Below are 72089 nucleotides of genomic sequence, written 5' to 3' on the forward strand. Positions count from 1 at the left end.
TGGTCTCTTCCCTCTGGCATTTAGATTGCAAATTTCTACTGCCTGGTTTCTGTAAACTCTAATTTCTCTCTCCTCAGCTAAGCAACTCAGTTGTTCTCTGCTTTGATTCTCATTCTCTTCTACATTTTCAAAAGTATCTCCAGGCAGAAATTCAGAGTAAATTTACGGCTTAGGGGGCTTATTTTTCTTTTCTTGGGGATCACAGTCTTGCAATGCCTGTTATTCCAAAGATAGAATATCACATACACTATCTTATTGGTGTCTTTTAAAGAACAAAATTTGTATGTAGTCTAGGTAATCAGTTTTTCTCCTATATTTTCTACTTCAAAGTAATAAAAATATTATCTTATTTTTTCCCGAAGATTTTTATTGCATTATTTTTCACATTTATATTTGCAGTTCATGTAGTGTTGATTAAAAAATTTTAAAAGCAGTGGATTGATGTGAAATATAATTCTGTTTTATATTTGGTTATAAAAATGGTTATAATACCATTTATTGACAAGACATTTTTTTCCCACTCAGCTACAGTGTTTCCTTTGTTACCGATCAGATATGAGTGATCTGTGCAAGTCTCTTTCTTGACTCTTTATTCTGTTTCATTCTTCAGTATGTCTGCCTTTGCTCCCAAACCATTTTGTCTTAATTCTTATTGCTTTATAATAGTTTTTAATATTGATAATGTATATCTTCTGTATTTATCTTTTCTCAATTTTTTGTTATTCATTGCTTTTTAAATTTCTGTATTACTTTTAGTATCAGCTTGTTATTCATACAAAAATATTCTGCTGGATTTTACGCTAGCATTATATTATGTTTGTGTACCAAAATGGAGAGGATTGGCATCTATGTGATATTGATTCTTCCAATCTTTTAATTCTTTTTAATTCCAATCTTTTCATTCTAGATTTTTATTCTTGTAGTTAAGTCTTAAAATTATCTCAGTAATACTTGGTAATTTCCAGTATAGAGGGTTTTTAAAAACATATTTTGCTAAATTTATTTTTTGAATGAATGTTTTTTATGTCCTTATGAATTTTATTATTTGTTTTATTTTCTACTCTTTATACTGAAATTGAACACAAAATTGTGATAAATACACAATGAATATCTTACAGCAATAAGACTGAATTATCTGTAACTACATGCAATAATGCGAATGACTCTCACAAATGCACACTGAATGATAGAAGACAGGCAAAACCAAGAATATAGTATAATTCCATTTATATGAAGTGCAAAAGAGATGAAACAATTTTCTGTTGTTAGATGTCAGGCTAGTGATTATCTTGGAGGTGTAGGTACTATAAGGCATGTAAGGGCTAATTAATTGATAATGTTCTATTTCTTTGTCAAAATTCTGGTTACATGGATGTTTTCAGAAAATGAAAACTCAGAAAGTAATACAATTATACACATCTTTTGTATATTCATTTTTATAAAAAGCTAACAAAATTTTAAAAGCAGAGATTAATCTTACTTCCAGTTAACTTTTACTATCCACCATACTTTATGTTTTAAATCTTATGTGCTACATAGAATATAAAATTGGGGGAGGAATCAAAGATTGGGGTGAGGAGAGGCATAAACCTTGGGGGTGATTTTGCATGATTTGTACACTCCATATTTTCCCCAAATGCTCAACTTATGACATCTTTCCTTGTTTCGTTTTTGAAACAGCTGGCTGTAGTTGAGTTCCTTCTAAATTACAAATATTTTTTGACTGCTAGGCTCTGGGGAGAAGCTAGGATGGAAGCTTCACTGAAAACATAGTTGCTTTAACAGTGACAGTCACGCAAAGCCAGAGTAGGAGGTGGGAGACAAGGCACTGCTTGGTGGTGACAACAGCTGCTAAGCAGAGGCAACACCATAAGGGAACATAGGTCAAATTTTATGGGAAAATGTTAACACATTAAATTCCAGTTTTAATCTTAGGCACAGGGATGCCTAGTATCCTGAAAGGTATGGTACTTACTTTTTAGTAATTGCCATCAGAAGCATGCTAAGTAGCATGTGATATGTATTAGAGAATTTTGTGGCCCAGAGTTGCATTTTTTCTTTCAAAAGACTAGCACAAGATTATGCAACTGTACTTTTGATCCATATATTTATTTATAACCTGCTCTTAGTAGATATATGAAATGAATTGCATTATGAAAAGCCCACTTGTTTAATAATGAAAAAGCCTTCCAGCAATCTCTCCAGGATTTCAATTGGATTGTTTTAAGACTAGTTTTCAGCATCTTCAGGTTTGAGCCATATGTATATCGTGAGGATATAGAATTCATCTAAATAACACCACAGTACATGTCTACATCACTTTTAGTGCTGTTTTTAATGGATCTCCAGACTTGCTAACAGATCTTAACAAAATTATGACCAAGCAAAGCAAATACAATTTTCCTCTCCAATTATAGCCCTAAGAGCTTATGTTAATTCTAAATAAAAATTTATTGCTGTCTAATTTGCACCATTCCAAATTAAGTAGAAAATCTGAGCAGATTTTTAAAATCCAAAATAACACAACTTTATCCCATCCCTGTGATTAAGAGAACAATATACATGCTGAGCACATGTATTATTAGGCATTTGCATCTGAGATTTTTAAATGTAAATTAGCTGCAAAGAAACATGCAGCCACATTTGAAAGCTGTCTTTAGCTCAGCATAATCATTTTACACTTTAGCTAACAATACATGTTCCAGAGAAACTTTAGTAATAGTTTTTCATTTGCTTGGTTTGTTTCTAGTTCCACATTAAATAATAATACCATATTAAATAATCATAATTCCATGGGAGCCCATGTTCATTTTTCCATGCATCTCCACAAACTTGTATTTAAGTAAATAGTGCTACTGATTTAACACTGTAATGGATGGTAAGAGTTTTTTAACCATATTTCTTAATATTATTAAATATTATTAATATTTTATAAGATATTTATTTTATAAATGTAAAATATTATAAATATGTTAGACATGATTTAAAAATTCAGTGTTCTGATTTAGAGTTATACTGCTACCATGTTATTAAGTCAGAAAGTAATAACTATTTAAATAATATAGTTCTAGAATAAATCCCATAGTTATTTTATGTGTGTGTGTGTGTGTGTGTGTGTGTGTGTGTGTGTGTGTGTGTGTGTATGGTTCTAGCACCAGTTTATTCTATTCTTTCATAGAAAAAACATTTTGAGCATGTTGAGGACAGACATCAGCGAGATGATGGAGTACGACTTTCTAGCAATTGTCCCCCACAGAAACATCAATTTGAACAACTATCCGCACTCAAAAATATCTTCATAAAAGCTAAGAAAACTACATGAAAGATTACAGCACCTGGGTATAGCACAGAAATAATAAAAGACACATGGAAGAGGAGAGGAAAGACAGTTTTACATTACCTGCAACATCCATTCCTTAACCCCAGGCAGCACAGCATGGAGAAAGATACCATCAACTGTATAGAGGAAAAGGAAGTGAGCAATGGACTTTGCCTCGATCTCCAAAATTGGGCCTGCATGAGTAAATCCCATTGCCAGGAAGGTTACCACATCCAGACTCCTAGCTTATGCCTGAAAGGAACCTCCAAGCTTGTTTTGGCACCAGATAGGATCCTGCAGACCCAGACTTCCAGGCCTACCCAGCAGACTGGTCTGTGGATCTGTCCCAATGTTGGATGGAGCCCAGAGGCTTGGAGCTCCAAGCCCACTGAAGTTACAGAGCAGCCAGAGCCACATCTTTCCACATGACCCCAGGAGTCAGACCTGTCCTAGCCCTGGGTCAGCACCTCTGCCCTAGGCAGCGGGCTGACACCTGAGAACAAAGGCTCCAGGTTTTCTGTACTATTCTAGTCCCTTTGGCCCGACTCTTAAATTCAGTCTCTGTCGGGACATACTCCAGTAGACTCAGAGTCTAGGCCCATCCCAGTAGATCCCAGCATTGGACAAATCCTCAGAAATTCAGGTTTCATGATAGCCTCTGTGGACTCAGTTTCCAGGTCAACCTTCACAATACCAGGACTCAGTCCAGTCCATGTGAATGTAGCCTTCAAGTCAGTAGCCCCATCCAGCAGCCTAGCCCAAGTAGATCCAGGAGCCAAGAGGTCCCCATGGTTCCATGCACCAGGCCAGTACTCATGATCACAGGTTCTTGATCAGCCCACATGGACCCAGGATACATGCCTGACTCAGCACCGGGCAGGCTTCAGTCTCTAGAGGACTCAGGGTTCAAGCCTGTTTCAGAAGACCCAGGGATCAGACCCATCCCAGTAGACCCAGGTTCCAGGCTGATCAAGAAAGACTCAAGTTTCAGACTCGGCCCTGAAAACCCAGGCCTCAGAACAGTTTCCATGGACCCAGGCTTCAGTCCCATACCAGGGTACTCAGGCTCCAGAACTGCCTCAGCAGAAGGACAGTCCTGTGAACTCAGGATCCAGACCCATCTCAGTGTGTGCCTGGTGCTTGCAGACTCAAGTTAAAGGCTCAAGGCCAACCACAGTACCAGGTCAGCCCCATGAGGCTAGGCTTCAGGTTGGCTTCTACAAATACAGTATCCAGGTCTGCACTTGTGGACCCAGGCTCTAGGACCATCCACATAAACCCAATCAACAGGTCCAAATCATCAGATCCTGGATCCAGACCCAACTCTGAGGACACTAGCTCCAGTCCCACCTATCTTCTGATCCAGATACCAGACCAGCCTCCATGAAGATTCTAGCAGCAAGCTCACCATGAACCATGCCAGATGACCTGCTCAGAATCTCTAGAAGAACTGACAAGTGAAAGACTTTCTCAAACACAGTCAATCTGCAAAGACTCAATATATTCATATTTATTTAAATACAAAGTCATCAAGATAAAGCAGCAAGACACATAGAAAACCAAGTTGACATAACACCACCAAAAGAATATAATAATCTCCCAGTAGCTTACACAAATGAATGAAGATATAAAAACTGCCTGGTAATGAATTCAAATCATTATTTGACAATGCTCAGGAAACTTCCATAAAATACAGGGAAATAGTTCAATAAAATCAGAAAAACAATAAATGATCAAAAAGAGATATTCAACAGAGAGACTGAAATTATGAAACAAACAAGAAACCAAACAGATTTTTGGAACAGAAAATAACAGTAAATGAATTTAAAGCAGCAAGACAGAACATCAAAACAGACTTGATCAAGAGAAAACAAATTACGTGAATTCAAAGGCGGGCTATTTGAAAATATACAGTCAGAAGAGAAAAAAATAATGAAAAAGAATGAAGAAACTTACAGGGTTTATGGACCAACATTAAAAGAGCAAATTTTCAAGTTATAAACATTCAAGAAAGCAAATAAAGACAAAGGGGTAGAAAGCTTAAAGAAATAATAGCAGAAAATTTTCCAAATCTTAAGGAAGATATAAATATACAGGTACAGGAAAGTGAAAGTCTCCAGTCAAATTCAATTCAAACAAGACTACACAAGACATATTATAATCTAACTGTCAAAAATTGAAGACAAAGAGAAAATCCTGAAAGCAGCAAGAAAAATGATTCAAATCACAAATAAGGGAGTTTCAATAGGCTGGCAGCAGACTCCTGAGCAGAAACCTTAGAGGTCAGAACAGTAGAATGTTATACTCAAAGTGCTGAAGAAGAAATTGCCAATCAAGAGTGCATGCAACAAAGTTTTCTTTCAGAAATGAAGGAGAAATAAAGGCTTTATTTCTGTCATTTTGTGAATTCTTTTCTGATAGTTTTATAGATTTTTTTATGCTGTTCATCTTTGTGATTAGATCATCATCACCAGATTTGTCTCATAAGAAATGCTTAAAACATTATTCAAGATGAAAGAAAGAGACACTGATTAGTAACAAGAAAACATATGAAAAACTCAGTGGTAAAAGCAGATACATAGTCAAATTCAGAATACTCCAATACTGTAATGATGGTACAAAAGTTACTTATATTTTTAGAATAAAGATTAAATGACAAAACAATTTTGACTGGATACAGATTAAGTTGTTATTAGCTTAAAATAATCTGTTATAACTATAAAGTGTCTTATGTAATCCTTCTGGTAACCACAAAGCAAAAAACTATAGTAGATACATAACAGAAACAAATTAAAGCATCATACACACCACTAAAGAAAAGCATCTAGCACAAAGATGAACAGCATAAAAAAAGAAAAATGTGTCTATAAAACTACCATAAAAGATTCTTTCCTCTCAATAATCACCTTGAATGTAATTGGATTACATTTCCCATTAAGGGATATAGAGTGGCTGAATGTATTTTTTAAAATGAGACTCAAAAATTTGCTGGTTACAAGAGATTCACTCCACCTTTAAAATGAATATCTAAATAAGAGAGAAGACTTAGATAAGTAAAATAAGAGTTGTAGACTGAAAGATATGGAATGAAAAAATGTATTCTATGCAGATAGAAACCAAATGATATCAATTCTCAAAAACTTTTAAAAAACCAGAAACCAAATGATATCAATTCTCAAAAACTTAAAAAAAACAGAAAAACCTTCCAAACTAATTTTACATTACCCTGATGTAAAAGCCAAACAAGGACATTTACAAGAAAAGTATAGACCAGTATCCCTGACTTTTGCCTCTATGCAAAAATCATCAACAAAATACTAGCGAATCTAATTCAACAGTACATTTTAAAAATCATTCTCCCAGGCCAACTGACATTTATGCCAGGGATGCGAGAATGATTTAACATACACAAATCTATAAATGCAATTCATCACATTAAAAAAAAGAAGAAGAAGAAAAAGAAAAGATTATCTCAATATATGCAAAAAAAGCTTTTGGCAAAATTCAACATCTTGTCATGATAAAAACTAAGTTAGATATAGAAGAAATGTGTCTGAACACATTAAAGGCAGATATTATAAATTCACAGCTAATATCAGATTTAAATGAAGGAATTTGAAAGTTTTTTTTTTTAAATAGCAGGAAAAATGCAAGAATACCCATTCTCTGCCACTTCTACTATAATATTGATATCCTAGCCAGAATAATTAGGCAAGAAAAAGAAAGAAAAGTATTCAAATTAAAAAGGGAAATTTCATATTGCCATGTCTGCAGATCACACACACACATATATGTCATCATATATATATATGTTATCATATATATATTTAGGGATATATATCTATATCACTAAAGACTTCATATAGATAAACCGTCAGAACTAATAAATGAATATAGCAAAGTTACAAGATTCAAAATTAATATATGAAACAGTAGTATTTCTATATAAGAACATGAAATATCTGAAAACAAATCAAGAAAAAATTCAATTTACAATACCTACAAAAAAATTACTCAATAAATTTAACCAGGGAGGTAAACGATTGCCATACTATAAAACATTGATGAAAGAAATTGATAAAGACACAAATAAATGGAAAGATATCCCATGCTCAGGGTTCAGAAGAGTTAATATTGTTAAAATGTTCATACTACCCAAACGTTCTACAGATTCAATATAATTCCTATCAAAGTTCAGTAATATTCTTTACAGAAACAGAAAAAAAGTCCTAAAATATATATAGAATTATAAAAGATCCTAAATAGGAAAAGCAATCTTGAGCAAAAAACAAAAAGAAACAAACAGGCCAACAAAAATCAAAAACAAAAAATGCAGAAGGCATCATACTTCCTGACTTCAAATTATCTTACAAAATTCTAGTAATCAAAACAGCATATTATGGACACTAAAACAGACATACAGGCCAGGCTCAGTGACTGAGCCTGTAATCCCAGCACATTGGGAGGCCAAGGAGAGTGGATTGCCTGGGCCTGCGAGTTAGAAACCAACCCGGGCCACTTGGCGAGACTTCCTCTCTACAATATAAATCAAAAATTAGCCGGGCAGGGTAGCCTGAACCTGTAGTTCCAGCTACCTGTAAGGCTGAGGTGGAAAGTTCCCCAGAGCCCAGCAGGTCGACACTGGGGTGGGGGTGTGTGCCACTGCACTCCAGCCTGGGAGACAGAGTGAGACTCCAACTCAAAAAACAAAAAAACAAAAAACAGACGCATAAAGCAGTGCAATATAATAGAGAGTCCAGAAAGAAATCCATACATTTACAGTCATTGATTTTTGACAAAGGTGCCATGAACACACAGTGGGAAAAGGGTAGTCTCTTCAATAAATGGTTTTGGGAAAACGTATATTCACATCCCAAAGAATAAAATTGCATCCATATACCACATATAACAATCAACTCAAAATGCATTAAGGACTTAAATGTAAGACCTGACTCTATCAAACTTCTAGAAGAAAATAGAAGAAAAGTCTCATGACATTGATCAGGGCAATTTTTTTCTTTAATATTAACTCAAAAGCACAGAAAGCAAAAACAAAAATAGACAAATGAAATTACATGAAACTAAAAAGTTTCTACAAAGCAAATAATCGATGACACAACCAATGGAATAGAAGAAAATGTTTGCAAACCATACATCTGATAAGGCATTAATATCCAAAATATTTAAGAAACTCAACTCAATAGCAAGAAAACATATTGCCTAATTTAAAAAGGAAATGTTTACCTGAATGGACATTTCTCAAATATATTCAGATGGCCAACAGGTATATAAATAAATGCCCAAACCACTAGTCATCAGGTAACTGCAAATTGAAATCACAATGAAATATCACCTCACACCTGTTAAAATTATTATTATCAAAAATATAAACGATAACAAACGTTATTGGGGATATGGAAAAAAGAGATTCTTTGCACACTGTTGGTGGAAATGCAAGTTAGTGCAGCCATTACAGTAAACAGTATGGAGGTTCCTCAAAATATTAAAAGTAGAACAATGATTTGATTCAGCAATCCCATTACTGGGTCTATATTCAAAGGAAATGAAATCAGTATGTTGAAGAGATATATGCACTCCCATGTTCATTTCATTATGGTGTTATTGGCAATAGACAAGTAATAGAATCAATCCAAGAATTCATCAACACATATATCCAATGGAATACTTTTCAGTCTTAGAAAATTAAGAAACCTCATCATTTGTGACAACGTGGACAAACCTCAAGGATGTTATGTTAAGTGAAATAAACAAGGTACAGAAATACAAATATGGCATGATCTCATTCATGTGTGAAATTTTACAAAATTTAACTCATAGAAATAGAGAGTAGAATGGTGGTTACCAGGGTAGGGTGAGGGGTTGAGAGAGTTAAGAAGACGTTAGTCAAAGAATACAATGCTTCAATAAGACAGGAGGAATAGTAATTCAAGAGATGTATATGATAATTCAAAAGATTTGTTGTACAACATGATGACTCTAGTTAATAATATATTCTTGAAAATTGCTGAGAAAGTAGATTTTAAGTACTCACCACATAAAAAAGTAAGTATTTGATGTAATAGATGCATTAACTACCTCAGTTTAGCCATTCTACAAAGAATACATATTTTGAAACATCATCTTGTACATAATAAATACATACAATTTTTATTTCTCACCTAAAGCAATACATTAATTAGAAAAAGATAAGATAAATACATTACACATTATTTAAAAATTTTTCACAATTCTATAAGAAATATTTAGATGTGAAATGGTTAAGAATTAAACTATTTTGTGACGAGAATTCTAAAATATGAATCATATATACTACAGAAAAGTAAAACTCCACATAACAGCATACATAGTAACAAGATATGCATCTGACTTTTTTGTTTGTTTTCTTTGCCCATTGCAAGTAAAAATTATCTAATCAGTTTGGCAAGCAATGATTACAATAAATGCTAAGATGTCTGCTTAAATACTGAGCAATTTTTCCAGTTTTAGAACTTTCTATAAAGTTCTATAATACTTTAATAGCTGTGAAATGTCACTGCTAAAAAGTCATCTAGAATACCTGCTCAGCAGATAATTTTTAAAGAAAGCCAAATCAATTAGAGCAGAGTGAATCAAATTATTTCTACTTTTAGCTTTAAAGAGAACTATGTTTTTTCTTTAATAAGACCTGTCTTTAGAAAGTTTAAACTTTCAAAACATTCTTTTAAATAGAACACCCGATGAAAAATCAAAACTACAATGTTCTTAAGGAGAAGTATTTTATTTTTAGTTATTCTTACTATGTAGGAATGATTTAATATTTTAGCTATTGATCCTCAAAACAGGAAGATATGTCAGGGTGAATTTCATCCCATCTCAAGGAAGTCAACTGACAACATGTACATGACAACTTAGACAAATGAAGAGTAAGAACAAGTACAAAGTAAAACTTTCAGAAGATTCGGAAGCAGTACAGTAACTTCTTTGGTAAGTGACAATAAGATTTCATTTGAGAAACCAACTCTCTATTTGATGATTTGATTAAAGAAGAAGCCAAAAATTCCAACTACTGTTCCTTACAAGGCATGAGTGTCCTTATCCTAGTCTAACCCATACTGACATTGCCTTCTTTTATTGTCCTTTTCCGTTATTCCATCTAGAGGAAATGACTTACTCTCATTGGGACACATTAAAATTGATTTTAAAAATGTATCCATATATCAGCACAAAACCAATTAAGAGGATAAAATATTTTTAATTTATAGCTGCTTATAAATAGCTCAGGTTAAAAGAAAATACAGAAATAGAAAGCACTTCACCACCACTAATTTCCTCTAACCTACTAAATCTAAGAGGCAAGTAGGAATGCACTTAACAATTCCCCCATAATTAATATTTTGGCCAATTATTGCTAGTATGTTTAATATAATTAGAGGATGTAGCCTCTAATTTTCAAAATGTAATCAACATTTTTAAGAAGTAAAGTTTTATTTACTATCAGAGGTATTATTCTTTATACATATAAACATAGAGTAGATTTGAAGGATTAAAATTGTTCTTATATATATATTTCTAATTAAGTTTGATTATTCAGTGTTGATGTCACAAGACAGTTGAGAGTCAAAAGTTCTAAAAATGAGAAGCAGTACACAGTATAACTAATATACCATGTTGCCTTACAGTCCACATTTTTTAATTCAATAACATTTACATTTCCAAGTTTTGAGTTTTTCATAGGAACTAAATAAAGTTCTTAAGGACATAATTAATTAGTGAACCTATGCAATATTAATTAAATATAAAAAAATACAATTTTAAATTAGATTGCTATGTGTTCGCCTCCAGATTTTTAGGAAATTCAATTGTACCAATGCTTTAATTCTACTATTCATTGGAACACGTGTTTTAGCAATGTATTTCTCTGGTCCAGTGCCTGGTTTTAGTAATCGCTATAGTGTTGCATTCAATTGAGCTATATTTTTAGCACAGGGCTGATATATTACAGTGTTATATGGAGCAACTACATTTTCAGGACTTTTTAGAGAGCGATACACATTTATAAAACTTTAGCAATGTTTGACCTTGAAATGGCATTGTGACTATTTGAGTGTAGAACCCTGAAACCTGTAATGATCAGCCCCAGCAATATACAGAAGAGTATGAAAACAAGCAATAGGTCTGAGGTCAATTCCTTAGAAACTCTAATTTTCTTGCTAGTACTCATTTGATCTAGCAGGTTGAATCTGTGTCATCTGGTTGGTATTCATTTTTTAGAGCTGTAGAGCTCCCTTAGAGAATCCTTTATCTGCTTGTTGAATCTTATTCTGTTTTTGAAGTTTCATAACCTCCAATGTTTAGAAGAGAAAATGGTCTTTGTCTCAAGGGATAACAGCATAGCAACAGAGAGGCCTCCAGTCTCTTGCAGGATCAACAAGAAGTCTTTCTGCTCTTTGTGTTTTGATGTCTTACTAATTCTCAGGAGTAAAGAGAACTTGGTGCACCCATCAAGCTTCCTGGATATCGGGTAGACCACTCTTACAAGAGTCTTTTGTGGACCTTCCCCATGAGCATCCGTGAATCTACCACATTTCTGATCCTCGCTTCAGGGCTATTCAGTTCTGATGTCTAAACTCTTTAATAGCCCACCGAGACTTTAAGAAAACCAAATACGTTACTCCCACGTCACTGCTTGACAGCTCCAGCAGATGCTTGACTTTGAAGGAGCACACAGATTGAAGTTAGGTCTAGAGGGAGAGCAGAAGAGAAGAAGGTGTCACAAAAGACATTTCCCCATAAACCTCCTTTGATTCTAGAATAGTTTTCTTTTAACTTAATTGGTGTATTATAAATCTGTACATTCTGTGATTCATAATACTTACAGGCTTATTACAAACCAAATTCAGGTCATAAATCATAGCCTTCAAAGATCTCTTGAAATACATTTCCTGATTTTTAAGTCAGACACAAGGCAGGCCAACAGACGAGTATACAGCAATTATGATAAAGAGATTTAGAAATACTAAATGAAAACTACTAATGATTGAAGGAAGATGAACTTTTTAATACAAAGAAATGTTTTATTTGGTATTTATTTCCAAGTAAAATCAGTCCTAAAGGGGAATAAGACATAAAGAAATCAAAGAGATCCTTTTATTTTATCCTAATACATGATTTTAGCAGGTGCAGGCAAGCTCTGGGTGCAGAATATCACATGTTGACCTGGAACATACTTAGCATGTGTGTGCCAGCAGGAGGCTGCAGCACACCCCAAGAGACCACAACCAGATGCTGCTGAGGCAAGGATCCAATTATGAAGAAAGAAGATCGATCTGTAAAGGCCTTTAGGTGTTAGCAAGCAAAGCATTATTTGCCTCTTTTAAATGTGAAAGGTAATTAAATTTAGGAGCCACTACAGAACACTAAGGAGAGTCTATGTTTCAATTGTTTATACCAAGTGGGAAATGGTAATTAAAATGTTTCAAAAATTATGGAGGTAAGAGAAAGAAACCACAAATAAGACCCTCCGACTGTGGCTGCCTCTCTTGCAAATTGCTAAGCTTCATAAGAAAACATCAAATGTTATTCTCTAAGAGATGTAGTTTTATGTATTGCATAAACTGGTATTTTCCCCAGATAGGGTAAATGAATAGTGCCAAGTTTTTTCTAACTCAACCTTAGTTTTCAATGTCACAAACAATCTAGCATCCTGGTAAGACTAAACACAAGAATATATATCTATGCAGTTTTATTCAAAGTTCATGTAACTTTTATTATGGTCTCTGGCAACCCTTTTTGGGAACCGAACATAATATAGCCAGGTATAACTGCTATTCATATAAGGATTGGCTTGTTTTCTAAACTCGGTGGGGGGTGGACCAGGGCTATGATAATCCTATGTCCTATCAAATCTTGGACTCTTAAATAGTAAGCCTCAAAATAGATTTGGAGTTGAACAAGCATAACCTATAAGTTCCTGAATAAACTATCCTTAACTCAGAGGCAGGCCAGATAGCTACTAAAGGAATTCTAATGTACATAAAATGAGACTCCATAAGTGGCTTACAGCTTATTATGGACTGAATTGTGTCCCTCTGAAATTTATATTTGCAACACTCTAAAATTTAATTTATATTTAGAATGTGACCATACAGGATTTTTACAGACATGATTAAGTTAAAATTAGGTCATCAAGGTTGGACCTAATTCAGTATGACTGCTATCTTTATGAGAGGGAATTTGGACACAGACATGTGACAAGGAGAAGACTGCTATCCACAAGTCAAGCCAGAGAAGCCTTGCACAGAGCCTTTGCTCGTGTCCCTTAAAAGGAACCAACTCAGTCAATACCTTTATCTCAAACTTCTAGCATCAGAGCTGTGAAAAATAAAGTTCGTCATTTAAGCCACCCAGTCTTTGATATTTTTCAGCAGTCATAACAAACTAATACATAACCATTGGTCTAGTTTACTTTTAGTGGAAGAAATCTGTCAAAAACCCTGTGAAAAGTATATTTGGTCTTTTTTGCCTTTCGTTCTACCTAGCCAAGTAGATACAAAAACTAGATAAGTTTGTCCCCTTCAGAATTAAACTTTCCCTCAAACAGGTTGTTTCACGGTGTTATTAGTCAACTCTGGCTGTAATAACAAAATGCCATAGACAAGGTAGCCTAAATGACAGAGATTTATTTGTCCACATATCTGGAGGCTGGAAGTCAGATCAAGGGTGTCAGTATGATAGGGTTCAGTGAGAGCTCTCTTCCTGATGTGTAGTCAATTCTCTATACTCACAATAGTGCAGGTGGTGGCGGATGGGGGCGGGAGAGTATTCTTCTTATAAGGCCATTAATCTCTTCATGAGGTCCCCACTCTCATGATCTAATTTAAACCTAATTATCTCCCAATGGTCCCATCTCTGAATGCCATCATATTTGGGATTAGGGTTTCAACATATGAGTTTGAGTATGGTGGAGACATATTTCAGTTCTGATATGGCCTTCACTGAAGATGGTGGGGGTGGCAAGCCCATTTTTCTCTACTGTCCAAATGCATCTTCCCAGCAATGTTAGTGTCATTTAGGTTCTCCATCTCGACTCTTTTTAGTTTTCTCAATTGTTTCAGAAATTAGGTAGAAAAGAGAAGTTCTATTTACTGGGACCCTCAAGAGCTTCAAGAAAACTACAATCTAATTATAGACTGGGTTGGTAGAAAGGGGACCAAACTGCTTTGATGTTAATGAAAGTTGGTATGACAATCACAAATTCTGTTTTTTCTCAATCTGCCATAACCAATTATTTTTCTATGTTGTCTATTTCTCTGAGACACTTCCCAGTTCACTGAGACATTAAGGAGGCCTTGATAAACATTAGATTTAAGGATATAACCCTGATTAACCATGCCCTAGAGTTGTTTTTACTTCAAAGACCTTCTTTTGATGTGCATTGTACCAAGAGCAGATGAACAAACCACACTTGGAATTGTTAAACTATTTCTAAAAATATTTTTCAAATTTTTAAAAACTAAAATGCATTCTCATAAACACTTTTCCCATTAAAGCAATGTGTGTTGTAAAGAAAATTCTTTCCATGTGATTCTGATTCATTTGCACTTAACTCATGAAAAAGTTGTTTAGAGAAAAAATACTACATTGCCTAGGAAATTATTTTGATCTTTTTATTTCAAAAACAGAACAAATATCCAAAGTAAGCAAAATCCAAAGTGGACAGTTGATATCTGATTTTCATCCTGGTAGTCTAAGCTTCAGTATTGTACACGCAAGCATTCACATTGCCATTTTCAGGCTAAACAATTACTAAAGTATTTGTAAATGTGTATTGGTCTCTCCAAAAATGTAAAGACGCAGTTGTTATGCCATAGACCTCTGGTATAATACCTCCATTTAGAAATATAGCTCAGTTAAAATGCAATATAATTAAGATGATTAAAATCAGGCTCTGAATCAGATCAATATATTACTAAAACATGTTTCAAAAAATATTGATATAAAACATCAATAACACTAGATTCTATAGCAATTTGGAGATGAGAATAGTAATTTAATACAAAATTATATTTATTTTATACTTGAGGCTGAGTTCAGGTTCATCAGTCACAGAGAATGTTCTTAAGGACTGTAACTCTCAAACAACTTATAACTTGGGAATGCAAAATGCTATTGAATCAGAAATGTATCTCACGATAAACTTTGAAAGATAATAAAAACTATATTAAAGTATACATCCAAAGTTAATTATGATTAACACATTTTTGAATGTTGATATATTCTAACCAGATAGGACACATTTCAGCTTTACTACCTTGTGAGTTCTCACAGAAATGCTTATTATCATTACTGTAATATTTCCTGAAAGACACAAATTAGAATAAGCTGTTGCAACATGCTTTAACATTTAATCATAATCATATAAGCCCATGAATATATAACTTCAAACTTTTAGATATTCATCAAATCAATTCAGATATCATTAGCAAACAGAAACAGTTTACAATATTCAGATTATTGACATTATTCTGACATATTACTAGTCAGATATTACTTTTTTACATAATCAGGTTATTAAACATCATAGTCCTTTAGGTTATTTTACCAATAGACTAAGAACACACAAAGATACGAAAAAAAGTTAATAAAATAAAAATTATCTCTTCAGCATACTATGAATCAGTCATTTTCTGTAAAATATGTCTATAAATAAGAATTTAATTATCAACAGATTTTTTGCTATAAAATCATACTAAAATAATGATGAAAGTGATATCCTATTGAACGACTTTCTATGTGTTATTTTCAATAAAAATATTCTTACTTTTAGGAATACTGATCATCAGAGAGCTAATGTAACTTTCAGAGCTAGTAAGAAACTAGGTTTGCATTGAATCCAAATCTGACTTGTTCTGATGACTGTTCTTCATACTATAATGTTCTTTCTCATAAATATCTTTTACAAAGTCTGAATAATTTTCTCTCTTGCAGGAACTACTGTATATTATTACAAGTTATCCAAGTCTATAATTCAGTAACATGAATGGCTTCATAAATGATTTTTCCCTTAAAGGCATAGTTTCACATTTACTTATTATTTACACATAAGAATTGACAAAATATAGCTTATAGGTAAAATTCATCCTTCTGCCTATTTTTGTACAGCCTGTGAGTCAAGAATGGTTTTTATAGTTTTAAATGACCAAAAAGAAAACAAAAGAAAGAAATTAAAGTGTCTATAATGTTTTATTGGAATACACCCACACTTATTTGCTCATTGTCCATGACTGCTTCTGTGCCACAATGACAGAATTAAGTAATTGTAACACAGACTCCATGGACTGCAAAGCCTAAAATATTTACTTCTTGTCCTTTACAGAAACATTTTCTGATTCTGATATATAATAATATACTAATAGAATAACTAAGGAGCACTGTTTAAATAATGCAAATTAAGATATTTTCCTATTTTACATGGTAAGAATAAACATTCAAAGAATGAATTAATTGAAATAAGTGGTAATTAAACCAAAATATAATTACATTGGTCTCCAAGGCAACATGATGTTGTCATTTAAATTTGTTATTCTGTATACTTCCTTATATCTGATTCTCAAGAGTTGCTATGTATTATCATTAATCAAGTGGCAGTTTCACAGAGAAAAAATACTAATTTGGATATCCAGAAAGTGGAAATTCCTTTTATTCTCTAAGAATAATGCCTTGCACCCATGTGAAAAAGTTGTGAGAAAAGAAGTTTGTCTTAATAAGATTTAAAATGTCTGACATGAGTAGAGTTTAGCAGAAAAAGCTACATGTGGGAAATTTACTGAAAATCAAATATGTGAAATCAATGGGGAAAATATAAAAGAATTGCATTAGTTAGCAAATATCCCAGTTATAAAATAAACACTGTGGCCTTGTGTTGCTCTTTTACTGTGTAAAAAATGAGTTATGGCAGTGGGCCATCTTGCAAAAAGGAAAATAATTTATTTTAGTAGAAAATACTTTTTTTTGATAAAAACCGTATCCACACCAGCTTCCCAGCTCCTTTTGATTACAATGATATACTACCATACAAATAATGGATACCATAGAATGCTTAGCATGAAACTGTCAACTTTTATCCTCTAGCTTTTATTTAGAAACCACAAAACATTTAGAGTTAAAATGTATGAACTGACATAAGATCTACTATTGTGATTTATTTAAAAGTCTGGGATAAGGTAAATTTACAAAGTTAACAGTATCAATACAATGGAAGTATACTGACTTTATTTCCTAGGACTACATATGTGTCTAACACAGGAATCTATATAGAGAGGATGATTTCTCTTTGACTAGATTTCTCTTTGACTAGGAGTCTAATGCTTCATTTTATCCTCTTGAATCAAAAGTTTATGAGCATTTAGGTCAACTGAACTGAGGCAAACAGTACTGTGACTGGATTCTTTCAATGTAGTCAACATAGCTCACGTCAGCACAACTGTTAAATGGAACTATACTTAGAGAAATCTCAAAGTTTAACATTTTATTAAATAATAAATTAAAATAAATTCCTGGCACCTATGAACAAGTTCCATAACTTATCATAGATGCATTCATGTAAAGCATATCACAATATTAGTGAATATTATTTTTTAACTAAATTTGGTATGTGTTGGAGATTATTTCATTACACAAGTTTTGAAATAAATTTTGAACTTTTTAAAACAAGTAAAACTTTTTTCTTGTATTAATGCATTATGTGCTGTATTTCTTCAATAAGACATAAATTCTAAACATGCTATATAATCTAATAACCCCCAAAAGGAATATCACACACATAAAATATGTAAATTCACATATAATTATTAATATGGTATACAATAAATTTTTTAAAATCACATGTATACTCACAATTGAAATCTCCTCTTATCTCTAGTATTGTAAAACATTTATTGATATTATTTACCATATACCATATACCAGCAGCAAAAAGAAATCCTAATTATAAAACAAATAAATGTTAAAATCAAAGTAGTATAAAAAGGAAAAGTAAATATATCGTAAAAGTCAGAAGCAACAAAATAAATTAAATTTGAATGTATTTATTCATAGAACATAAACACATATATAGACAAACATGTCAGTAAAATAAGTATGAACCACATAAAATAAGAAATCTGAACACTTTCAAATGATATGCTCATGCATGAAGTAATAACAAATATTTTATTAAATGTTCACATGAAGTCACAACAAAAAATAGCGAATTATAATAGACACAATTTAAGCCCAATGATAGGAAGTGTTGCTGTTATTTCGCACAATGAGTTATAGTTATTAGAAATTTGAATCTAAATCAAACATGTTGGGTAAATAGCATAAAATCTACCTTTTACCACCTCTGTGGCTCTTGGCTTGGTATTTTCTTTAAATAAATAATAAATAAATAAAAGTGGAAAGTGAAATTCATGTCTTCACCATGATATTTTTTACCATCCTTTTTCTAAAAGCAATCACATTATCATTGGTCATAGAGGTCACTAGACCCTTCACTTTTAAAACTCAATATTTATTCATAATATGGGTACACTGGATTCATAATTATTTATGAAAATTCCTGAGAAACCAGGAGAATAAAGTGAAAAATATGTGTTTACTATGACAGCAATAGAATAATATAGACATAAAATTAAGTAATACAATCTATACAAAGAGTGCAACACCATATCTCAATAATATTCCATTGTATGGATGTACAGCAGTTTGTTTATACATTCATCTATTGAAGGACATCTTGATTGCTTCTAGTTTTCTGCTGATTATGAATAATTCTGCTATAAATATTCATGTACAGGTTTTGTATAGACATGAGCTTTCAGCTCATTTGGGTAAATACCAAGGAATGCAATTGCTGGATCATATGGAAAAAGTATGCTCAGCTTTGTAAGAAAATGACAAACTGTCTTCTGAAGTGACTGAGCCATTTGTAATCTTACAATCAGTGAAAGTTCTTATTGTTCAGCATACTGATCAGAATTTAATGTTGTCAGCTTTTTGGATTTTAGTCATTCTATTAAGTGTGTATTGGTATCTTAATGTTGTTTTAATTTAATATGAAGTCAACTTTGTCTAAAATTAATATAATTACTCCAATTTTTCTTTGACTTGGTATATATCTCCATTATTTTACTTTTCTCCTTACCTGAGTATATTTAAAGTGGGTCTTTTATACAAAATATATAATGGGACCTCTTTAAATAATTTGTGTGGACAAATCTATAATCAATTGATATATTTAGATTATTCACATTTAAAGTGTTATTGAAATAACTGGGTTAATATCTACTATGTTTGCGACTGTTTTCTATGTACTCATTACATTTTTTTCTTTTTTGCCCTTTTCTGCTTGTCTGATTAATTGAGCATTTTATGTGATGTAGATGCAATGTTACCTCTTCTCTTAGCATATACGTTATACTTGTTTTTAAAAAAAACTAGGTGGTTTCCATAGATTAAGTAATATACATTTTTTATTATCAAATCTTCCTTGATATAACAGTATACAGCTACAAGTGTAGTACATGCATCTTTAAATGAAGTATTCCCAATTCCTTCCTATTGTCCCTTAGGACACTGCTGTCACTCTTGTCAGTCATCCATGTTATTCGCTAATATATTGTTAGTATTATTACTTCAAGCTAACAGTTATCTTTTAGATTAATAGGAATAAAAATAAAAGATTTAACTTTACCTTTATTTATTTCTCCTTCGATAATCATTCTTCCACTATATAGAGTTTCTGACTTGTTACATTTTCCTTCTTCCAGAAGAACTTCCTTTTATATTTATTTTAAGGGAGACCTGGTGGTGATGAGTCACCTAAGTTTTTGTTTGTCTGAGAAATTCTTCAATTTTTTTTCACTTTATTTTATTTTGAGTTGGAGTCTTACTCTGTTGCCCAGTGGCATAATCACGGCTTACCCCAGTCTCCAACACCTGGCCTCAGGTGATTCTTTCTCCTCAGCCTCCCAAATAGCTGGGACTATAGGTGCATGCTACCACAACTAGCTATTTTTTTAAACAGAGATGAGGTTTTGCTATGCTCATGCTTATCTCAAACGTGTAGGCTCAATTGATCCTCCCACCTTGGCCTCCCAAAGTGCTGGGATGACAGGCATGAGTAATTGCTCTCAGCCCTTTTTCACTTTTAAATGACACTTTTACTTAAGATAGAATTCCATGGGGTTTTGTTTTGTTTTGTTTTGTTTTTCAACAGTTTAAATATTTCACTCTACTCTCTTCTTGCTCACATGGTTTTGGAAGAGAAGTCCACTATAATTATTTTTTTTCTGCTATAAGTAGGGTGGTTTATTTCTCTGGATTCTTTCAAGATTTCATTTTTGGTTTTGATTTTCTACAGTTTGAAAAATGATATGCTTATGTGAAGATTTTTTTTGGTTTTTTAATCCCATTTTGTGTTCTCTGAGGTTCCAGGATCTGGAGTTTAGAGAGTGTCATTAAATTTGAAAATTTTCTCCTATCAATTCTTCAACTATTTCTTATGCTCCTGTCTCTATCTTCCTTCTGATATACCTGTTACCCATGTGTTTCATCTTTTCAGCTTGTCCCATAGTTCTTGGATGTGCTATTCTGTTTTTCTTTTTTTTTTTTTTTTCTGTGCATTTCAGTTTAGGAGTTTCCTATTGACCTAACTTCAAGTTCACTGATTCTTTTCATAACATGTTGAGACTACTAATGGGCCCATCCAAGGCATCTTAATTTCTGTTAGAGTATTTTGATTTCCGTTACTTCCTTTTGATTTATTATTAGAGTTTCCATCACCCTGCATATGTTATCTGTGTGTTCTTGCATGTTGTCTACTTTTTCCATTAGAGCCCCTAAAATAGTAATCAAAGTTGTTTAAAATTCTTAAGTCTGATGGTTCCAACATCTGTATCACATCTGAGTCTGGGTTTGATGCTTACTTTGTGACTTCAGAATGTATTTTTCTTGTCTTTCCCATGCCTTGTAATTTATCGTTGAAAACCTTACAAGATATATTGGGCAATAAGAACTAAGGTAAATAGGCCTTTAGTTTTTATTAATCTGGCTAAGATTTAGGATGTGTTTAATGTTTGTTGTAGCTGTAGGTGCCAGATGCTTCAAGTTTCTCTGGTGTGCTTGTCTCTGTCTCTCCTTTAACCTTTGGGCTTCCCTAAACATTCCTCCTTAGAGATTATCTGTATCCTGCAGCTTTTCCCATTGTTATCCTGTTATGAGACTAGTTTCCCATGTTGTGCTGGAAAGATGTGGAAGAGGAAGATATTCTATAATCTTATTATTAAATCTGTCTTTTAGTAGGCCTGTGTCACCAGCTGTAACATTTACAAATGTTTCATAGCTTCTCCTACCCCCTCAGGTGAAACAGGAAAACCAGCTGGGGCTGGAGTTGGAGACATGCCCCTTCCCCATGTGGGATAAAACTCTGGTAAAGTCTCCAAAGCTCTGGACATATTTTCACAAGAATTACTCTTCTTCTGGCAGCACCAAAAGGAGGTATTTCTTGGTTCTTCACTATAATAAATTAGTGGGGGCTCTTAAAGGTAGAAATCCAAAAAGTGTGCCCCACCCTCAGACTGCAGATACAGGTGCTTGTCACTGCCAAACTCATCCACTCTCAGATGCTAGAAACTCTTCAAAATTGCAATTTAAATATTTCTATCAGTTAATGACACCAGTGGCTTCTGCTCCCAGTAAACAGCCCCTGGTTGTGATTCTATAGTAACCTGTCTCTCCAGATTTTGGAGTGGCAGTTTGTCTTGCAAACTTAGTTCTCTAATTGATCCAAGAATAACCATTGATTTTCAGTTTGTTCAGTGTCTTCTTGTTGTAAGGATGGGAGTAACTACTTCCAAGCTTTTTATATTTTGAAGCTGAAGCCAGAACTGATTTGTTTTTAGTAAGAGGTAATGGTCAAGTTGTCCATAAATGATACAGTTTACTTAGATTAATATAATTCTTTGTTCTTCTTCAAAATCTAAACATTTTAAGAACAATAAAAGAAGAGAATTATTTCCTAAATGTTTCTAATTCAATTTCAAGAGGTGTAAAACAGAAGTGTGTCTTATTTTTCCCTTTCAAATACAGTCATGCACCACATAATGATGTTTAGGCCCACAACAGACTGCATATACAATAGTGGTCCCATAGGATTATAATACTGTATACTGTACAATACTTTTTTTTTTTGAGTTGGAGTCTCACTCTGTCGCCCAGACTGGAGTCTCACTCTGTCGCCCAGACTCACCTGCTGGGCTCCGGCGATCTTTCCACCTCAGCCTTCCAAGTAGCTGGAATTACAGGCATGCGCTACCACGCCCGGCTGATTTTTTTATTTATTGTAGAGATGAGGTCTCGCTGCCCAGGCGGGTCTTGAACCCATGGGCTCAGGCAATCCACTCACCTCAGCCTCCCAAAGGCACGGGATTACAGGCTGAGCCACCGAGCCCGGCTTGTACAATACTTTTTAAGATGCATTTGTACTTAGCTTTTCTATGATAAGATACACAAATTTTATTACATTGCTTATAGTTTTCAGAACAGTTGCATGCTGTACTGGTGTGTAGCCTTAGAGCAATAAGCTATACCATGTAGCCCAGGAGTGCTGTAGTCGTACCACGAGGTTTGTGTAAGTATACTCTATGATGTTTGCACAATGATGATGTCACCTAATGGATGCATTTCTTAGAACATATTACTGTCATTAAGTGACACAACTGTATATAAAATTATCTTGATAAATATTTATATCGTCAGGATAAATGACCTACAGCCCTTGCAAATAGAAAAAATAATAAATCTTTCCAGGCTTATAAAGTATGCCCAAAGAGAAAAAACTCCCGTATTTATTTCACAATAGCAGCCAAGAGCAAATTAACAGTGTTTTAAATGTCTTCTAGATTCTTTTGAATGTAAAAGGAAGGCAAATAATAGCTTATAACGAAAGTCCAAATAATCCTCTTTCTAATTTTCTGTCCATCTCTTTCTAATTCACCTGCATTTCTTAACTCTATCTTAACCTTTTTTAACTAACAAAAAAAAAAAATTAAAAACTCCCTAAGTCACTTAGTAGTCGGCTGTCACCATTTCTCCCTTTCCATTTTTTCCTTTGTTTTATGTCTCTTTTATACCCTAGGTCTATTTGGCACTTTCATTTTTCCCAATACAAAATAATTTGAGACTGAGCACGATGGCTTAGGCCTGTAATCCCAGCACCTAGGGAGGTGGATGTGAGAGGATTGCCTGAGCCCACGGTTTCGAGACCAGCCTGGACAACATGGAGAGACCTCATCTCTGTAGTTCCAACTACTTAGAAGGCTGAGGCGGAGGGACCACCTGAGCCCAGTAGATTGAGGCTGCGGTGGCCGTGAGCACTGCACTCCAGCCTGGGCCACTGCACTCCAGCCTGGGCAACAGAGTGAGACTCCAACTCAGAGAGTGAAGATTCATGTACTTTGTTCTCCATTGCACTTTTGCAAAAAAATTTTTCCCAAAAACCATTGCTTTGCTTTTCAAGTCATTACAATTTTTAAGAAAGTCAGTAATCTTCTTTAAATAACAATGACATAGTTTTAAAGCTATGAGTTAGGAAATAATATCTCAACAATAATATCAGCAGTTCCCCCAGTAAAAACCATAGTTCAAATAGATAATACTAATTTATAATATGGTAAATCAATTCACCTAAATTATCTGGTGGACATTTCAAAGACCTCATTCTGACAGCCCTTCAGGAAGAATGTAGCCCAACTAAGATCGACACAGAAATTGATGTACTCTTATAGTCCAGTGGGACAGCAGGAAAATATTTCTTGCATTTTTCAATATAAAACTGACAATGTATTCTTTGCTTATCTTACATCTTTTACTCTAGCTTCCTAGACCTATACCCTAATATCCTTATAATACAATTATAAACTGAGACCATTCCAATTTGTCCTATGGCATTTGACAGAAGCAAAATATACTACAACTGCCTCTTATTTATTGGCATCTACCTGCCTCTGCCACTATTTTTTTTAATGTCTCCATTCCAAGACTTATTGGAATTCAGTGAGCCTTAGATAATTGCATAGCCCTTAAATAGACCTTGAATGCCTTCTACACTTGTACACTCCCCAGAACTGAGTGTCTGCTTACCTTTTCTTTCCATTGTACCATAAGTACCCGAGCAACACTTTTCCTGTAGACTTGGAATCTTTCCTTCATATCCCATCAGTTTTTGAATCCTTAGTGTCCTGCTTGACTTTGTCCAATTCCTTTTTTGGAAGATAGAAATGGCCACTAAGCCAATGCCATCCTGCTGGATTTCTGCATATTGACTTTGACCCACCAATTGATGAAGCTGAGTTCATGAGGCACCATCATGCTTTGAGCTATGACTGAAGCTATTTCTGCAGTGCTTCTTGTGTTGTACTCACTGGCCTTAGTCAAAATTCTTTTAGTGTCAGAGGTAAATCTGAAGTCCTTTTATACATATAATTTGATTCCACCCCCTCCAAAAAAAATCCGTGTAATCACTTTCACTGCCTCCTTTACTTTCTTTATTAACACTTAGCTTTGTTTTCACTTTCTCATATCCAAAGCATATGGATTATCTTCAAGCATTATAGCTAATAACATGCACTTTATGTTTTCATCACCTAGTTTAACCTTGCACAGCTTGCTGTCAAGACTCTGTTAAAACTCCAGTTTAGAGAATTAACATCTAAAAGGATATTATATAAGAGCATTCTATCATTTCATCTGTCTAGATGTTCTAAATTCTATTTCTCCAGCAAGTTATATGACCAGAAAGCTAGGTACCTGGAAGTCATTAGTTCTCCTTGCAACATAAAATACCTTCTATAATATGCATTTCAGGGTTATATTCTCAGGTTTCATTGAATGTCAATATAGATACTAACCACAAAAACAATGCTTTGTGTATTTAAAGCAGACACAAAGCATTGTTCTTGTGGTTAGTATCTATATTGATTTATTTCAACTAACGATTATTGAATGCCTAGCAGGAACTGGATATCTTAAGTAGCGGTACTAGTGATACAAAATAGATAAATAAGACTAGTTTTCTACCTTTAATGCATTTGTAGTCAGGTAATTGGCAGGAGATGTATGTAAACTAATAGCTATGCTACATAATCTCCCTTTAATAATGTTTTATATGATAAATAAATTCTATTAATTGAAAAATTTAACATTTATTAAATTAGTAAAAAAGTTTTCTTTTATTGAATAATTAGAAATTTATACTTTGGTGATAGGAAAGTTTGAATTCCTCTTCCTATATATTTTCCTTTATATATATATATATATATATATATATATACTATATATATATAGCCTTATTATGTTCATGGTATTATATATATATAGCCTTATTATGTTCATGGTAAAATACATTATTTTTAAATCATAAAAAGCAAAGGTAAGTGAATTTCTAAAATACATAATCACAACTTTAATTTTAATTGTTTTAAATGGGCCATTACAGTAAATTGTTGATAAATCATCTTAGTATATTTTAATATCACTCAAACTCATCATTTTATCATAGTTCATAATGGTTCTTTCAACTTTGTTGCATAGAGTTTTTTCATGAAGGAAATTTTTCCAGATAAGTGTACTTTGTAAACTATAGTTAAATGTCTCAGATTTTTAATCACAGATTCATATTCCCACTTAATTGTAATCATTGTATGTCTTAAAAGTTTGCATAGTCAGTAGCCTACAGGAAATAATAACAAATTGGAACAAACTTTAGAAAATTCTTGACTCATGAAAAATTTGAACTATGTCAGTTATCAAATATTTATGCTTCTATTCATTCATTTTTAAAGTGAGCATTATGTTGCTATCATAAAGATATTTTATAATCATAAAATTATAATAAGCATTTGAATTCTTTTTTAAACATAAGTGGGCATGATGTTTAAAAAAGAAAAGAATGAACAAAAAGTTTATTTTTTCTCTTAGTCTTCCAATTCATTTCACTAATAAAAAATTAAAAAGGTTGCCACGCTACCCCCTCTGAATGGCAAAAGAAAAAAGGTAAACAAGCCATATACAGCTAGCTCTCTTGAGGAGAGTAGAATTAAGAACCAAGGAATATTTAAAGCTTAGGATGTATTTAATATGCATTTAAAAAAATATTTTACATACTTAAAAACTACAGAGTGATTGGTTTTTTTTACATTGAAAATTCAAATGCTATTAAAACAGAAATTCATGTAAATTTAAAATAAAATAATTGGGATTAATTATTGCATTTATTTATTTTATTATAGGATTTATTTATAACAATTGACTATTTAGAAATTTCTTAGCTTCAGGATGGAAAATATTGTATGGTAATGTGTGGTAAGATTATATGGTAACCCTAAAGTCTAGGAATTGACCTAATTTATCAAAAACAAAAAATCTATTAAAGTATTATTTATTTATTCACTGTAAATCTATAATACCACAAACAATTATGTTATGTAAGTTGATATGGAAATAGTCACAATGCATGGTTAAATGATAAAAGCAGAACAAAACATGTACACAATATGAGATTTTTATTTATTACCCAAAAAGTATTTATGAATAAATCTAGGGCAGTGACATATACAAAAGCACATCCACAGAATTACCTGCCATGCTAGTTTAGAATGTAGCCCTAAGCCTGAACCCAAACTTGCTGAATAATTATCTTTGGGCTGGAGCTCATCACATTTTATTCTAACTAGCTTTTCTATATGTTGCACTCTATACTTTGATAGCTACAAGTCTGGAAAATAAAGATCCTAGATCTAAAAAAAGTATATAAAATGTTTGTTTCTAATTAAACATGTGTGATAGTGACAATATTAGATTCCTGAATGTTTTGGCCAATTTTCAAAATTTAGCTGCTTTTCTTTTTAAATTCTTCTATTCTTAAGAAATCTAGAGAACTTCCATACAACCCAGCAATTTCCATTCTGGGAATATACCCAGAGGAACTCAAACTGCTCTATGAAAAAGATGCCTGCACATGTATGTTTATTGTAGCATTATTCACAATAGCAAAAACATGGAACCAACTGTCTGGCCCATCAAAAGTGGACTGGATAAAAAAAATGTGGTACATATACACGATGGAATATTATGCAGCCACAAAGAAGGACAAAATTATAAACTTTGCAGCAATTTGGATGAACTTAGAATCTATAATATTTAGTGATCTATCACAGAAACAAGGAACTGAGTACCATATGTTCTCACTCAAAAATGGACCCTGAACAATTATCATAATACTACAAGAAAGGGATTAGCTGCAGTGGAAACTGCCAGGGGAAGGGGGCAGACTTCATCAATAAAGGTACTTGATTTCAAACCAGGTGAAGTGGGGACCAAAGTGAGGCTCAAATTTCACTTGTACAATGACCATTTTTATACCTAACCCTGAATTGTACCCCACACCTTTAAGATAAAAATAAAAATAAATCTAGAGATGTACTAATATATTTTAAAAGTAAAAAGTGAATTGAAAAAAAGTTGTAAAATATACACAGGTATATGAACCTGTAAGTAAAGCCAAACTAACAAGTATTGTGTCAACTCAGTCTTCCTTTTAACCATAAAATATTTTGGTATAGGCTATATTTCCTCTTTCTCTCTCTCTCTCTTTCTCACACACACACACACAACATACACACACACACACACACACACACACAGTTGTTTGCCCTTTCTTACTTGTATGTCATTATATCAATTTTACATGGAGGGAAGTTTACAGTTTTATAATAGTTTCCCTTGTCTTATGGAATTAGAGAATTAAATGAAAGTTTGTAATTGTTAAAAACTATTATATTCTTTATATCACAACTTAGCTATTTTTCCAAAGAACAAGTACTAATGACCTCCCTGCTTAATGAAAATTAATTGCTATTCTGCCTTAACAATTACATTGTGATCAATCAAGTTTAAAGAACTTGCAAGGGTCATTTGCTGTAATTCTATTGCAATCCATTAAATGTGCAGCAGATGATAATCTTTAGCTTATTCACATATTAGAGAATTCTAATGGCAACTCTAGATGTCACTATTTATACAAAAAGTGATGCATCAAATTGCCTCTTTTTCTTAGCTCAATTAAAATAGTTTGCCTCTACTAGATATGAGACATTTCCAATTCTACCACAGCACCTTCATAGCTAATACATATTTTTTAACTCAAACTATCAACAATTATTTAAAAAATTAATGTAGCTGTCAGCAAATAAGAATAGCTTAATGTGATAAACTTTTTCCATAATAAAAATATCTCTATAAACATGTTATTTACTTCAAACAACAAGGAGATATGAATTTATACCCATCAGAAAGGCAAAAATTCAAGAGGGTGGATTATATTGTTAGAGTATGGAGAGAAGGTGACGATTGCATATTGTGGCAGAGTTTTCTTAATGGCAGAGCCAATCTAGAAAGCCATCTCTTTCCAGCAGCTTTGGGTGAAATTAAGTACAGTAAGCCTCCTACATGCAAATCTTCAAGTTGCAAACTTTCAAAGATTTGAACATGTGTTCACATGTTCAATCGCATAAGTTAGTTCACATGTCTAGACTACATTGTCATGTGCATGAATCCTTTACAAATGGTTGTGTTTTTATGTACTTTACAGTTCTGTATATATGTTTTTATGTATTATTTGTATGAAAAGTATTATAAATCTATCACGGTACTGTATAGTCTATTGTATTAGTTTGGTACCTAAGTTAACTTTGTTGGACTTAACAAACAAATTGGAGTCACGAATGTGCTTTTTGAATGGAACTTGTTTGTATGTAGGAGACTTACTGTATGGGGTATGTTCAGTGATCTGATGATCTTACTCCTGAGTACATATCTCAGAAAATTATTACAAAATCCATATAAAGTGAGAAGTACAAAAACATGGTGGCTGAGGCATTGTTTGTGTCAAAAGAAATGTGAGGGCAGCTTGTGTTTATCACTAGGAAGATGGATAAGTAAAGGTTAAATAAAAAAGGATAGAATACAAGACTTACAATTGTGAAATATTAAGACTATTTATAATACCATACAAGAAAAATATACTCTATCAGTATATTTATCATAAAATATATTACTACTGTTTTATTACCCTTATGTCTGAGTCAAGCCAGTTTCACATTTAACTGAGGAAAGTTACTAAAAGTGGTGATTTTTTCATTATATTGTGTTGTACTCACTATGAGATTTCTTAATGTGTCTTAAGCCCTTTCTGTGCTTTTCCATCTGAAGAAAATTTGCTGATTTTTCCCCCTTTCAATTGGTGTGTATTCTCTTTCTTCTCTCTGAATGTGCTAATCTATCTATTCAGAAGGTCAAGATCAAGGCCAACACTCTCCATAACATCCCAGATTCTAACCCTCATCACATTTTTTTTCACAGAATTTCTATGGCACTCCTAGACTATATAAGACCTAATGTTATTCTTAATACAGGAAGCTTTATGCCATTACTTCTTTAGTCCTCCACAAGACTTCGATGAGTGTATCCAGATCTTCTGTTGCCCATGTCCCTTACTTTTATTCACATATGGCTGAATACATGAACAATTAAGAAATGCCTCCTTACTCAACATCACATATGTTTGAGCCAGGCACTGTTCTCAGTACTATGGATATTTCAGTTAATGAAAATGAAATGTCTTCCCTCTTGAGCTTGTAGTTTAAAGGCAAGAGAGAGAAAATAGGTTCTGGCTATGTATTCTGTCACAGATTCTTTAATAGATATAAAGATCAGCAATTGACAATTTTAATCTATGCATAGGTAGGGAAGTGATGGAGAGGAAAGAGACAAAGTACGAAAGGGAAGTTATAGCTTTGCAGTTGAGCCAGGGTAAGACAAAGAAGTGGAGAAAGGAACAAGGACTTCTCTTCATTAACAGCTGTAGTGAACAGGCCCTTGAAACTCCGAGGAAGTCACAGCTTGCTGAACACTGCTCACATCTCCCATTCCTTTTTTGATACCTAAAATGTATTTACCATGGACTCTTACTTCACAGTTAGAGGTAGAACCTTGAAACCCAAAATCCGGTTGATGTTTTTCATTTAAAAAATGTACATTAACTATAAAGTACCAATCATTCCATAGTTAAGCATAAATAATAATGGTGTCATTATAATAAGTCTTTCAGACAAGGACACTTTTAAGCAAAAGAGGATAATACTAGTAACCATGGCAGGAAAACATGAATAAACCAAGACTCTTCCCGGCAAAGTGGGATAAAGTATTGCTTAAAATAACTATCACTTACTTTTCTGCTTTCCAACTTGAAGAAAAAAAAGCTATATACTGTTAGAATGAAGACAGAATCTGTTTCCAGAAATGATATACACACCAAAAAAAAAATCAAATATACATTGAGACATGAACTTGTGACAGCTCTTCAACCGTGGAGAAAAAGAGAAGTTGTACACTAAGGTATTTTGGCAATGTTTGATTAAAGCGCATGCAGCACAGGTTTAAGAGATTTCTATGATTTTCATTCCCAAGGATTTGTTAATCAAGGTGTCATTGATTGATTACTTCTGAGGAAATCTCCTGTCAACAGATGTGTAACAAACTTTAATGATGTGAGAAAAACAATTTCTCTCCCAAGAAATGCTATATTCCTAATATTTCTTAACTACTCTGCAACATCCTTGTTTTTCTGTTTTTAAGATTTAAAAAAATGATTGATGATAAATACAAATTTTAACACTCAAAAGTAAGAATTGATTTTGCCCCCCTGTGTATTCCCATAGCACTGTACACAAATATGAAGAACTAACTTCAACTACATTGTAATTACTATTTGCTGACCAATATCTCTTTTGCAAAAGTGGAATCTCTAAGGTAAATGAAGAGGATTCTGTTTTATTCATCCATGCTTTCTCAGCATTTAACTTTTTTTTAGATTTATTGAGTTATAATTGACAAATACAATTTTATATATTTAAGGTGTACAATGAGATGGTTTTATATATGTACATGTTGTGGAATGATTGCCACAATCAAGCTAGTTAGCACATCCATTTTTTGTTGCTTTTGTGTGTGTGTGTAGTGGGAACATTTAAGGTCTACTCCCTTAAGCAAATTTGAAGTACACAATACAGTATCATTAACTATAGTCATCCTACAAGTAACAAGAACTTGTAACTGAAAGTTTGTGTCCTTTGACCAAAACACCCTATTTTCCCCACCTCCCAACTCCTGGCAATAACCTTTTACTCTCTGTTTCTATGAATATGATATTTTTAGATTCCACATGTGAGGTCACACTGTATTTGTATTTCTCATCTGACTTTTTCATTAAGCTTAATGCCCTTCAGGTTTATCTATGTTGTCACAAATGGTAGGATTTCCTTCATTTATTTTTGGCTGACTGATATCCCACTGTGTATTGTGTACATACACAATATACATATACCAATACACACATGCACACATGTTCAATATTCATCATTGAAAGACACATATGCTATTTCTATGTGTTAGCTACTGTGAACAAAGCTACAGTGAACACGAGAGTGCAGATATCTCTTCAATATACTGCTTTCATAACCTTCAGATACATACCCAAGAAACAAGATTCCTGGATCATATGGCAGTTGTATTTTTAATTATTTTAGGAAATGCCACACTGGTTATACTAATTTACATATCCATCAACAGTGAACAAGAGTTCACTTTTCTTCACATTTTCACCAATGTTTCCTCTTTTGTTTGTGTGATAACAGCCATCCTAACAAGTGTGAAGTGATGTCTCATTGCAATTTTAATTTCAGTATCTAACTTGAAAAACAACAACATACTAAAAGGATCTAAGGCACACATACAGAGAAAGAAATATTACATTTTTGAAAAGCCTAAATAAAAATAAAATGAAATAATAAGCTTGAATTGTATTGGGAAATATAAAGACAACACATGTATTGAAATTAATAAGCAAGTAAATTCAAGGATAAAATTTCATTAGAGTAGAATTCAGATCCCCCAAAATTAAGTATGACCTCAAAAATTTCAAATGCTGAAGGTGAGGACTCACAATGAAGACATAACAGAAGTTCTGTGTATCAAAAATACAGCCACCGCTTTTGTAGTAAAGAAAATATAGAAAATGCATGATGTAATAGAAATACACTGAAAATAGATATTTATACATCACTTTCAGTCCAATTCAGGCCAAGTGTTTAAAAGTAGACTAAGTACATGGATATCTTAAATGGCATACTCAATGGAAAAACATAAACTTTACACACTACTAATAAAATATAGACTATATTTTCAACTACCCATGAAAATTTACAAAAGCTGATCATACATATTAGAGAACTCCAAAAATTTTATAAAGTAAAATTAATACAAACCAGATTCTATGATCACAATATAGTAATAACAATAATATTCAAAAAGAAAAAGAAAAGTTCCGCCCATCTGGAAATTTGAAAGTTTTATTTTATTGCTTCTTGTCCTTTTGGCTAAGATCAAGTGTAGTATCTGTTCTTATTAGTTCAAAAATGTACTTACAGCTTTGGGATAAAAGAAAAAATATACAAAAAAATTGCTGAATTTCTAAAAAATAGTGAAAAATCAAAACACTGCATATGAGAAATTATGGAATACTATTAAAACACTGATAAGTACTTAAGGCTATGAATTTTCCTGTGGTATCAATAAGAATGAAAGAATAATAAATGGATTTAATTTGTGACACAAAATACTATAGAAAGAAAAAGAAGGTTAACAAACAGAAAACTGCATTAAATAGATGCAAGACTCTATAATAAAATTCTTGCAAGTTGAAGCCACCAATCTATAAAATGATATGTCATGACCAAATGGATTTATTTCAGAAACACTAGGTTGGCTTAACATTTGAAAATCAGTATAATTCAACATATTGATAGACTGAAGGAAAAGAATGCACAGTTGTCTCAATAGATTTTAAGATTTTTGAGAAAATTCAGTACTCATTTATCATAAAAAATACTTGGAAAACTAAGAATAGAAGGGATTTTTTTAAATCTGATAAAAGGAATCCCTGTGAAAAACCTGCATCTACTATCATAGTTAATGGTGAATAACTGAAGGCTTTTTGCCTAAGGTCTGAAGCAAGGTAAGAATTTCACTCTCATTACACGTTCAACATTGTTCTGCTTTCCTGGCAGGTAAAATAAGACAAGAAAAAAATATATATAGCCGGGCTCGGTGGCTCAGCCTGTAATCCTGCGCCTTTGGGAGGCTGAGGTGAGTGGATTGCCTGAGCCCACGGGTTCGAGACCTGCCTGGGCAGTGAGACCTCATCTCTACAATAAATCAAAAAATCAGCCGGGCATGTTAGCGCATGCCTGTAATTCCGGCTACTTGAAAGGCTGAGGCGGAAGGATCGCCAGAGCCCAGCAGGTCGAGGCTGCGGTGGCCGGGAGCCGCCGCTGCACTCCAGTCTGGGCGACAGAGTGAGACTCCGACTCAAAAAAAAAAAAAAAAAAAAAAAAAAAAAAAATATATATATATATATACATATATATATATATATATATAAATGCACAAAGATAAGGCAAAAAACAAGAATCAAAACTGACTTTTTACAGATGACATGATTTTTTTATATAGTAAACCTTAAGTGAGCAACAAAAAAGCTAGTAAAAATAATAAGTGAATTTAGTATAGTTTCAAGATAAAAGACCGATGTGCAAAAATAAGTTGTATTACTAAATTAGAATTATTAAACTAATATTAGAACTGGAAAATAAATTTTTAACAATTCTACTTATGATAGCAATAAAATTATGAAATACATAAAGATAAATATAGCAAAATATGTGCTATGAAACCTATAAAACATTGCAAGAAAATTAAAGATAGCCTAAGTAATTGAAACTATATACAATTGTTAATGAATTGAAAGACTTAATACTCAATATGTTAATTTTACATAAATGATTTATAGTTTTTACACGATTTCAAACATTATCAGTGTTTATAAAAATTGACAAAGTCAACCTTGCATGGAAAAATAAAAAACTTAAGAGTAGTCAAAACACCTTTGGCAAAAACAGAAGACTAACTCTCTCTGATTTCAAGACTTACTATAAACCTAAAATAATCAAGACACTGTGGTACTGGCATAAGAATAGACATATTGATAAATGAATCAAAATTAGAAAGTCCAGAAATAAACAGATACGCGGTCAGTTTGTGGGTACTGATGTAATACAATTGGATGAACACTTTTTTCTCAAAAATAGCATAAAAAAATTTAATATCCATATGGGAAAATTGACATTTTCTCTTTCTTGACACCACCGCAAAAATTAACTTATAGTATATATAGACTTAAATAGAAGCATTGTGCGTGTATGTGTATGTGTGTGTAGCGAGATAATCAAGGTAAAATATAAAGAATGGTAATTACATACTGTTTTTAACTTCTCTGTTGCTTTACATTTTCAAAATAAAAATTGAGGAAAATTGAAGCAAATACCAAAAATATTAACTTGTATTCAAGCCGGTTGCTGGTACAAGATGATTTATCAATTATTCCCTATTCTGTATGCATTTGAAAGATTTAATATCAAAAACAAAATTATTAAACTAATAAGAATATTTAGCTTTAATGAGAAAGCTAATTTTATAAGCTTTATTTTATAATGAAAGGCTGCATTCATTAAGAGAATTTATTTTATAAGTACTTAGTACTCAAAATGTAGTTTAAATTAATTACCCTGTGCTTTGCTATGGGAATATATAAATTGTTTATATATTATCTCATAAATAGGTCAGACTCCATAAACCTCAAATAGGTCTAAGTGGCTATAACTTCTTATCATAACCATGAATGTACTGAGTAGAAAACTTCAATAGGCTTGCAATTAAGATAGTACTTGATCCCTATTTCCCTATTTAGATTCTGAGATTCTATCAGATTAAATCCCATGACATTCAAGAAAAAACATTCTAATGTAGTCTTGCCAGAGATAAAGCCATTCATTACCCAGTAAAAATTTGTCTATTTTCATTTTAATCTCAAAGCAATACCTTTCTTCTTTGCTGTTACTGTCATTCATCTCAGAAACTAAGAATGCTTTAGAAAAGACAGTAATATTATACTTTACAAAGAAAAGTGAAAGAAGGTGGCGATGGGCCTACTCTATTTTCGCGTCACCCAGGGCCTGAAGCAGTGGCTAGGGAATTCAGCAATCTAAACATCTCAGAAGTGGTGCAAAGTTACATTCACTCAAATACGATGCCTGTTGAGGGTTAGTATTCATGTTTCAGTGAAGTTTCTCTTAAGTTTATTTTTCTACAAAGCCAAATAAAATCAGCGTTGAACAAAGGTATTTTGTTTTTCAAAAGTGGGCTTTTAAACATCGATATGAGCACTGTGATAATGATGTTGAGGTGCACATTAAAGGAAAAGATGTGTGGGAAAAATACATGGAAAAAAAGAAATAGGTAACACTGCGCCTGATAATCTCCAAATCAAAGTCCTCGCCTTAGTAATGATGATCATGTTTCAAGAACTGAAGATGAACAGAAAGCTCCAAGGCATATGGTATTTGTATACCGAGACATTTGAAACTTTGAAAACATAGGTCATCTGCAATGGTAAAGGAGATTGTTTCTAAATTTCCTCGAAAACTATTTGTTAAGAAAGAAAAGAAAATCATTTGTTCCTAATTCAAAAAGGTACTTCCCCAACAGAAACCATAATATTAATGATGTTTTATAGGTTAGCTTTCAGAGCAAGACCAAAAAACCTCGTGTCCCAAATAGACCTAAATTGTGCCACATATAACCCCTTACCTTTTCTTTTACCACTAGAACAAAACACACAGTCCCTCTGAGGCCTTCACAGAAATTGGTTACAGGTAACAGTGGAAAGCCACATGTGGTAAAAGAATATCACACCCTAATAACTGGTCAAAAGGGTCTGTATATGACTTTATGTGAGAAATGCTGTCATAAGGTGAGGAGGCTAAATGTCTCAGGCCTAGTGCCCATGCAGATCTGTTTATGGGTAATGGTTCTCACAAAAACATAGGGACGTTAAAGTAAAAAGAATCTGGAAAAAGCCATGGATATGATATTGGCATCTTCAGTCCGTGCTCCTCCCAACTCTTTATGATATTGTATGACTCACTGGTGTTGTATCTTTTTTAAAATGATCTTATGTTTTATACTTTATTAATCATCAATACTAATTATAAATCAATAATCAATGATTAATAATTGATTAATATTGATTAGTAATTATAACATTTAATTATTAGCAATACATATTTTATTGATAATACTAGCTTCCTTTTATTGAGTACTTACATATGCCAAGCACTTAATTTGCTTTACCCCTCATCTTCGTAACATTTCTGAAAAAGGAAATCTTATTACCTCAAAGTATAGAAGAAGAAACTGATGATTAGAGAGATTAAAACTACCCCTAAGTCATGCTAGAGTCATGCTTTCAATTTAATTTCTCTCTCTTTAACCACTACGCTTAATTAAATTCATTCACTCTTGTTCGAGAAAATGTGTCTGCTATGCCGCATGCAGTATTCTGATAGAAGTTTAACTTTAAGAGGCAACTGTGCTTTACAGGACTCTGTCCAACCAGTAGCACAGGGGAGTGGGTCAAAAGAGAGATGGAAGCAGAAAGAATTGGGAAAGTATAGGATGAGGAAAGATGAATAATAGGATAAAAGCTGTTAGCTCTAAGTTGTGATTTAGAAGCTCAAATAAGAGAGGCAATTTTGAGAATCTATGTATGTATATATACAATGATCTTCATTTCATGATGATAAATCCCATTCCAGATATTATAGATTTTTATATTTGAGCTCCGCATTGTGAATAATAAACCCACCTCTTAGACAGTATATCAACCAGGAAAGAATCATATTGTATGCATATCTCTACTTCATGTTTTCCAAATATATGAAGGCAAGGTTACTAGTCATGGAAATATCAAATGCTCTAAGAATAACTTTGTGATGTTAGAATTTGGACTTTTGGTAAAAATGAGACATAAAGGAAAATGTTCTGTGTGGAATTTTAGATTTTTTTCAGATTCTAATCAGTGCTGTAGTATACTAATGGTGGTTGCATAAGGAAGAAAAACTATTTCTACCAATACACAAGTATATTAGGAAGATCTGTGGCTGGGAAATATTTACTGATTTAGAGAAGACAGAAAAATAGTCCAGTATTACATGGGACAACAGTACTTGGGAAACAAAATTATAACAGTGGCCATGAAACTAGAAATATATAAATATTTTCTGTCCACTTGCAAGATATTAAAAAGAATTTGATGAATGCTCATGGAAAATTGGGGATACTCTGGAATTCTCAGTCACAATATGAATCCCACACCTCTAATATTTGTTGGCACTGTAACATTTTTAAACCCTATTTAAAGAGTTCTCAAATGAGAAACACTCATTTGTCTAGTAGCATGTTTTCCCAGGTATACTTATTTGAGCTCTAGTTAAGTGAATGTTAATTATCAGCATGCTCCCTAAGCCCATCCAGGTCTTTGCATTATATATGTTATCGTTCAAGTGAGTCAATATATAACACCCTACTTTTTCCTACCTGAGTTTTGAAACAATTAAAACAGACAGAAATAGGAAAAAAGGGAAATCAAAATATCATTTTTACCACTGATGGAGCAAATACAGGTTGTGGTTTGTGTTTTCAGCATCCTAATTCTTCAGTGTTGATGTCCTTATTGACACCCAAGAATCAGGCAGACTCATCTGTACAGTTATAGGTAAAGTTGCAGAACCACAGGTCTCACCTTGTAGGCTTTTTAACTCCAGGCTTACCACATGGCCAGGAGCGGGAGCAGGGCTCCCACTCCTGGGATATGGGATAAGTAAAATAGAAAAAAAAAGGTTGACAAAGCAAGCATAGTTCTTACTCTCAGAATCACCTGTTACCAAGTCACTTCTTGGCTCCCAAATAGGGCTAGAGAGAGGTCAGAAGGGTTATCTTGGATATTCCTCCAAAGGGAAAAAAAGACTGGGAATCACTATTTTCTCAAACAAAAGCAATATGAGAGGTATTCAGTAGCAATGATGGATCATTGATTCATGAAAAGTGCTAAACTTTCCATTATTCAGAAAACATTTCCTGAATATCTACCTTATAACAAGCTCTATGCTAATATCTGAAATACAAACCTATAAAACATGACATCTAATCACAGTTCATATTCTATAACTGTGCAAGTAACTCAACACAAATACTCCAAGGAGAATTTTCAAAAATAATGTGATGTATTCAGCACAAATTAGAGATCCAGATTAGATTTTTAGAATATTTGAATCTTGTCAGGCTCGGTGGCTCAGCCTGTAATCCCAGCACTTTGGGAGGCCAAGGTGAGTGAATTGCCTGAGCCCATGGCTTTGAGACGAGCCCAGGCAAACTGACAAGACCTCATCTCTACAATAAATCAAAAATTAGCCTGGTGTGGTAGTGCTCACCTATAGTTCTGGCTACTTGGAAGGCTGAGGTGGAAGGATCCCCTGAGCCCAGCAGGTTGACTCTGGGGTTGCTGTGAACCTGCCACTGCACTCCAGCCTGGGTGACAGAGTGCAATTCCAACTCAAAAAAAAAAAAAAAAAAAAAAGGATATCTGAATCTTATTTCAGTTATCAATAATCAAGGGTTATATCATCTTATAGACAAAAATTAGTTTTTAAAAAAGCTACTTTAAATTTAACCAACTTCAATAGTTCTGTTGTTGGATATTTTATATTCTCAACTTTCAGGACAAATTTTTGTATGTATAATACTTTGTTGCTTTTTTTTTTTTTAACCTGCCAGACAAGTGATACCGCCCTATCAATGACTATACTCTATTTAACATACATACCTTAAGACGTCTGTAAAAGTGAAGAATAATAATATTTTGTTCAATTTTTCTCCCAAAGATTAACTTCATTAAAACATGATTTTTGGGGTCTTTGTCAGGCAACTGAGATAAAAATAAAATAGTACAAAAAGAACTTTCTGGCTCTTTCAGTAACAAGCACCAATTATGCCAAATTTCATGCTAGAGAAGGTCATATTTTATCAAGGTTCCAGTGCATTTGCATTGAACAATAGAGCACTATGTAGATCTCTCTAATAACCTCCATGACAGTGATTTAGGTCTGGAGACCTTTCCCCACAAAACTTTTAGTGTTAATGTTAATAATTTTATTTATTTAAAAAGCTAAATATATTATATTCATGTAATCTCTAAAAGTCTATAGTCTTTAAAAAGTTTAATGTTACATAGATATTTGTACATGATAACAGAAATAAAAATAACTAATATCTAGTCAGTGCTGTCTCATGACCACTAGGTCTAAGAGCCTTACAAATATTACCTCATATATCACTTCACTATGTCACTGTGAAATAGATACTATTATCTATGTTTCATGAAGTAAGAAATGGGACTACTATAAGAGAAATAAAATATTACCTAAAACTTGTGTCTAAATAATTGCTCAAAAATCACAGCTAATGAGTATGAATAATCCTGGATATGAACTAAGATCTAAAGAATTCTAGACTCACACTCTTAAAATATCCTGCGTCCAATAATTTAACCAAATGACAGAGTATATACCTATTCATATTTAAAGTTTATCACATGCTGTTAAATGACAACAAAAAAATTATATACGTCAATGTAATAAATTTATGTAATATACATTATATTTTATCAATATATGTATATAAGTTATAGACACCCTAATCTTATATATTGACATTCTTAAAAATAAATTTAAAACTACATATTTCTGTAGAGTTTTAGGTTCTTAGATTATACTAAGTGCTTACTTGTCCTATATAAATTCAAGCTACAAAATAAAAACCCATTACCTCAAATATTTACACCAGCAGAGCAAAAATCTACTTGAAAGAAATCACATCATAATTTATAATATAAATAAATTTGATGTGATATATTATACATATATACTATACATATATTATTCAATATATGTACGCATACACATATATCCTTTAACAACATAACTGATGAAATAAATAAATAGATCAAAACCTTACTGTGGAGTTCAGTCTGCAGGAACTGGCATGTAATGTAAAACATAAATTATATATTCCTTCCGAATGTCAATTATAAAAATAAGTAAGCAGCATAGATTTGTTTTGTTTTAAATTCCCAGCTGAAAAGGAGGCAAAGGTCACAAATTCCAGTGGGTTCTTTGGTTCTTAGAGTAGTTGTCAACCTTTAGTGGGTATCAGAATCACTCGGAGGGTTTATTATACCACAGATTGTTGAATCCCACATCTAGACCTTATTCAATAGGTCTGGACTGGGTCTGCAAATTTGCATGCCTCACTTGCTCCCAGGTAATAATAATGCTGGTTTAGGGATCACACTTTGAAAAACACTCTTAAGTACCTCAAACGTATAAAGTCAAACCTTGGCCACTCTCCCTTAACCCTCATCTGCAGCAGATCAAATCTCTGAATATCAACTGCTTTTGTGAGGATGTGAGCAGGTGAGGGATATACCTGTCAGCAAGTAGTAAAAATAAATTGTTCCCAAGACTCAAAATACATTAGAATCACCTGAGGAGGTTTTAAAACTCCTATTGCTCAGGACCTATCCCAGACTAATTAAATCGGAATCTCTGTGTGTGGGACTCAGGCATTAGCAATTTGAAAGCACCCCCAGGTGATTCTAGCATGCAGCAAGTTTGAGAATAACCTGTGAGAATAATTCAGCAACTTTACCCATGCCCAGTGGTGGAAGAAGCAGTCTGCATAGTGCGTCTCCCAAGGATATTAAGATTAGAAGTACTGTATATTGTGAATCTTAAATCAGCCATTGCATTTTGTTTTGCTATCAAAGGTATAAAATTTTATAACCATTTTAAACTTTATAATCAAAACTCATATAATTTAGCTTCATACTGATGCTTAAATACAAAATATATTTATGATACAATTATAGTTTCCCTGTTAACATCTCTCTCTCTCTCTCCCCCCCCCTTGCTCTCCCCCCTCGCTCTCCCCCTTCCCTCCTCTCCCCACCTCCCTCCCTCCACAACTTTTGCATTTGTCTTAGGTCTTCAAACATATCCCAGAACTACGGATTGTGTTCCATATGCCAGGGTAAGTGGAAAGCTGTTCATAATCACTGAGCATACAGAATCCATGCCTGGCATTAGGGGCTCAAATGTGGGGTTCATACTTGTTAACTGTATGACTTTGAGTAAGGTCTTCCAACTTTCAATCTATAGAAGGAGGCTAATGACAGTACCTGATTCCCAGAATTATTGTGTAAAGTAAGTGAAATAATGCCAAGAGGTAATTAAAACATAAGAAAGAACTTAAATATAAGATGTTTCATAATATCGCTTTAATCTTCAAATTGATGTGAAATTTACTTTGATTTAAAATTTTGTTCAATAGCTTTGTCTCAAATCTGTGACTAGAATATTCTGATTATTGCATCTGTGCTGAATTGTATTTGTTTACTTTAACAATTATAGACCAAAAAAAATTCTGCTGCCTTTAATAGAGTTAAATGAATATGGTAATTAAGTAGGAAGAATTTTGGTTAAGAGACACTGGAGTCAGCCTACAAAGGAACGTCAGTCATGAAGAGATAGAGGGGTAAGTTTTCTGAAAAGAATGTAAATAATTTTTTTAAATTCTCAATCTCAACCTACTGACATTTATTAATAAAACTATTTTAATATATTAATTAGTTGTATCTTCTGCTTCTATTCTTTGAAATAGAAATCAGTATATTTAAACACACAGCTTTTGATAGATTCTAAATCTTTCAAAAATATGCTTACCACTTAATTTTGCAGCATATTACAAATAGTAATAGTTATATAATAATGTAATTTTTATACTATGATTTATCTCATTGAAAAACCTACATATCATCAAGCCATTTACTTATGAGTTTTGTTTAGTTTGTGCTCTACATTTGTTCACTATACTTGGAACTGTACTTTAAAAATGTTCGAATATCATCTCTTAAAAATAATTTTTCCTGCTTGTGATAATATAAATGATAATGTCTTATTTTTAATCAAGCAATTCATACAAATACATTATTCACTCCAATAATTATTTGTATATTGTACTTTTATAGTAATGCTATACTTTTTTGTTACAATCTTACAAAATAAAATAAAAATTCACTAACAAAACACTAAGACGAATAATATAAGTATTCAATATATCTTGTGGAATTGCTATTATGAACAAGGTATAGTAAAAGCAGAAAATAATTTTGGTCAGAACATCTAAAAGTGAGTTGGCAAATTTTATTGTAAAGGGAGACGTGCAAGTATTTGCAGTCTCCGTCACATTCTTTTTTTTTTTTTTTCTTATTTTTTCTAACAATCATTTGCAAACATAAAAGCTTCTCTTGGTTTGGAAACTGTTCCAGAACAGGCTATGAGCTGGATCTGGCCCACAGGCTGTGGTTTGCCAACCTCTGACCAAATATATTTTTAATCTTTTACCATTAATACCAGTGTGGTTTCTGAACCAAGATAACAGTGACAGAAAATTTTCAACAACATTTAGAGAACATTCATGAAAGTGACCAAGAATTTTTAAATGGCTACACATCAGCATAATTAATACAAAATTATGGGCACACTATGATTAAGTAATGCTGAGTTACACAATAGTAACACAACCAGAACAAACACAAAGAACACCTCAGATAAAGACAGCTGTGTATGATTTGCTTAAGTTTTAGCCATAAAATTCTATATCATGTGCCAAGAATCTGAATTATGAGTCAAGAAATAAAAAGGCACAGACTTCTAGTAATGAAGTGTCACCCACAGAAGGGAAAATGAATGCAAATATAACATATACTTGAATAAGAACAATATTCAGTAACATAGAATGCAATTATTTGTTCATGAATCCATGTCCAAAAGCATGTGCATAGTTTTAGTTTTTTAAAAACATGCAAAATATCTTCTATTTTTATGTTGGGAACATTCCATATACCCACAAATATATATCTATAAAATATACGTTTTCATGGTTTATAATATTTTAAAGTGTACTGTATTGTAACAATATAAATATAGTTTATATAGTGGATAGTATTCATTAATAATGTTCTTGTGGAGTCAGTTAAAAATTGCTTAGTTTACTTTTTAAAATTATTTTAAAGATGTGGGATACAATTCAGGGTTAGACATACAAATGTTCATTTTGCAGGTACCCTTGCTGATGAAGTGTGTCCCTCCCTCCCCTGACAGTTTCCCTCAACTGCCAATCCCAACCCCCATCTTAGCTAACTTTTTTTGCCATTTGTTGGATGATTTTTAAGAAAGCAATTATATATTTTAATAATTTATTCATATATTTTAAGAATCACAGGACTTGAAATGTGATTTTTTTCTTTTTTTCCTAAGAGACTACCTCTATATTTACGTTTGCCAGGAAGTTTTAGTAGTCATTATCAATCTTCTATCCCAGCAAGGAAAGAAAACCCAAAAAACTGTACTAGAATAACCATTAAAAGACCAATTGATTTTATTGATTCAATACTGATTTTGCAGAATTGTTTGAGAAATGAAGCAGAAGAAAGCTGCTGAGAAACCACAGTAGGAATTCATCAAGAAAAAATTAATAAGAACTAAATCACATCATTCTGGTATATTACAAAACACTGTGAAGAAGTATAAAAGAATGACTATGTCTCAACTGGAAGATAATTTTTACTATATACACACAGTTAATATATGTAATATATTTTACAGTAAATTATATCATCATGAAGGATTTTGATATATACATGGATAAATGTAACATATTAAAATGTATATAAAAGATTGCTATTTTCTGCCTTTGATAGTTTTTCAAGCAATTTATCTCTGTTCTTCAGGTTGTGTATTTAGATAATTCATCTTATTGCTAGTTAAAACAGAAATCACAGCTTAGTGTTTGAAACTCACTGAATTCATGTTTTACTGAGACTCAAGGCCATTGTGGATCAATCAGAGCACTACTACAGAAGAAAAAGAAGCTCTAAAAGAAGGACTTCTATGGGCCGCTTCCTCTAAATGTTCTGCAATTAAGAGCAGTTCTTGTATACAGGGATTAACTAGAACAATGGTGTGGCCCTGATAACGGGGGTGGGGGGTGGTGGTGGGGGTGGTGGTGGTGGTGATTACAGCTGTGCATCTAAGCACTTGATATCTACTCCCTTACTCCCTAGCTCCTGTTATGCAAGATCCGCCAGTGACTGCTCTTCATGGATTGATTTAATGACACAAAATACCTACCTAAATGGTAAAAATAAGCATAAATTTTAAAGTGAATTGCTCTCTTGTTATTTTCAAATATGCATTCCCAACATCCTCACTAGGAAAATACTGAGTCCGTTTTCAGGCTTCAGGAGCAAGAGGGCTCATAGAATTTCAATGGCCTTTGTTTGGTGAAAAAGCTATTTTAATCATGTCTACTCATTTTGTCATTTTGCTTGCTAGGATCTATGAAGAAAAAATTATTTCTGGCTCTCAAGGTTTGGGGAGAAAGGCATTAAAGTACAAGTAAAAATGTTGCTAGAAGTATGAAAGAGACACTGAAGGCATAAGAAATATAGTGGTAAAATTTTATGTACATTGAGTAGTACAAATATTGGATAAAAGATTATGCTAGAGAATAATCTTTAAAAATTAGAAGCCGTTTTCTAGACATAAAAATGCAAAAAAAAGGCAAGTGTGGTGATGCATGCCTGTGGTTCCAGGCTACTTGGAAGGCTGAGACCGAAGGATCACCTGAGCCCAGAAGATCGGGGCTGCAGTAACCATGACCGTGCAACTGCACTCCAGCCTGGGTAATACAGGGAGACAGGCGAGCGCGTGTACAACACACACACACACACACACACACACACACACACACACACACACACACACGATAAATTGAAAAAATATTAAGGTTTAGAAGTATCAGAGGATTAATATATTTGGCTAGTAAGAAATGTTAGAATGCATAAAGATTTTTTAACCTGTTCTGATATTTTGTTTTTTCTAAAAACAAAATGGCAGAAGATCAGTAAATAAAATTTTTATTAGAAAAAAGCACATACATTTAGACATACAAATCTGTCATTAAAGTTTGCTTGTAAGAGAATGACAATAAAGACATTTGAATTATGTGTTGCTACTTCTAATCTGCTGTAATAAAATTTATTTTGCTATAGGGCATTTACCTGAAGGAATTCTAAAGAATTTATGTATCTGACACTGAGCTGTACCATAACCCAGAGTCTGTATCTGTAAACTAAAATACATGTAATCAATATTACATAAATTGTTTCATGGAAGGATAAGAGAATTTCTCCAGTAAGTGACTTATAAATAATTTACATATAAATAGTTAACTTGCTCCCCAAAGCAAAAACTCTTTTAACCTGCAAAATGTGACTGTTGGTGACAGCTCAGATACCTGATTAAGAAGGTCCATTACTAACATTCTCCAATATAAACTTTTCTCCACCGCTGTTTTCGTTCTGGTGTGGCAGGTGCCTGAAACCTATTTAACTGGCAATAGGAGGGAAGTAAGTCTGACACATTCAATATGTATCTATCATCTGGAAAAAATGAAAGATATTATTGAAATGGGCTTTTCACTGATTTTTTACTTGTAGAGAAAAAATTTAAAAACATGGCCGTAAATGCTACATATCATTCCACATGGAATATAACTGCCAATGAAAGGAATGCCATAAGGATGGTCTCTTCTTGAACGAATACTCTCAAATACTAAACTGTCAGGCTTTGCTTTATTTAAAACAGAAAAATGTGTTTGTTCAATATTGTCATTTCAGACTTAAGTATAAAGTCATGCTTCCAGAAATATTCTACTCTATCTACGATTAGTCTGTACAGAATACAGGGATAACAGTAATTAATTCGGATGGCAACTGATGAGATATTTTTCCAGAACTGTACTAGAGACAAAGGTTGATGTTGACTTTATCTTTAAAATTTGTTTAATATGTTGAGCAGCCAGGCCCTGGTTATATGCATTGTCATCAAACTAAATTTTTTCCTCTACCAGAAAGTGTTGCCTAGAATCTTTCTAACAATGTAGAGGATACATCAATTATAAAAAGAAGTGTTTCTAAATTTCATAGGAGAAAAACATTAAGAAAAATGCGAATGCAGTTTACATTAAACATTTATACTTTTTTAACAAACGATATTAAGGTTCACTTTTCAAAATTATAAGACTTTGTTTAAATGATTTCTTTATGTTTACTATTCGAAATACAAACTAAACTGGGCTCGGTGGCTCAATCTGTAATCCCAGCTCTTTGGGAGGCCAAGGCGAGTGGATTGCCTAAGCTTGCAAGTTCGAGACCCGCCAGGGCAACTTGGCAAGACCTTGTCTCTACAGTGAATCAAAAACTAGCTGAGCGTGGTAGCTACTTGGAAGGCTGAAGTGGAAGGATCACCAGAACCCAGCAGGTTGAGGCTGTGGTGGCCAGGGTCGTGCCACTGCACTCTGGTCTGGGAGACAGAGTGAGATTCCAACTCAAAAAAAAAAAAAAGAAATACAAACTATAATATGAGCATACTTTTTCTTTGTGTATCAAAAAAATCTTATGATTTCATAAAATTGATATAAAATTAACAATATTTGGTCTTGAAATTCTATGACTGAGTCAATGTGTACCACATTGCACATTATTTTCAAATTGAAGAACTGCTACATGAAAATGGAAACAGAATATGTATTAAATAACATGATCCATTTTGTTGTCTACTGAAAGACACGATATATTTTTGGAATATAGTAGATATGGATGCGATAAACTACTTTTTTATGCTAATTTCCAGAATCCATGTCCTATTATACTTTTCCATTAAAATGTCATTTCTTGACTTGTAGAAAGTATGCAATTGCATCTTTGCCTCAGAGATAAAAATACTAAGCTAAGTTAAAAAATGACACATCCTTCGTGGTATATTACAACACCTATGAAACACATTTGAAATTTTGGCCACCTCTTACAAACCATAAATTAGAATCTTATAAAACTTAAAGACACAGTCATTATAAATATACATCGTGGCTTCTCGAAAATTCTCAAACGCAACAATTGCTATTTAAATTTAAAAAGGTACAATGAGATAATTTAAATTGTTAAGCATCTTACTTTTTTGTGAAAAGTGATGATTTTATATTTGAAAACGTAAAAACTAGGCCAAGAATAAACGAAAACACTCAGAAGTATTAGGTAAATAATCACAAATGAAAAATCCTAGAACAAAGGTCTTTTAAAAGTATAAGTTGTAGCCGGGCTCGGTGGCTCAGCCTGTAATCCCGCGCCTTTGGGAGGCTGAGGTGAGGGGGTTCGAGACCCGCCTGGGCAGCGAGACCTCATCTCTACAATAAATAGCCGGGCATGGTAGCGCGCGCCTGCAGTTCCAGCTACTTGGAAGGCTGAGGCGGAAGGATGGTCGGAGCCCAGCAGGTCGAGGCTGCGGTGGCCGGGAGCGGCCACTGCACTCCAGTCTGGGCGACAGAGTGAGACTCCAACTCAAAAAAAAAAAAAAAAAAAGTATAAGTTGTTAGCACTTTTTTAACGTAAAATTATACAGTAAGAGTTTGTTTTGATTTGCCCATTTCTACCCTTGTTATACCTTTTGATCCAAAGCCAATAGGCACTTTTTTAGAGGCACAGATCCTGGTGTCTCTCCTCCAAACAAATATTTGCTCTAAAGGAATTCTGGGGAGACTATCTAAGCCAATCACTTCCCAAAGTATTTGCATGTTGTTTTACTGTAATTGTTTAATTAAAGAGTGTTGCATATTATTACCAAAATAAAAAATGAGTTTTTAGGTAAGATTTGTTCTTCGGTCTAAATTTATAGGTATTGCCCAAATAATTTTGTACAACAAACTCACTGCAAAGCTCAATGACTTATTAATCATTTATTCTCCCAAGTCTCAGCTTCTGCAGGCTGAGGTTTGCCTGTTCCTCAGTAGGAAATTTCTGCTTCTGGCTACAAGAAGGAGGCACCCCTTCTTTCACTGCATATCTATGACTTAGCTCTGCTCCAGGAGTCTCCTCCTCATATTGAGACAGGAGATAGCTAGAGAAAGGCTAGGCAGACGGACAGGTAGGTCCTCTGGTAACAATGTAGCAAACTCCTAGCGGGGCTTCTCCGGTTTAACATTGGTAAACAAGCTCCCTGCGAGCCTCTCAAGCTACAGCTTAAGTACTCACTGCTGGGATCGAAAAGCAATCAATCAGCTCACTGTTAGGCCCCTACCTCCTGCTGATTGGACTTAGTACTGACCAATCAGAACAGCTAAGTTCAGACTAATCAGTTCACAGCTAGTGTTAGCCAATCAGCTTGAACTTAGGGCTATATAAACACCAGGTTTCTACCCTAGATGGGCAACCCCTTCGGGTCACCTCCCATTGTGGGAGCTTTTCTGTCCTCTCAGTAAATCTCACTTTCTGACTGTCCATGTACCTCATTATTCCTGGGCATGAGATAAGAAACTAGATTCTGAAGAGCTGCAGAAGATCATGGGAACTGAGGAGTGGTGCACCCCAGAGGCTAGCTTGCCAGCTGATGGAGCCAGCTGAAACCAGGAGAACTGTTGAGAGAAGGCAAGACTTTGAAGCTAAGATACCCCAGGGACTAGGCTTGCCAACCCACCAAACCAGCAACACTCTCAGCGCTTGGCTTGCCAGCCTATTAGAACGTACACTTCCAGGGCTAGGCTTAGCAGCCCCCTGAGACAACCCTCTCTGGGGCTTGGCTGCCCAACCCATTGACCTGATACTCTTGAAGCCCAGGCTGACCTGAAAAATCCACATTAGTATCAGCTGGCTAGCCAGGGCATGTTTTCTTCAAGGTAATAATAGAAGTGCAAGAGAAGACATGACCTGCCTCACAAGTGCTTTTAAAGACACTACTCTCATCAGGACTACCCCCCTTTCCTGTTGACTAAAGCAAGACATATAGCTGAGCCTAAAGTCAAGGGGCAGAGAAATACACTCAGCTCTTAAGAGAATTGGAAAGTTATACAGCAAAGGATACTGGTAGGCATGAAGAACTGAGTCAATAATGCAATCTACCAGAATAGTATGGGAGTCCATTGCCTCAGCCTATATTCAAATTCAGCTAAAATCTTAAAGACACCTCTTCATCATAAAGACATAGACATTATAAACATATTTATCAAAATGTATAGGTACTGTGTATTAAAATATTTCTTAACACTTAAAAATCATGGTAAAAGATGAAATATTTAAGTACATTTAGTATTATAAAAATGAATGAAGATGTGTATTTTATTTTAATCATCTTCCATATACATTTTTAAAGGTATAACTTAGAATGATCACCTCAGTAAAGTCTAAACATTCATTATTTGACTAGGTAAAAATTCGAATTTATGGTCTTTCAACTAATCTTATATCAAAATAAAACTAACTCATATTTCTTTTTGACCTTCTCAGTTTATGAAACAATAATGTCTTGTTTCCAATTTCTCTTTTCCTTGAATTTGCATGACCCATAACTTCTGTTTATGTCAGTGGTTCTGAAACTCTGTTACATATTAAAATCACCTGAGGAGCTTTATAGAAACACTGATGCCCAGGGCACAAATCCAGAAATTCTAATTTTAATTAGATTGGGTGGAGCTAACACATCATTATTCTTTAAAAATCTAGTTGAATCTAATGAACTGCCAGGATTGCGAACCAATGACTTAAACTTAAATTTGGTGTGTATAACTATAAATGTTTTGGCAACAAATAAGCAACAACAAGCACTGTCAAATTAAAGAAAGGAGATTTAATATATTGTGTGTCTGAACAGTCCAGGGTGACTCTGTGTTCAATTTGGCCAAAGCTTCAAAGGCTGTGTCCAAGCCACTCCTCTCTGATCTCGTTCCACTGTGGTACCATTCTTTCTCTAGCTCTCCCCCTCATGATTACAAAATGACTACAAGAAACTCTTGTGGCGAGACCACATCCCTCTTCATTCATATTCAATATAAAGAGAACATCTTTTTCTCCCAATTATCGAAGAAGGTATTGTGATTTACTTAAATCACATGTTCTTCTCTAAGTCAATCATTGTGGTCAAAAAGAAAATTATTCTGCTTGATTCAAGCCTAAATGGTAAGTGTTACCCAAGAGCTAAAAGTAAAAATAGCATTCCCTTAAAACACTGGTGAACAAAACTTGGCATTTTAATTCCATGAGATAGAATTACAGAGAATGATCAAAGAACAGAAATCAGTCAATTTTTTATATTGACATTTGTAATTGAGGCGTGAGAGCATTTATCTGTTGTTATGCAATTTATATTTTACAGGTTCGTTATTCTAAATAGAAAAAAAAATTTAGAATATGCAGCAATTGTTGCTGCAATGCCAAAATATTAGTAGTAAGTATTCACTAACATAAAAGGAAGTCAAAGTCAATTTGTCTTTTCTGACTATCAGTGAAATATATTTATTCAGAAAATTCATTAAAAAGAACAAAAAGCTCTTTGGAACTATTTTCCATTTTTGCCAAATACTAATTATAGCTGGTATCATAAGAAGTTTAAAGATTCTACATGACTGTTGATTGACTGTTCCAACTAAATTTCCATAGAAGAAGTAATCAAGGAAAGAATGTCAGAATTCGGTATGCATGCTGTTTAATAATGTGTAAAAATGGAAGCTTAAAATTATTTTGCTACATGAATCTAAATAAGATAAATTCTGAAACATGATTTAAAGAGAATGTAGGTATATGAATAATGAAGACACGTGTACAAAAAATTGATAAATCTCATTGTTTCCAACCTAAAAAATTCTAGTTTTTTTCATAATATAATTTCAATGAATTTAATCCAGGATTCATTCACAAAGGTCTAAAAAAAGTTTTAGTTATTGTTTTTCTGAAGGTTAACTATACTTTATATTGAAATTTTTTATATAAAATGCATAGATATATTTTCCCCATGGTTAGCTTAAGTTAAAAAGTCTTTTCAGTTAGGATATGAAAATTATCTTCCTTTATAAATGTTGGCATCTGCAAATGATAGGTAGGTGGTATCTTGTTATGAGAATTTGCTACATCTCTGAATATGTTAAAATTAATCAATTTAAAATTTAAACATATCTACATCATAATTCAACCTTAAAAAGTCACTTACTTTAAACTTAATAAGATATAAATACATTAATAAATTGTATTTATGAATACTTAAAAATAGATTTCACATTTATTTTCTGATCAAAAGTTTAAAATTTTAACAAGTGTTAAGATGCATAAACAGTAAATGAGAACTCTGAAAAACAATAGAAAATAATTGTTAAATATAAGAAGAAAAATCAAATCTATCAAGACTCAAATGAGATTCTAATGTGATGAAGTTGAAAAGAAAATATAAAGAGAGTAAGAGAGGAAAAAGAAGAAGGGAAAAGGGAGAGAGAAAGAGAACAAACACCCTAGTGAAAGCAGCAGAGTATCATGGAACATAGGTTCTTTTACATTTTAAAATTTCAGAGGGAGAAAGTTCACCAACTGTTTAGACCTTTAAAAATCTAAATTCAACTACTTTCAACTTGATTTTATTCTCCCCAAATTTCATTATTAAACTTGTCAAGTGATAAATCTAGGAATATAATTATTAATAATGTTTATTCACTCCACACATATTTATTGAGATCCTATATACCAGAGGCTCTTTTAGATGGGCACTGAGGATACAGTGTTGAAAAACATAAATAAAAACACAAAATATATCTTTCCTTCTGGAGCTTGTATTATGGTGAAAGAGTCAGACAAAAACACAAAAAATGTTGTAAATTATGTGGTATATTAGATGTGACAAGTATAAAATAAAAGTTAAACATGGGGTAGAATTAAAAAATTTGGAAGGGTGGTGGGTGTTGAAAAGCTATATGGCCTGGGAATTCATTACTGAGGATAAATTTCAATATAGACCTAAAAGAACTAATGGACTAAATTATAGTAATAATTGTATGGGATGAATGTTTGTTGAAGCCTAACCCTAATTGTGATGGGATTTGGAGATGAAACCTTGGGATTTAATTAGGGTTTGATGAGGTCATGGGAGTGAGGTATTAGTTCCATGGGATTAGTGAAATTATAAGTTAAGTTCAATGTAAATCTCTGTCAGAGGAAGTTACAGTAAGAAGGTGGCTTTCTGCAAGCCAGGAAGAGAGCCCTCACAAGGGACCAAATCTGCTGACTCCTTGATCTTGTACTTCTAGCCTCCAGATTATGAGAAACAAATGTCTTGTGTTTAAGCCACCAAGTCTTTGTTATAGCAGCCAAAGCTGACTATGACAAGTTAGAAAGGAATTTGCCAGTAAAATTTCTTACCTTAGCTGAATATTTGGAGAACTGTAGAAATTAAAGTACCCAAAGCTGCTGAGAGGCTGCAGCAGAAAGTGTCAAAGATTTACCCGCTTTTGTTTGTTTGTTTTTGAGCCTGGATACCTTTAACTAAAGCTCAAGCTTGTAAACATGACAGGGTTAGTAAGAAGAGAATAGGCTAAAATGCACAAAACTTCCTGTGGGCCAAATGGACACAAAAGATTATAACCTGGCTTAAACCATCTTAAAAAAAAACACAATCTGAAAAGTATGGCTTCCTCTTGGACTGTGTGGACCCCAACTAAATGTGCTGGGAGACCCCAGGACAGGAGACAGCAAACATGTAGTTCAACACTAGCACCAGGGAACAAAGAACCAACAGTCAGAATCCAAAAACACTAGAAGGTAGAACTGTCTCTTCTCATCCTTCTCTTCCTACCCATCTCACCATCCTTGGGAAATCAAAAGCAGCAGGATGAGTTGTAGAAAATAAAGGGAAGAAGAAAAAATAAGCAAAATAACATTCAAGGTGCACAGTCCCCAAAGTTGAAATGCAAACAAATCAACCTGAGCTGCTCTAAATCTGTTGTAAGATGGACTTTTACATAAATAAAAATTAGGTTGCTAATACCTGTAAGTATCTGAAAATCCACACAAACCACTGAATGAAAAGCCAAATTTTAGAGTGTTTTTTTTATGGGAAAATATTGAAAGGAAAATAATTTGAAAGTGGTTTCTATCTGTACTCGCTCAAGTTTAGACCTACTTATAGATAGTTGTATAGTAGTAACATATTGGTCTTTAAATATGTGAATAAATACACTCTATTTTGTCATTAAATCAATCAGTGCCTTGATGTAGAGCATCATGCCACGTGTAAACTACCTTAACAAATTTGGGTCACTTCCTATCATGACATCATGTTTTCTTTCCATCCCTTTCTGCCTCATGCTGACACTAAAGAATGGCACTATCTCATTTCACAAATGAAAGTTGATATAGAGGATCTTCCTCCATGGCAAAGGAAATATACAAGACATATTTCCTTATGCCCCAAACTCACTACATACTTTCAGTGTATGTTAAAATAAATTTGAAAATGCCAAAACTTCCCCCAAGAGAAACCATGTATATAACTAAAAAGGAACAAACAAGTAATATGTTTCCCATTAAAAGCTGTAGCAACAAATTTCTGAGTTATTTTTTCTCCCAATTTGGGGAAGGCCAGGATCCTTCTAGTAGAAATACAGGCTCTGCAGTCCAAATATGTTGCTGGATGAAGCAGTGCATGGAAGGAATCTATGGCAACATACAGAAAAAATAATAATAATAAATAAAAGCATTAAGAGTATCTTGATGTGGCAGAAGTTAGCAATCAAAATAAGCTTCCATGGTGATTTGTGTGGTTTGAGGAATGCAGCTGCCCATCCTGCCAGTGAACCCAGGAAAGGTAGCCCAGCTGTTTTTAGTGAAGAGCCACAACAATGGGAATTCTGTTCTCTGTAAGACATGAGGATTAGTTGGTGATGATCTGGGTTGTATGTAGGACCACACACAACCCAACTCAAATTCGGGTGCCATAATATTTTTAAAAATCTTTTCTAATCCTCCAATGTAATACTCCATTCATGAAATACTTATAAATAGACCAGTACCACTATGTATTATTTTTAGAAATATGACTTCAGAAATATTCACTGGTCTCTTAAGTGTTTAAATAGCTGCCCATTTTATTATCTCAACTGATGGTAAAAGAATTTGACTTTTTTTTTCCTGGAGATATATTTAGAAGTAAACATTTATGAGAACCATGACTGCCTCAATTGATGGCAGCCCCAATTCATTCATTATATGTTTGCCTTTCCTTTGATATTCACTTTTCCTCCCTTATTCCTTTTTAGGCAAATAAAGTTTGTTTCTATTTTAATTAATAATGTCTTTTTTTTTAAGAAAAGAAGACTTTGGAAAGAACCAAAGATCTCAATATAAAAATAGAAAATTAACAATGACAAAAAGGGAACAGGACTGATATTTGTCTTGTTATATACTTAAAGTATTTCCATGGTTCTTCATCATCCATAGGAGAAAGTGCAGACTTTTTCAAGACATAAAAGTCCTCATCCCCACATCACATTTTCTGCCACATCTGTAGCTGCTCCCTCCTTACTCCTGTAATAAGTAGTATTTCAGTTTTCCAAAACTGTCATTTTTTAAAATCTTCTGTGGCTTATCAAATGCAATGTCCCCGGTCAATATTAAGTGCCTCTCGGCAAACTCCAACCACCTAGAAATCTGCTAGGTTTTTTTGTTTTGCTTTTTTTTTTTTGAGTTGGAGTCTCACTCCATTGCCCAGACTGGAGTGCAGTGGCTGCTCCCGGCCACCACAGCCTCAACCTGCTGGGCTCCGGCAATCCTTCTGCCTCAGCCTTCCAAGTAGCTGGAACTACAGGCGCGTGCTAACACGCCCGGCTAATTTTTTGATTTATTGTAGACCTGCCAAGTTGCCCAGGCAGGTCTCGAACCCTCGGGCTCAGGCAATCCACTCACCTCAGCCTCCTAAGGAGCGGGATCACAGGCTGAGCCACCGAGCCCAGCTCACATATTCTTATAATAGTCCTATCACACCATGTTACAACAGTTTCATTATTGGTATATCTGTCTTTGTGGATTTCTCATTCTTCAAAGACAATGATTTATTATATTAATATCTACATTTTAAGTCCCCAATGTGTTGATTATTATTTAGTATATGGTAGATGTTAAGTAAATATTCCTTGCATTTATTAAAAAAAGTCAATTTTTCATTTTTTAGTTATAGCTGTAGGGTGGTGTCTCTCAGACTACACCCGCTCCAATCCTGCCCTTGTGATCAGGATTTGAAGTGAAGATGGTCATGCCTTTTGTTTTACTTAGCCCGTAATCAAGAGTAAAAAGCAAAGCTAAAGTGAATTGCTGCAAAATGTCTTCCCACGCCACTATCCACATCTTCCTGTAAAACTGTCCTATTTTTAAGAGAGAAAGAAAGAAATAGAAAAGGAAAGAAGGAAGGAAGGAAGAAGGAAGGAAGGAAGGAAGGAAGGAAGGAAGGAAGGAAGGAAGGAAGGTTAAGCCATAACCCAAAACTCATGTTGAGAGAGAGATTTATTTGATAGAGAGTATTGTAAACTTAGTATAAAAGTATGTTATTTCTGGACCATCTTGTTTCTAGGCCCTTATTCCTTTCATGCAAATGTTACATTTCCATTGTAACATTCAAAATGGTACAGAGGTATCTAGAGAAGCATGCCTACAATACATATCTAATTCCACCTTTTAACGTAGCCAGGATTACCCATTTAGTATCTGTCCTTCCACATATGTTTCTTTTGTTGTGTATGTGTGTCGTGGGTTGGGGGGCGAGGAGACGTGCTTTGTTTTATTATATGGAGATTCAGTATCATTATGCATTTTTGTTTTTCAGATTGCACTTTTATCTTCCTTTTGTAGTTTTTACCAATGTCTGAAACATGTCAGGACTAGAATTCCTAGAGGGTAATAAATGTTTGAGAACTTTCTTTCTCCTTCATTAAACACTGAATGTGACATATTTTGTTCCACCTTACAGCCCTTCAGTCAACTAGAAAATCAAATAGGATTATCATTTTTACACTTCAAAAGATGTATTTTACACAAAGCAACCTGCAACATCCAGACACGTTTGATTGGATGTTTTCTCTCTCTTCCTTTCTCTCTCTCTCTCTCTCTCTCTCTCTCTCTCTCTCTCTCTCTCTCTTCACCCCCCTTCCTTCCATCCAGGGACCATGTTTACCGTGTTATCCCCCAAATATGGTATTTTACACATGGTAGGTGTTAAACAAATGTTTATTGAAATGAATGAATGAATTTCTCACTATATCCATCCTGTTTCAGCTTTTTTTTCCAAGTTATGAAATCCATGCTGTTATTGTAAACCTGTATTTTGTTCCTTTGATGATGGGCAATGCTCAAAATATTTCTAAAGAACTCCATATTAATGCTATACATATATATTTTTTTACAATAGAAATTTAAATTTTACTGTGGAATTTTGTCAAGAAGAACTTTATGAATGCTTATATTTGACGCAAAGGTAAAAATAATAACTGGGACATAGAACAGCAAATGATACTTGCTGATTAATAATGATAGTGGTGTTACTAGGAAAGTAGAAATATTTCTTCATTTAATTAGAAATATAAGACTTGAAAGATGTTTATTTTCAGTTTTTATTCTGCCCTGTCTTTTTTGCTTATTATCACACATATGGTCTTCCTTTCTTTACATCTATTTTGTCTTTTATTACTATTCATACCTAAAAATGCTCTATTCAGCTTTTTCAATCACTCTGCTTTCTACTGCTTTTATTCTTTCTCAAATGTGTGCAGATTTGTAAAAATGATAACACTAACTTGTTAAAAACAGTCTCTAGTTTTTCTTTCAGTTTTTAAATATGCATCTATAGCTTTATAATCCAACTAAAGGGGGTGGTAGAGAATATAAAGCGTTTTACGCATTTTTTAAAAATTCATTTGATAGCTGAGGAAACTGAGACTCCAAAAGGCCAAATAGCTTATTGACAATAACATAGCTAGTTCAAGTAGATTCTGACCTAGAGATGTGTCTACTGATATTCAATCTGTGTTCCTTCTACCACAATTTATCATCTGTCAAAATACAGCCAGTATCTTTCTAAAGCCACTTAATTTGGTGCTATGGGTTGTCTATATTAAGTTAATGCTCAATATTTATTATTAAAAAATTAATATCATTTTATTAAAAGTAGACTCTAAGAGTAATAGTTCTGTTTATGTGTTTCTAATAAGAAAAATGTAATTCATACTATTGAAACTTTTATATTTTGAAAAATAACAACTATATATTTAAGAATGTCAGTTAATATTTTAAACTTCCAGACTAATACTAACATGTCTGTAATAGAGTTTCTAAATTTTGCCCACAAAATAATATTAGCTTTTATTAAACAAGAAGACAAGTAATGGGATACTTTAAATATGTTCTCATAACCTACAATGGAAAGAAACATACACATACATTACCAGTTTTAAATTAATTCTCAGAGGTACACTGAAAGTGTTTTTATTATATAAAGTTCCAAAAACGGGCACAGAAGAAGACAACTATAAAAATAGATAATATTTATTCTAATTACTATGTTTGGGCATTACATAAATATTCTAAATAATATCAAAGAAGTGATTTCATTTTATCATCTATTATACTGATTAGTATGCTGATGATCTTATTCTGATGATTTTATTCTAAATAATTTTTCCAGCAGTGTGACTTAATCACTCTTTTGTATAAAAATACTCATATATTTCCATGACCTCTACTCTAAAACTGCCTCATTTTACCAGAATGCTTACCAAGGCTGGTTGGTGGCTTCTTAGGAAAAAGGGAAAGTTGCCATAGGGAATTGTTTAGAACTATAAAAGTCAATCAAAAATTAGTTATAAAATTTTGATAGGATCTTGATTCCAAGTTTAAAATCTTAGAATAGATTGTTTCTCTTTATATACATATACACATATACATTGACATTAGTAGTAGTGTTCCCGGACAGTAGTCCTATGACTTTTCCAGTTATTTTCAGGTGACCTATGACCTTTTGCTTGCCCAATCAAAGCACCAGATATTTCAGCAGCATAAACTACAACATAATTTATGTTTAACTTCATAAGCAAATTTTACAAACTACCTTCTGATTTCCTGAGAAAGTAATAATGGCATTTCCAGGTATTCAAGTAACAGTGTAAGAAATTTAAAAGGTTGTCTACAGGGACTTAGGGAAAGCACTTTATAATAAGGAGATGAGTAAAGGTGAGAAAAGGAATAACATCTATAAAATATCATATTAAGAAAATATAGTAATATAAGTTAAATATTACTCTATATTTTATCTACGGAAACTATAACATTGAGCTTCTAAATACACTGTACCATAGTGTTCATGTGGTCATTGCAATTTGCTGGCAATTTAGTGTTTCCTAAGATCTTACTATGTGAAGGCTGCTGCTCATAGGTGCAAAATGCAACACCTATTAGATTTAGTGGCAGAGACTGATCGTTTGTAGATATTGCCCAGGTTTAACTAAATTCCTATGGTGTTTGTCTTGATGTTTTACAGCAGTCAAAATAACTAGAAGAAATCATGACTGCTAATTGTGAGAAGTATTAATAATATTTTTATAGAGAGAAATTCTTTTTTAATAGAGTTTTCTGCTAGTGACACTTTGAAAATGTCAAAGAGCACAATTATTTTGTGTTTATACACGTGCAATACATCGATCTATAGGTGCAAGCCCTTAAAAAGGGATCTTGGTCCACAATCACTCAATCATTCTTAAAGGCTAATCACAAATATTTTTCCTCCATTAAACTACTTTTAATGTTATAATAGAATTTTGACTCCTTGCCAGTCTTTGGCTGAATGAAACAGAAAATTTGGAAGCAGTTCATGGCTTTCTTTATAAAAGGTGTGAAGTCATACATTCATTATCTACTAGGGAATACTTCATAGATACCTACTTTAAATTCTTGAGTTTTCAAAAAAATATATTTCTTGAGTATATTTCTTTACCAAGCATTGATAAGTAATTTTTAAAATGCTTTATTAAAAGCAATTAAACATATCCTGTTTATAGATCTGTGAGATGATTGAACATAAAATCTTTAATTAGTATAACCAATAAGTCTTAATGGCAAGGCACCATTTCCTTCTGCTATACTGTGCTAGGTTCTTGTCATCCTCTCCTCAGTACTTTACATTTCCTCAACAACTGTTTTGGCCCTGGCCTTTCCCCTTTAAATCATAGCATGCACATGGGTATAGTAGTAAGAACCACTAAAATTCAGAATATTTTATGTTTAATAAAATTAAATCCTTTACATGGCACATAAGTAAAGTATACATTTAATGTATGGATATTTGATATTAATGAATGCCCAAAAATGTGTGCCAAGAAATGTTTACCAGAAAGAGGAAATATGCAAGGGATAATATAATGTATATGACAAAATAATATAATTTATATTACAATTATATTATTAACCCCATGCAGGCATTCAGGTGTCTTTTTCTGATTTGAAGGTAATAAAGTTTTGCCACTACTCTAAAAAATATTTTGATAAAGGTTTTTTGAAATTTATTAAGTGATGTGGTTTTATAATAGATTCAAGAAAGTTTCACTGTTCTGTATATTTATTTGAACATTTTACAACATGGAGTACAAAATATTTACCATAGATATTCCCAAACTCCTTTTAAATTAATAAAGGTAGCATAATCATTTTTTATACATTATAATAAAGAAATAATTCTACCTATCAAAAACAAGCATTTCTGAAACATATTTTTTAAAGAAGAGAGTAGGTTAGCTAGTAACCTATTAAGCAAATTAAATTTCTTCATTATGTTATTCAGCAAATGTCCCTAAACAGTTTTACAGACTTGAACAGTTACAGTTCAATACTCATCAAATTAGTATTTACATTCTCTCTCTTTTTTTTTTTGAATTGGAGTCTCACTGTCGCCCAGACTGGAGTGCAGTGGCCGCTCCCGGCCACCACAGCCTCAACCTGCTGGGCTCCCGCGATCCTTCCGCCTCAGCCTTCCGAGTAGCCGGAATTACAGGCATGCGCTACCACCCCCAGCTGATTTTTTGATTTATTGTAGAGATGAGGTCTCGCTGCCCAGACGGGTCTCGAACCCGCGGGCTCAGGCAATCCATTCACCTCAGCCTCCCAAAGGTGCGGGATTACAGGCTGAGCCACTGAGCCCGGCTAGTATTTACATTCTTTAAGAATGAATCTTGTTACTTGTTTGCTAGAAAGTTGCCAAGTTTGGATTTAGGGTGAGAGTAGGAGAGATAGTTATTTATTTGCATGTGTTCTGAAAACAAACTGCATATCACAACCCTCTTCAATTCATAATACTATTAGTAATAGCTACCACTCAGTTTTTTCTGCATGTTGATCACCATGTTAATTGTTTATCTGAGATTGTCTCATTTAATTTGCACAACTCCTAATAAGGAGATTTTATACAACAAAACTTCCTTTTACATATGAGCAAACTGAGACTGAGAGAGAATACATATGTGCAAGATCACATCTTAAGTAACAACAAAGGAAGGGGATGCAAGTCTCACAAAAAAACCAATAGTAGTGGTTATCAGGAGAAACACATGGGTGAAAGCATGAAGGCTGCTAAGACAGACTGAGCAGAATAATGAGGCTACAAAAGGTGATATTTTTAGAACATGAGAACAGAATTGATTCAATTCAGTATATTTGATTATTCATTCTCAATATTAATGACAGAAGAGTGCATCAGAAGAAAGATGTTGGAATTTTCACTGGTTCCATTCAGTTGTCTGTTCAGTGTAGCTCTAATTATTTTTGTTCCTTACAATGAAAAATCTTACCATATTGCAATTTCTGTTTACGTGAGTTGCAAATATTAGTTAAATAACTTAGAGGTTCAGGATAAATCTTTCCAATCTAAGGTTCTAAAATATGTAATCTATGCAAGCTTTTTTGAGCTTTAATAATAAAAGCTATTATTATCCTTTGCATAAAAATTTACAAAGATTTTTCTGGCTTATCGTATGCAGAATCAAGATTACTAAAATAATCACTCATGAAGTCCAAAGGTATGATAATTGTCCCTTTGTCAAAGGAGCTATGCTATTGTTAAGATGCAAACATGTCCTTTATATTTTACTGTGCAATATTTGGATGTCTACATTATACTTAGAGACATCAAATGTGTAGAAAATAGAAATAAGCTACTAAAAATACTATTCTTTCATTTCTTTATTACTACAGTATTTTCCAAATAAAAACTAGTATAAATTCTTAATATCTAGGGTCTAAGAGGAAGAGGAATTCAATCATACCTTTGAGAACGTAGTTTTATATGTAGAGAAGCTTCCTATTTTCTCATTAATTCTAGATGGCAACAGTCACTGAACCATTATGCTGAAGCTATAGAAAATGCTAAGCAATGGTAAATACATATATTCCTAAATATATTTGTCTATAACCAATTTACATGACTCTATTATCGATCACTTTCTTAGACCACCAAAATTATTTTGCATATATTTTACTCAACAATGGTTTTCAGCAATGATTGGCCAGTTTGTATGGTGCTCGGTAAAACATTCCTTTCTGTTTCTATTTTTCATAATTTGGCAATTAAACTTTACTACTTGACATATAGAATTTACAATCAGAAATACCTCAAGTGAGCTCCTTCATTGAACATTAATGAAGAACAATGAAATCCAAGAAGTACCAAAACATCTCAGATTAATTTTTCTTGTTTAGAAAACTTCCGAATTCCAGTATTTAATGTGATTATAACTTTTCTACAGCCATAATTAAAATTAATTCCCAGACAATGACGATTTTCAGACAAGAACATTAAAGCTGAAAGAAATCTGAACATTGATACACAGTGCTTTACATACTGAGTGGTAAGGCAGTTAAAATCATTGCTACTATGCTAGTGCTTATATTCCAGTTTTATGCAATGAAGAATTTGTTACTTGGTTAAAACTTTAATGGTGATATAATTTTTTTCTTGTTTCTCTTGAATATACGCAATAGAAATGCCAGTGAATTGGTTCATTTTTATCAGATAACTGAAACCATTCATAGTACAAGTAATTGATATGCATGCAAACATATCCTCACACAAGATGGAAAACTAGGAGAGAGAAAGAGAGAGAGAGAACACAAGCCATGTTTATAGCTACTTATCTTTTGGAATTATATGCATTAAAATAGAATATGGCCTCAGTCTCATGCATTTCAAACATTTATTTCATCCAGTTTGGAAAAATTTAAGCACTGATAGAAAAATCAGTTTTTTCGCATATGAGATTCACACATAGAGATAAGCACATATTCAGAAAAAAATATTTGGAAAACACATATCTGAAAAAACTTATATTTAAATATGCAAAGAATCTTTAAAACTGAACAATAAGAAAATGAACAGCCCAATTGAAATATGGATATAAGATCTGAGATTATACACAGATGACAAATAACAGTGAGATGTTCGACAATATGTTGTTAGAAAATACAAATTAAAATAAAGTATCACTACACTGCAACTAAAATGGCAAAAAAAAAAACCTTGATGATAACAAATGCTGACAAAAAAAATAGAGCAATGAGAATGCTCATTGAGTTCTGGGGATAATGAAAAATGGCACAGCCATTGTGGAAGATATTAATAGTTTGATAGCTCCTTACAAAGCTGAACATCGCCTTATTGCTATGATCTGAATATTTGTGTCCCCACAGGATTCATGTGTTGAAATCCAATTCCCAATGCAAACTAGTGCAACCTCTTTGGAAGACAGTGTGGCTATTTCTAAAAGAACTAGAAATTTACCTTCCATATGACCCAGCAATTCCCCTATTGGGAATATACCCAGAGGAACTCAAATCATTCTACAAAAAGGATACTGCACACGAATGTTTGTTGCTGTTCTATTCACAATAGCAAAAACGTGGAACCCACCATGTTGCCCATCGAAGCTGGACTGGATTAAAAAAATGTGGCACATATACACAATGGAATATTATGCAGCCATAAAGAAGGACAAATATATGGACTTCACAGCAACTTGGATGGATTTGGAGTTGGTCATACTCAGTGATCTATCACAGAAACAAAGAACAGAGTACCATATGTTCTCACTCATAAGCGGACCTTGTAATTATAATACTATCAGAAAGCGACTGGCAGTAACGGGAAACTGTTGGGGGTGGGGGTGGGGATTAGCAGGTGAGGGAAACTGCTAGGGGAGGGAGGGGCATACCTCATCAACAAGGGTACCTGCATAATCAATGTTTGTATACCTGAATTGTACCCATCTTTATAATAATAATCTAAAAAAAAAAAAAAAGAAATCCAAATCTCCACAGTGATGGTATTAGAAGATGGGACATTTGGGAGGTGATTAGGTCATGAAGACTGAGCCCTCTTGAGTGGGATTAGTACTCTTATAGAAGAGACCCAAGAGAAGTAGCTCCTCCCTTAAACCATGTGAAGACACAGACAGAAAGGACCATCTATGAAACAGCAGGCCCCCACCACCCAACATATCTGCTGACGCCTTGACTCTGAACTTCCAAGCCTCTAGGAAAATGAAAAATAAATTCCTATTGTTTACAATTTGTGATATTTTCTTATAAAGATCTGAATCAAAGAAGACACTTTAAGTATATTTCTTATAGAGATCGGAACCAAACAAGACACTTGAGGTATATTTTAATATCATGCTCCTAGGTATTTAACCAACTGATTTGAAAACATATTCACACAAAAACTTACACATGAATGTTTAGAACCGTTTTATCTGCAACTGCCGAAACCTGGAGTTGACCAAGATGTTCTTAGATTAGTGGTTAAGCAAACTGTTTTACATCCATATGGTGACATATCATTCCTCCAAAAAAGAAACAAATTATCAAGCAAGGAGGATACTTGCAAGTCAGACTGAAAAAAACTATGTACTCTATGATTCCAATTGTATAAATTTCTGAAAATGAAAATGGTAAACTATAGACAAAAAGATCGATAGGTTTTAGGACTTCAGGAGAAAAGGGAATGTTAAATAGATAAAACAAGAGTTTTTGAGGATGGTGAAACTATCTTTATGATTATGGTGAAATTGTCTTTATGATACTATAATTATGGATACATGGCACTGTGCATTTGTCAAAACCCATTGAATTCACAGCACCAGAGGTAAACCATGCACTCGTGCATGCCAATTGTAAAAACACAAGAGATTGTATCTATTCCCAGGAATATATGCAGAGTGTGACAAAACAGCTAAGTGTCTTATAAACAACCAGAGTTTGGGGGAAAGATACTGAATTAAGTAACTTTGGAAAATGAGTGGAATTTGTAAGACTAAAGGTGAAAAAAAAATTACTTAAGTACCACATTCTAATCATAAAATTGTTTCCTACAGGAATATGGGTTAGAAATTCTGAAACTGTTATATATGTATACTGGAATTGAAAAATCATGTAAATGGATGGTAGATAGTAAAAACCAAATCTTCACTTTTGAATTACGAGATTATAAGTAAACAGAGGCTAGAATGATACATGTAGTGATGGATTAAAGTTAGAAACAGTATAAATTCGTGTTTAGTTTAATATGGATAGAGAAGTTTACATATAAAAATGTGTATAAGTATTCATATACACATGGTTTAGTATGCATACATATATTTCCCTGCTCTGTCTGTGGGAAGGCCTGAAAGCAATGACACCAGTAGCAACAAGCATACCTAATGACCAGATCTTGGTTTCTAATATTTTTCTCCACTAAAAAGAACAAAGGCTCTTGGAGAAATGGTTAATCTTAAGACTAGGGCAGAAAATATATAAGATGAATCTGGTCAGGTGCTGTGGCTTACACTTTTGGAGGGCAAGGTGATAGGATTGCTTGAGTACAGAAGTTTGAGATCAGCCTGGGCAACATAGTGAGACCTCGTCTCTATAAGAAACCAAAGAATTAGTGGGGAATGGTGATGTGTGTTGTCGTCCCAGCTACTCAGGAGGCTGAAGCAGAAAGATGGCCTGAGCCTAGGAGGTCAAGGCTGTGATGAACTGTGATCATGCCATTGCACTCCAGCCTAGGTGATAGTATAAGGCTCCAACTTAAAAAAAAAAAAAAGATGTAGTACCAGAAGGCGCTAAATACACACACCCACACATGCACACACATACACATACACATACCCTACACACACACACACACACCTCGATGGGAGTATGTCAAAGGGGCACAGAAGTCATTTAAAAATCTCCAAATGGCCTAACTCCAAGCAATTTTATCAACAGAATAAGTAGTATTGGAATGCAACCTAGAGTATTAAATAAATATCCATGAATTTTTGTTTATTTATATAAATGATTGAATGAATAAATAAGAGGGGAGAAGAGACTAATCTTTCATACAGAAGCATCCCAAATAATTTATGAATATATTCTCCCCACCAAAGAGATAGAGCTTAATTGCCCACTTCTTAATTTGATCTGTGCATAGCAACAGCCTTCCCAAGAGTACATTGTAGAAAGCGGGAAAATAAGAATAACTTTATACTAGAGAAAACTGATAAACGCCTTAGTCAGGTGATCAAGGCAACATAAACAGTAGCAAGTCATTTTGATTATATGTACTCTTGAAATGACGTGACAAAAATGACATTTTACCTCTGTGGTCTTTATCATAAGAATCCAGTCTAATCATCAGAAAAACATCAGGCAATTCCTGATTGACCGACATTCTACAACATTATCTAAGAAATACTCAGAACTCTCAATGTCTTCAAAAACAAGGAAAGTCTGAGAAACTGCCACAGTCAGAAGGAATGTAAAGGAGAATGACAACTAACTGTCACGTGGTATCCTGGATAGGATTCTGGAACAGAAAAAGAACAGTAGATAAAAACTAAGAAAATATGAATAATTATTGGGCTTTATTTAATAAGAATATACCAGTAATGGTTCATTGACTGTAACAAATGTACCACACTAATGTAAGGCCTTAGTAATAGGAGGAAACTGAGTGTAGGGTATTTGAGGACTCTGTACTATCTTTTCAACTTTACAAGTCCAAAATTGTACTATAAAATAAAGTTTATTTTAAAAATAGTGATATTTGAGTACAGACTTGATGGTAGTCAAGGAGTCAGCCATTCCTACATTTAGTGGGAAGAATATTTTAAGAAGAGAAAGCAACTACAAAGTCTTGAGGGAGGAACAGGCCTGACGAATTTATATCCAGTAACATAAGATACTGTGTTGTGTGAGTGGTGCTCGCTTGGGAGAGAGTAATGAGAGATGCAATCAGGGAGGTAATTGGGGTGACTAGGTAATGAAGGGTTTTATAAGTCATAATGAGGAATTTAGATTTTATTCTAAAAGCGTTAGAAAGCAACTGGAAGATTCTGACAAAACAAGTTATGTGATTTGACTTAATTTTAACAGGACAAATTTGGATATGTATATAGACTTGTCTGGGGTAATTCCAATTCTGAGATGATTGCAGGGGCTTTTATCAGCCAGACTCTCACAAAATTAACAACCCCACATTTGAGAAAAAACAAAACAAACACAAAATTCTGAAGGATTTGAAGCATGAACAAAAGCAACCACATTCTGATGAAGTATAAATACTTGATGGATGGAACTGGAGGAGAGTGAGTTATCTCTTTGTGACTTTAAGATAAATACTACAAAAAAATGTATACATATTCTTGTTATACCCAAGAACTTGAGGATGGAGTTCAAGGCAAACACAGCCACTGAAAAAGCGTGAAGACTCTTTCTGAAAAGAAGAGATTCAACAGTAGGAAACCCAAAATTCTGTATATAAGCTGTGTCTGAATCTATGTTTGACTCCTGAACAATACAAGTATAGGGCAGACTTCAAAGTACCCACCCAAAGTGATAGTGTATGCAGTTTTAACCCATTTCAAGTTCACTTCTTGTGAAAGTTAAAATATCAACTTCATTTGACGGAAGGTAATAGAATTCAAATTCTTCATAATAAAACAATCACAATGTTGCAGATATAATCCAAAATTACTCAACAAGAGCCAAGAATACATGTCTCAGTACCAAGAAAAGAGACTCAAAGGTTGGAATTAGGAAAGAAGTCTTTCAATAAGGTATTTTAATTATGCATAATGAAGTAACAAAAATTATGTTTCTATGATTTAAAAATATAAAATATCAGCAGATAAATGAAAATTATAAAAATTACCAAATAAAAATGCTAGAATTAAAAAACTAAATATATAAAGTAAGTGAAGATATAGATTATCTGAATGACTATGTCAAACACCCTAATTAATTGTTATTTGTAGACAAATACATCCATCAACTGCAGAATATACATTCTTTTCAAGTGAATGTAATTTATTCACCAAAATAGACCATATCCTGAGTCATAAAACAAGCCTGAATAAATTTAAGAATAATAAATAAACAATTAAAAAGAGTATATTATTTGGCCATAAATTAAGTTAGATATCAGTCACAGTAAGATATTTAGAAAATATCAAATATGTAAAATTAAACAATACACTTCTAATTAGTTCATGTGTCAAAATCATCACAATGGCTATTAGAAAATACTTTGAGCTGAATGGTAACAAAAATTCAACTTATTAAAATATGTGGGAAAACACATGAATAGTGTTTAGAGGGAAGTGTATATAGCTTTAAAGGTTTATATTAAAAAAGAAAATTAGTCTGAAAGGTTGCAGAATGGGAGGTCAAAAATAAGAAGAACTAGTAAAACCCTTTGCAATAATCTAGAGTAGATGTTGGTGGTTTGGGAAAGGAATGTAAAAATGGAGGTAATAAGTAATGATTGAATGAGAATCTGGAGGTAGAGACAACTTTTGAAGATGGACCTAACAAGGCTGGTTGATTTGATATGGAGTATGAGAGGATGTGAGGCATTAAGTTGATTCTAAGTATTTTACTCTCACATGTAAGTGTCATATATTAAAGCAACCCTCCATTAAGTGTAAATCCATTAAGTGTAAATGGACATGTCTCGAAAATAATTGTGCATGTGGTGAATGACACATTTCATTAACAATCAAATTAATCAGGCACAGTGGCTCACACCTGTAATCCCAGCATTTTTGGGCGATTGAAGTGGGAGGATTGCTTGAGTCTAGGAATTCAAGACTACCTGGGCAACAAAGTGAGACTTCAACTCTACAAAAAATTTTAAAATTTGCCTGATGTGGTGGCACATGCCTATAATCCCGGCTATTAATACTCGGAAGGCTGAGGAGGGAGGATCACCTGAGCCCAGGAGATCGAGGTTGTGATCAGCATGATCATACTACTGCAATCCAGCCTAGGTGACCCAGTGAGACCCCAACTCAAAAAAAAAAAAAAAAATTAAATCAATTAAAAGGGTAGCCAATGTAGAGAGAACTGTGGCTAAAGCATGCTTGAGGGAAAGCAGCAGTTTACTCTTGAATGGGTCCAGCTGGCAATGCCTGTTTGAGCTATCTGGAGATGTCAAGTGAGCCCCTGGACATCTGAGTCTAGAATAGAAATATTAGCAAAGGTTGTCTATTTTGGAATTATCAGTGCACATATTGTAGTTTAAGTAAAGAGATTAAACAAATATTAAGAAAATAAAGAACCAGACTGGCCTACCCAATGTTCAGAGTTAAGGAAAGAAGAACCAAGAGAGGAAGCCAAGAAGGAGCAACCAGAGATTGGGAAGAAAAGCAAGAGAATATGGTATCTTGAACAGTGTTTCAAGGAGGAGGGTGTGATCAATACTCTCAACTTTATTTATCTGAAGTTGGGGTTTTTAGGTATAAAAAAATATGTAGTTAAAAGGAGAGTAAATGAAATTAAAGGTGCACAGTATAATTATATGCAAGTTAAACCCATACAACTACAGCGATCCAAGCTAAACAATTTGGTTGAATTTGGTCATTTAGGAAAGGAATGTAACAACAGAGGTAGTCAGGAAGGGTTAGATGAGAATCTGTAGATAGATGTTGAAGGTAGACCAAACAGGATTGGTTGATTTGTTATGGAATATGAAGGGCTGTGACGTTTTAGGATAATTCCAAGTGTTTTCCCCTCACATGTAACACCAAAATTCAATTAAGTTAGAAACTTAATAGACAATAAAAGGATTAAATAATATTTTAATTTTTTAAATGTTTATTTAGAAATAATTTTGCACTTACAAGAAGTTGCAAGAAAAACCAACATTATAAGAAACAATTGAATAACCTTTACTCAGATTTGTCTGTTGTTAACATTTTATACCATTTTCTTTATAATTTGCTGTGTGTATATGTGTACACAACTTTGAAGGGTGTAAATAAAATTGTATTTATTTTATCTGATATAATTATCTTTTAATAAATGTGTAAGTAATCACTATAAATCATAAGGATTATAAATTCCGCTTATATATTTGCATACTATTTAGTTGACATATTCTCAGAATTTATAAACACTAGCATTGAAAAGAAAATGTTTCATAGAATTTTTTAAAACATCTTTTTTTTAAAAAAAAAAAAAACCTCAGCATCTTTTTGCACCATGACCAGAAATATAAAAATATAGGTGACCTGATTTTGCTGGGATAATAAAAACAGAACTTTCTCTTTCATGGCACTTCTTTCCATAAATCTCTTTTCTTAACAATGTGTGGAGGAAAAAAGAACAGTTAGATGTAACATGGCTTTAAAATTGTGATTTTTCTAGGGATTCATAAGTCAACTACATGATTAGGCATACAGAATTCTATAAACTAAAATATAGTAGATTTTAATAAATTAGTGAAAAATTATATTATGCTTTTGCATTCTCTTTTGGTACACAACCATCTAAAATTAATTTTGAAAAAAAATGCTAACTCAAATGTTTTTAGATTTATATTTTTATAACAATTTTTGTGACATAATCTTGTTCTCCAATTCAATGCAAGGCTACATAAATCTTTTCTTAAAATAATTAATTACTAAACCTTTTTAGCATGTATATGCACATGTAAACACATATGTATGCATGATACATACAACATAAACTGTAAAATTAGAAATTATCAAATGCGAATCTCTTTCTAAAAATTAATTTCTTAGAAACTGTTAGAAAACTGTTTCAAATCTGTATTTCTCTTTGAATATAGCCTGAATCTTAATATTTATACCTAAGAATAAAGTCTCATGTTCAATTGTCTTCCCCAACTTTCATTTTCCACAGCCCCCAATTCCACCTAGATAGTAAATTACTCAATTATTTAAAACAAGCTACAATTCTAAAGGAATGCATCATTCAAAAGGATACATTTAAAGTAATTTTCTAAAATCTTGTACAATAAGGTAAGCTGGATAATTCATATGTCTATATTTAGCTTAAATTTTAAGCAATGTTTTTTCTAACAATAGTTGCCACAGAATTTAGAGTAAAAGAGGCATCTCAGTATTGTATGCACAGATATTTTCATTGCTCTGTCAGAACTGTGATTACAGGTTATTAAATATTTAAAAATAAGTGAGATTTATCACTCATGGTCTAACTCTTCTTCTCAGGGTGAATCCCCTCCAGCTATCTGGGCATCTCTAAGTGGCTTCAATTTAGATTTAACAGATTTCCCTTTTAGAAACAGAAGTATGAAAGCTATTATTGTTTTCACAATATAAAGTCTAATTATATGATTAAATTGATTTTACCCTACAACAGCTGTAAAGTCCCAAATATGCAAAACCTGTACTTTTAGAGATTTAACTTAATTAAGCATATATCCAGTGCATTTATAAAATGTTTTCTAAAGAAACACAATAGCATAACTCTGCATGTACTAGAATTATATTCCCATCTGCAAAGTAAAATAGTGACTTGAAAGCCAGATCAGATTTTATTATAATATATAATTCCATAAAAATATCAGTCTGGAAGTATAGGCTTATTCTTCAATTCATAAATTAGATCATGTTTCTTCAAGGGCAAAAAGTTATATTGCTTTACATTTACAAACTTTTGAATTATTAAAGTATGGTTTAAAGATAGTTGAAGGGCAAAAAGAAAGTTATCTGGTTTCAACTACAAAAATAGAGCAGCCACTGCTTTTCCAATCAAACTAAAAGGCACAGCAGGGACAATAACTCAGGCAAGAGAGTTTATCTGAAGAAAGAGCTCCCTGATTGGGGCAGTAGTGATAAATCAGCCACACCGTGTTCTCTAGTGCAGCACCCTGGTTGAGCAACTCAAACAAATGGAAACTCCATTAGAGTTGAAGCCCTAGTGAATGCTGCAGTGAAAGGGAATTTAGTAATTCACAGAGGTTAAGGCATGGAAAATATTTTATTTTTTGTCCTTAAGCTTGATAAAACAGTTTCTTCCTAGAAGTTTTCAACAAAGAACTTAAAGTTTATTCAAACACACCACTGTATTTAATTTTAAGTATTTACAAATTGTTTTAATATAAATGATTGGCAGTACAAATCCTCGTCCTTTGAACGGTTTTTCCAACAGAATACAAATGATCTTCCAATAAGAAATGTAAAGTTTATCAAAGAAAAAATTTTGGTTGGGCTAAAAAACCCAGGCCATTGTTTACACATATAAATGGAAGTTAAAACTCAGGAGATTAACTAGTTAATTCATGCATCATTCATTCTCCAGGGGAGTCTTTTTTTTTTTTTTTTTTTACTTTTGTGACAAATAGTTTTATTTTAT

The sequence above is a fragment of the Carlito syrichta genome, unplaced genomic scaffold, assembly GCF_000164805.1.
Source record: "Carlito syrichta isolate Samal-C Ts95f unplaced genomic scaffold, Tarsius_syrichta-2.0.1 Scaffold219838, whole genome shotgun sequence".
NCBI classification, from domain to species: Eukaryota; Metazoa; Chordata; class Mammalia; order Primates; family Tarsiidae; genus Carlito; species Carlito syrichta.